The 72,089-nt window shown below is 37.4% G+C and overlaps 2 non-coding genes across 2 annotated transcripts; both read left to right on the top strand.

The window, feature by feature from the left end:
- Positions 1-34,715: 34,715 nt before the first annotated feature.
- On the top strand, positions 34,716-34,823 carry LOC148576604 (small nucleolar RNA R71). The gene has a single exon (XR_015904158.1). It is a non-coding gene; the product is annotated as a small nucleolar RNA R71 (small nucleolar RNA).
- A 7,758-nt stretch (positions 34,824-42,581) lies between these two features.
- Positions 42,582-42,689, top strand: LOC148576603 (small nucleolar RNA R71). Its single transcript, XR_015904333.1, has one exon. It is a non-coding gene; the product is annotated as a small nucleolar RNA R71 (small nucleolar RNA).
- The last annotated feature ends 29,400 nt before the right edge of the window (positions 42,690-72,089 follow it).

Here is a 72,089-nt window from a genome sequence, read left to right as displayed (position 1 = left end):
ATTGAATTTCTTTGATTTCTGATGTTTTAGGATCCAATTAACTTGAGAAAAATATTCACTCTTACTTATGTGAAGCTTGGGTAAGGTGAGGATATGATAATTCTATTTTATTTTCATTAAATTTGAGCTTTGAGTATTAAATTCGATATATATGTGTTATAAATGTGTATTATGTTGTGAATAAATAATTGGAGCTTGAAATTGTGAATACTGGAACTTGGAGGAAGTGGATTAGTTGAGGTTTTGAGGGCTGTGTTCTTTTAGGAAAATTGTCTTGGAATAATACTTGGGAATCGGCTAAGGTATGGTTTAGGTTTCTTGCATTTAATATATAATGTTCTGTGAAAACTTAGGCTAGATGACCATAGGATAAGTTGAAATGCAGGTGTATGTTTAATATTTATTAATTTGTCGATGAATATATTTGGTTGAAGTTTATTGGATAATTAGTTATTAATTTTGGATGGTGAATGTTGTTATGTTAATTTGGAGAGAATTATGGTTGAATGTTATTATTGATGAACATGGTTAGTTTGGTGTTTGTTGATTAACTAATGATTTGGTGAATTATTGATTTGAGGTATAACTATTGTGAAGGTTGTTGTGATAATGAGGTATTTTGTGTTAGAAGCCTAGGATTAGTGAACTATGATCCTTAGTTGAATTTTGGTTGTTGGATTTGAATATTGTATGAGTATAATTATTTATCTAAGGTAGATTTATTGTGGTGACTGTTATGATGATGAGGAAGGGTATGTTGAATTGAAAAGAATGCAGGTTTGGACCCGAAAAGGGTGGCAAAGTCCGAGTTTTAGAGGAGATGCTGCCGAAATTTTATAAAAATTAGAGATTTTGTTTATATGATTATTTAAAAAGATTTAGATTCAAATGTTATATGGTTTGATTTAGAATTATTAAGAAAATGAGCATGCTTTAAGTTTGATTCATTTAGAAAAGAATGAATTGTGTTTTGAATTCGAACTATTGATGGACGGAATGGGAGGTGTGATAATGAAGGATAAGGATTGAATATGATTGATGTATGATGATGAATGAGATGCGATTGAGAATGATGTGGATGTTGATGAATTATAATTGAATTATTTATATGGCTTGAATAATTTAATGATCTGAGATACGAGGTTCCCTGGATTAAGTGTCGTGACTTGCCACCACGTGTACCAGGTTGAAAACTCGATACTCTGTTGACCCTACGACGTAAGTGTGACCGGGCACTATATAAATTCCCGGGAATGTTACCCCCATTGAGTAATATTGATTATTTGAGATAAAGCTATGCATAGACTCTTGGGGATGCACGTCGGGGGACAGTCTAAGGACAATTCAGACTTGTCGGGTTGGCTGGATAACCGACAGATGAGCCTTATCAGCCATAGAACAGGCATGCATCATATGCATAATACTTGAATTACTTGCTTGTGCTTTAATTGGGTGTGCCTATATGTATTTGTCATGTTAAATGTTTATTTGTTACCTGCAGTAATTATAACCTTCTTGTGCTTGTCTTTATCTGTGTATTTGTCTGTGAAAATGCATGATGGAGTTGGAGGTATGGAGGAATGGCAGTATGGGACTTAGATTTAAGGTTAAGTTAAGTTAGGTTTAAATGTTCTTAGAAAACCACCTCTTATGGCTTCTGTTTAATACTTTAAGCTCTATAATCTGAGTGTCGGCTTTCTAGGATTGCCTCTGGCATTCCCAGGACCTTATATATTATGTGCGTGGCACCATTACCATACTGAGAACCTCTGGTTCTCATTTCATACTGTGTTGTTGTTTTTCAGATGCAGGTCGAGAGGCACCTCGTTAGGCGTCTGGACTCTTGAAATGGATTGGTTACTAGGTAGTTTTGTTGTACAGTGATGAATATATATGTACTTAGCTTTCTTTCCGCATAACTTATTCTTTTTGATCCTCTTAGAGGTTTATGGAGAGTCAGGATTGTGTATATGTACTTTTGGATTTTGGATATGTATGTATATATGTGTAAATATTTTCCGGCCAGTCTTGACTTCGCAGGCTAAGTTAGGAGCTTGTTATTTTGTATCTTTGGCACTCTATTCCTACTTCTGTTATCATATGTTTAATACTTATGGTTTCCTTAGCACGCAAGTTAACTCATTCCTTGAGCGTTGCGCTTTTATTTCACGATTTGTTTGTTTCCTCTATTCTTCAAGGCTCCTAGCATATTATAATTTTTCTGCTATTATATGTTCTTATTTTATTTTAGAGGTCGTAATACCACACCACCTCTGTTTTACGACTTAAGCGTAAAGTTTAGTGTGGTAGGGTGTTACATTTTGGTATCAGAGCAGTTCGTTCCTATAGAGCCTGAAAGACGGACTGATTGTGCTTCTGTGCATTCTCTGTGTATGTGTTTATGTGCTATTAGGATATCTGACTGATATATATGGCATAAACGTTTGTGAGCATGCATTTGGAACTTAAAGCATTAGTCCTGCGATATTAAGACAGATCAACTTAATATCACTTGTTTAGTGTGTATAAGGACCAAATGTCGACTCGCGGACGCGGTCGCAAGCGAGGTAGAAGTAGGATAGGCACCGTTACTCCTAGCCCGGTAGAGAATGATCCAATAGACTTTATGACTACTCTGGGAAATATGGCTGCTGCTATGCAGGCAACAGCCGAGGGACTGGGTAATAAGATAAACCAGGGTAATCACGGGAACAACAATGATGAGGACAATCCTATGACACTTGCTACATTTCTGAAAGTTCGCCCTCTGACTTTTAGGGGAACCTCAAATCCTATTGACACAAATAATTAGATTCAGACTATGGAAAGGGCGTTGCAGGCTCAACAGGTTCCTGAGGAGCAATGGGTTGAATTTGGAACTTATCAACTGCAAGGTGAGACTCAGTATGGGTGATAAGGGACACGATGTATCCTGCAGGCAGGTGGCGCTGTGATAGTCGAGAGATTGGTTATTTAAGAATCCTATTTTGCTTGATTGTTTTGAGAAGTCAGTATAGTTTATGCCGGAAAGGTCAGAAGCGCCAGTTGTGGTGAATAGTTACTATTTGAACTCTATGATAGTAAACTGTTCTGGGACTGAATGTCAAGGTATTATGTTATTAACTGCGGGAGTGTCAGGTGATGATCAGAGCTCAGAGCAGATTCCAGTTGTAAGTGAATTTCCAGATGTGTTTCCGGATGATATTAATGAATTTTCACCTAACCGAGAGGTTGAGTTTACAATTGAATTAGTGCCTGGAGCCGGTCCAATTTTGATTACTCCTTATAGGATGTCACCTTTAGAAATGACTGAAATGAAGACTCAGCTGGAAGATCTGTTGGGTAAGCATTTTATCTGACCAAGTGTTTCTCCGTGGAGAGCACCAGTGTTACTGGTAAAGAAGAAGGATGGAAGTATGCGCTTGTGTGTCGATTATTGGCAATTGAATAAGATTACTGTGAAGAATAAATATCCACTACCTAGAATCGAGGACCTAATGGATCAGTTACAAGGTGTAGGTGTGTTTTCTAAGATTGATCTACGATCCGGGTATCATCAGATAAGGGTTAGAGATGAAGATATTCCAAAAACTGCTTTCAGGACACATTATGGTCATTATGAGTATACAGTGATGTCTTTTGGGTTAACTAATGCCCCAACAGTATTCATGGATTATATGGACAGGATTTTCTGACCGTATCTGAACAAGTTTTGTTATTGTCTTCATTGATGATATTCTTGTTTATTCTAAGACTGAAGAGGAGCATGCTGATCATTTGCGAACTGTGCTACAAATTCTGAGAAACAGGAAGTTATACGCTAAGTTATCTAAATGCGAGTTTTGGAAGAGTGAGGTAAAGTTTCTCGGTCACGTGGTGAGTAAGCAGGGAATAGCCATGGATCCTGCTAAGGTAGAAGCAGTGATGAAATGGGAGTGATTAACTTCAGTAATAGAGATTAGGAGTTTCCTAAGTTTCGCAGGATAGTATCGGAGATTCATTAAGGGACTTTCATAGCTCGCCTTACCTTTAACTAAGTTGACTAGGAAAGATACGCTTTTTATTTGGACCCAGAGTGTGAATAGAATTTTTGAGCATTAAAGCACAGATTGACTACTGCACCCGTGTTGGTATTGCCTGAATTGAGTGAACCGTTTGAGGTGTATTGTGATGCATCACTGAAGGGTTTGGGATGCGTTCTGATGCAGCACCAGAATGTTGTAGCATACGCCTCACGGCAATTAAGGCCGTATGAGATGAACTATCCGACACATGATTTGGAACTTGCTGTTGTTATGTTTGCTTTAAAGATCTGGAGGCACTACCTCTAAGGCGTTAAGTTTCATGTCTTCTCAGACTATAAGAGTTTAAAGTATCTTTTTTAGCAGAAAGAGTTGAATATGCGTCAGAGGAGGTGGATGGAGCTTCTGAAAGATTATGATTTTGAATTGAATTATCATCCAGCAAAAGCGAACGTTGTGGCAGACGCCTTGAGTCGGAAATCTTTATATGCAGCTTGGATGATGCTTTGGGAAGAAGAATTACTAAAGGCATTTCAAGTTTTGAATTTGGGAATTAGAGAAGAATCTGGAATTTTGTGTTTGAGTTAGTTGCAGATTTCAAGTGATTTTAAATCAGAATTTTTGAAGGCTTATCAAGACAGTGAAGCGTTACGTAAGGTATTACCAGCAATTAAAGAGGGAAAACAGTGAAAAGTGTCAGAAGGATATGATGGTTCTTGGAGGTTCAAGAATCGGATTGTTGTGCCAGATATTGGGACCTGCGACAGAGTATCTTGAAGGAAGCTCATAAGTGCAGATTTTCAATTCATCCAGGGAGCACTAAAATGTACCAAGATCTGAAAGCAATGTTCTGGTGGCCAGGAATGAAGAATGATGTGGCATTACCTGTGTCAAAATATTTAACGCGTCAGAAGGTTAAGATTGAGCATCAGAGACCATCAGGGACCCTTCAGCCTTTAGAGATTCCACAATAGAAATAGGAGAGTATCGTAATGGATTTTGTGATAGGGTTGCCTAGAACCCGATCTGGTTGTGACGCTATTTGGGTATTTGTGGATCGACTAACAAAATCAGCTTACTTTCTTCCTATCCGAATAAGTTGCACAATGGAGGAATTGGCTCGAATGTATATCAAAGAGATTGTTAGGTTGCATGGCGTGCCTTCTACCATTATATCTGACAGGGATCCTTGCTTTACATCAAGATTTTGGGGAGCTTTCCAGCGTGCATTTGGGACTCAGCTAAGCTTGAGTACTGCGTATCACCCTCAGACAGATGGTCAGTCAGAAAGAACTATTCAGACCTTGGAAGATATGCTAAGAGCTTATGTTTTAGACCAGCCGGCGAGCTGGGACCGGTATATGCCATTAGTAGAATTTGCTTATAATGATAGCTATCATGCGAGCATCGGAATGGCTCCATATGAGGCTCTGTATGGTAGAAAATGTCAATCTTCGTTGTGTTGGAATGAAACTGGAGAAAGGAGTTTATTAGGGCCTGAGATGATAGCTGAAACGACTGAGCAAATAAAAAGATTCGTAATCGAATGCTTATAGTCCAAAGCCGTCAAAAGAGCTATGCTGATCAGAAGCGAAAGCTTTTGGAGTTCGAAGAAGGGGAACATGTCTTTTTGAAAGTTACACTAACCACTGGAGTGGGAAGAACCATTAAGACCAAGAAACTGAATTCCTGTTATATTGGACCGTTTGAGATCCTGAAGAGAATTGGGCCAGTGGCTTATAGAATTGCCTTACCACCGTATCTTTCGAATTTACACGACATATTTCATGTGTCACAGCTTTGGAAGTATATTCCTGATGCAAGTCATGTTCTAGAACCAAAACCAATTCAAGAAAGAGAAGATTGAACACTTCCAGTAATTCCAGTGGGAATTGATGATACTAGTATTAAACGATTACGCGGGAAGGAAGTATCATTGGTAAAAGTAGCTTGGATTCGAGCTGGTATCGAGGAACATACCTGGGAGCTCAAAACAGATATGCGAACGGACTATCTACATCTCTTTTTAGGTAACTAGATTTGAATTTTGAGGGCAAAATTCTTTGTTAGGTCGGTAGAATGTAAACCCCGATTAATTAGTAGATAATTAGTCAGTAAATTAGTTTTTAATAAGGAAGATTAGAAATGTGAATATTATATTAAATTAGGGTAGAGCTAATCGAAACGAGAATTTTGACACTAATTTCGAAGAAAACGGTCAAAAATTGGACCGAAAGGACCGAACCAATTGAACCAAACCCGGACCGGACTATTGGTCCAACCGGACCAGCCCATTAAAAAGAGCCACGGGCTCTTCTTTCTCTCATTTCCTCAATGAAGCAGCAAGCTTCCCAGGGAAGAGAAGAAGAGAAATACCCTTACGTTAACTTTCGTACGCCATAACTTCTCCGTCCGAGCTCCGATTGCCGCACCGTTTGCGACTTTTCGTTCACCGCGTCGAGCTCTACGTTTCTACTAGAAAAATTTCATAGGTAACTTGCTATTTCACCTCAGTCTCATCTTTCCCCCAATTTTTGAATTTTGAGTGGGAAGATTGAATTTCTTTGATTTCTGATGTTTTAGGATCCAATTAACTTGAGGGAAACGTTCACTCTTACTTATGTGAAGCTTGGGTAAGGTGAGGATACGATAATTCTATTTTATTTTTATTAAATTTGAGCTTTGAGTATTAAATTGGATATATATGTGTTATAAATGTGTATTAGGTTGTGAATAAATAATTGGAGCTTCAAATTGTGAATACTGGAACTTGGAGGAAGCAGATTAGTTGAGGTTTTAAGGGCTGTGTTCTTTTAGGAAAATTGTCTTGGAATAATACTTGGGAATCGGCTAAGGTATGGTTTAGGTTTCTTGCATTTAATATATAATGTTCTGTGAAAACTTAGGCTAGATGACCATAGGATAAGTTGGAATGCAGGTGTATGTTTAATGTTTAGTAATTTGTCGATGAATATATTTGGTTGAAGTTTATTGGATAATTAGTTATTAATTTTGGATGGTGAATGTTGTTATGTTAATTTGGAGAGAATTATGGTTGAATGTTATTATTGATGAACATGGTTAGTTTGGTGGTTGTTGATTAACTAATGATTTGGTGAATTATTGATTTGAGGTATAACTATTATGGAGGTTGTTGTGATAATGAGGTATTTTGTGTTAGAAGCCTAGGATTTGTGAACTATGATCCTTAGTTGAATTTTGGTTGTTGGATTCGAATATTGTATGAGTATAATTATTTATCTAAGGTAGATTTATTGTGGTGACTGTTATGATGATGAGGAAGGGTATGTTGAATTGAAAAGAATGCAGGTTTGGACCCGAAAAGGGTGGCAAAGTCCGAGTTTTAGAGGAGATACTGCCGAAATTTTATAAAAATTAGAGATTTTGTTTATATGATTATTTAAAAAGATTTAGATTCAAAGGTTATATGGTTTGATTTAGAGTTATTAAGAAAATGAGCATGCTTTAAGTTTAATTCATTTAGAAAAGAATGAATTATGTTTTGAATTCGAACTATTGATGGACGGAATGGGATGTGTGATAATGAAGGATAAGGATTGAATATGATTGATGTATGATGATGAATGAGATGTGATTGAGAATGATGTGGACGTTGATGAATTATAATTGAATTATTTATATGGCTTGAATAATTTAATGATCTGAGATATGAGGTTCCCTGGATTAAGTGTCGTGGCTTGCCACCACGTGTACCAGGTTGAAAACTCGATACTCTGTTGACCCTACGACGTAAGTGTGACCGGGCACTATATAAATTCCTGGGAATGTTACCCCCATTGAGTAATATTGATTATTTGAGATAAAGCTATGCATAGACTCTTGGGGATGCACGTCGGGGGACAGTCTAAGGACAATTCAGACTTGTCGGGTTGGCTGGATAACCGACAGATGAGCCTCTTCAGCCATAGGACAGGCATGCATCATATGCATAATACTTGAATTACTTGCTTGTGCTTTAATTGGGTGTGACTATATATATTTGCCATGTTAAATGTGTATTTGTTACCTACAGTAATTGTAACCTTCTTGTGCTTGTCTTTATCTGTCTATTTGTCTGTGAAAATGCATGATGGAGTTGGAAGTATGGAGGAATGGCAGTATGGGACTTAGATTTAAGGTTAAGTTAAGTTAGGTTTAAATATTCTTAGAAAACCACCTCTTATCGCTTTTGTTTAATACTTTAAGCTCTATAATCTGAGTGTCGGCGTTCTAGGATTGCCTCTGGCATTCCCAGGACCTTATATATTATGTGCGTGGCATCTTTACCATACTGAGAACCTCCGGTTCTCATTCCATACTATGTTGTTGTTTTTCAGATGCAGCTCAAGAGGCACCTCGTTAGGCGTCTGGACTCTTGAAACAGAGTGGTTACTGGATAGTTTTGTTGTACAGTGATGAATATATATGTACTTAGCTTTCTCTCCGCATAACTTGTTCTTTTTGATCCTCTTAGAGGTTTATGGAGAGGCAGGATTGTGTATATGTACTTTTAGGTTTTGGATATGTATGTATATATGTGTAAATATTCTCCGGCCAGTCTTGACTTCGCAGGCTGAGTTAGGAGCTTGTTATTTTGTATCTTTGGCACTCTATTCCTACTTCTGTTATCATATGTTTAATAGTTATGGTTTCCTTAGCACGCAAGTTAATACTCATTCCTTAAGCGTTGCGCTTTTATTTCCCGATTTTTTTGTTTCCTCTATTCTTCAAGGCTCCTAGCATATTATAATTCTTCTGCTATTATATGTACTTATTTTATTTTAGAGGTCATAATACCACACCACCTCTGTTTTACGACTTAAGCGTAAAGTTTAGTGTGGTAGGGTGTTACAGATGAAAATGTAAAACTTTTAGGATAAAATTAAAACAAAATAAAGCTTAGAAATAGTTTTAAAATTTTTGACAAATTTCAAGGACAAAAAATATACTTTTTCCTTAAAATTATAAATAAATTATCTTATTTGGGTTAAAAATTATTTTAGGTAATTTATAAAATAAACAATAGAAATTAATAATTAAAATGAATTATTTTAAAAGAAATCATGAATCGCTTATTTAAAATATAACATGATAAATATAGACACATATAGTATCTGATTTTATATTTATTTAAATTTTGCATAGAGATTTTTTTTAAATATTGGATAATTAATATTTTTTCAAATGTTTTCTTATATATTTACCTTGTAGGTAAATCTAACACTAGATTAACAAAAATTTTTGGAATATAATAAAAAATCACTTTAAAATAAATTTTTTAAAATTATTTTATTTTATATTTTTTAATTATTATTAAACTTATTTTTTATTTTTTAATTATTATTAGAATAATTAAGTAATATTAAATATAATAAATATATAATTATAAATATTACATATATTATATAGATAAAATTATGAATTCTAAGTTAAATAAAATAATTTTAAATTATTATTCCTCTAACGTGGTCGTTAAATTAAAATCGCTCTATATATTTGGGTATTGGCATGCGTTGGTTTGAAATGTTTGTTTAGTTTAATTATGACAATCATCCAAGTTTGTTTAATTACTAGACGACGGCGTAAGATAGGTAACTAATCAAGATCCCTATTTAAACGCATTCTTTACAGGAATTAAACCTATGTAGATTATTAGTGGAATAAATACTATAGTAATAGTAATGATTGCAAAGTAGTATTTTGAGTTGCTAGTACAACGTAAAGGTACTCCAGTATATTCAAGTATTCAACTACTAGTGGGGATCTGTGTATCATGTATTTTAGTGTGTGCTTGGTGAATAATCATGGTAAATTTATTATGAAATTTATCATGCACAAAAGTGCTTGCTTTTAACTCTCTGGTTTTCCTTTTTATTTTCCATGAAAAAAATTCTATTTTTTCTTATCTATAACAATATATATAAAAAATATGAGAGTTTGATATTCAATTTTTTCTTTTTATTTTATTTGTATCATTATAATCTAAATTTAGGTGCAATTATTCTTTGAAGTGAGTCACATTTTATAAATTATGCGTAGTTACTATTTGAAATGAGTCATGTTTAGTAGTAATTACTATATAAAATATTTATTTATTCATTTTTAAGAATCTAATATTTTTTTATTCTAAAAGTATTGATTATATTTATGCTACAAATAATAATATTTTATTTTATTTTATTTAATACCTAATAAATTTAGATTTGGATTTTCTTTTATTCTTATTTTATATGAGTGAATTGAAATAAGGTTCTGAGAACCGGACCGATCATCGAACCATTGTAATCACTGGTTTATTGATCCAACTAGTCTAACCGTGATTCAATCGAAAAAATTATTTTAAAATAAAATAATAAATAAATTATAAATAATAATCCTAAAATATAATTATAGTCTAATATAAATCTTAGAATATATTTAAATTTAAAATACTACATGAAATGTCATCAACCAAAGTTATATAATTTTATCAAAATACAAACTCAAAAGTTATGCATAGAATTTCAAATATCAAAGAAAAAATATCCACGATCACTTATCTTCATGTATGATTATAGTTTAAACTAACTTCACGTAAGCTAATTAAAAAGAAAACACACCGTCCAATAAGCACAAATACTTAGATTTGTATGGACTTACGTCTGGCTCTCAATTACAGGTACACAAGCAAGAACAAATATACAGAATAACTCTAAAACATCATATGCCTCCCATATATTTTGTTCTTGAATGATATGTTGCACCTTTTTAAATCAATGCAATCAAACAAACAACAAAGAAAATGCAGAGTGAGCCAAGATAGAAATAAAATTAACAAGCATTATGAAACACTGAACAATTACCCAAATTCTACCAATTGCCTCTTGGCCAACCTGCAAGAATTGGGAAATCTCCTTGCGCATTTGCTTCAGTTGCGTATCTCTCTTGTTTTACAGTAGCTTAATGCGCGACATCAACAGGTTAAGACACGTTTTACTACAGATTACCAAGATCAACAAGCCTCGTGTTTAGAGTTGCTACAGAATGAAGAGTATCCATATAATAAATTGCAAAATCATCCACTCAAATCCAACTACTAGCCCTAAATGTTTATTATAAGAGCAAGCATCTGAATTTGATAAACTGTAATGCACGATTTACAGATATACAAAGGAAAGAGGGGGCGAATCTCAATACTCAAATCAAGTAATAAAGCATGGATATATGTCAAAATTTGGTCTTTGAAGAACATAAGCAGTAAGTAAAAGGTGAGAGAAGTGGAAAAAATCACCCGTGAGGGACGAAAACACCTCTGTAAGAATAATGATGGTGACGATTAATAGAGCTAACAAATAGAGGCGACGAACAGATGTGAGGAGGCAACCAGTGAAGAGGCAAGGCGGCAAGGAAGAAAAGAGAAATGACATTAACAGAGGTACGGTTTAACAAGCCAGCGCGATAGCGATGGATGAGGCAGAGAGAACCACGGTGAACCATAATAGACGAGGAAAAGAGGAGCGCAAGAAATGGAGGAAGAGAAGAGTGCGAGTAATGTTGAAGAAACTAAAAGAGGAAATAGACGTGGTCTGAGAAGACGATGAAAGAGAGGAAATAGACATGATTTGAGGAGACAATGGAGGAGACACGACGATGAACAAGAAGCTGGTGATGGAGGAGAGTGGCGGTGATGGATGAGGTCAAAAGTGAGCATTGAGAAAAGAAGGACCTCTGGGTGAAAAAGGATAGCAGCGCTGCGTATAGATTTAGGATTACTAGGTTGGGGCATAAATTCGTTAACTTTGGCATTTATATTATTCAATTATATATTTATTTATTTATTTATTAAATGTGCATATTTGCGGATCAGATACGCGAATATAAACGCAATATCCACTATCTGATCCTATCAGAATGCAGATTGTATCCGATCCTATGACTCTGCAGATCGGATAATATTTGCAAAATATGCGTAAAATCCGGTCAAACCGTAGATAATTAAGTAATTAATTAAATATGAAAAAAGAGTGAGAAAATGTAACAATCGAAATTCGGAAATTCTGAAATGATATTTGGACTCAGTAGATTTTTCTGAGTCGGAAAACATAGTTTTCAGCGAAAAATGCGAGGTGGCATTTTAGCCGACAGTACCGGCTTGAGTCCGTTCGGTACTACGTCTAAGAAAATTAATTATGATTTAATGGGATAAAAAGTTAAAATTTAATTTGGGGAAAGTAAAAATATGTTAAAGTGAATTAAAATACTAATTTTAAAGGTTTTGTCCCAAAGTTAGGCCAACGGGCTAAACCGAGTGAACCGGGCCAAAGTGTCTCAAGCCCACAATATAAATACCCTACATCACACCCAATTCAGCTCATTCTCATCAGAGAGAGAGAGAGAGAGAGAGAGAGAGAGAGAGAGAGAGAGAGAGAGAGAGAGAGAGAGAGAGAGCTCGGTTAGAAGTGAAGGGAGGGGAAGAAACCCTTTAGCACTATTCACATCCAACTTCGAACCACCATAACTTCCCCTCTAGTACTCTGATTGATGAGCCGTTTACGGCCACGCGTCACTCTCTTCCTCCTCTTCAACTCTATCTAGGTATTGTATTGAGTATTTCTAAGCATTCTTCTCAGTTTCATTTTTCACCTTTCATTTTGAATTTGGTTTGAATTTTGAGGAAATATTGTGGTTTTGGTTATTTATGGGTGCTCTAGTATGAGCCATTGATGAGTTTCATCAACAAATTCTATGGGTTAAGGCAAGAAATCCTCCAACTCTTGTAATTTATCAATTTTATGAATCCTAAATTTATGTATATGTGAAATTGGTTATGTTAATGTTGTTGGGTGAATTTAGAGCACTTGGAACAAGGAATTGGTGGCTAAAAGCTCAATGGTGTTGATTGAGAGCCTTGGAAGCTTGAGTTATGATGTGTTGGGTGTGACTACCGTTATTAAGGTACGATTTAAGTTTCATTTAAGTATCGTGTGGTGTAATGTGAATTCCTAGGTTAGATGTCCCTAGGAATAAGCTTGAATAGTATATTTGAATGTGGTGATGTGTGTAGTGAATGTATGGATGAGATTGATATTAGTATGGAATGAATTGATATGGTATTTATAGAGTTGATGTTGGTATAGATGATATTGAGATTGGATAATGATTGTGCATTTATGAGTAATATGTATATATATATATTGAATTGAGAAATGTTGGGCCGGAGGCCGTGAATTGGCCCGAAGGCCGTGAATCTGGACCGGAGTCCAGGGAAAGGTAAATGATGTTTGTATTGTGTGATGATGTATGATATGGAATGGAATGGAATTAAATGAATTGTGATGATGATTGGGGTATTGTGCAAGTATGAGAATGAATTAGTTCAATGGGTATGAGTTGATATATGAGCAAATGTTGTTGTATTAATTATTGATGAGTATTGACTTGAAGTGTATTAAATTAAGAACTTGAATGAGTTGAGGAATTGAGAATTTAATAGTTTAAATGGTTGGATGATTGATTAATGTTTGATGAGTATTTGGTATTGATTTTGAGTGTTTTGGAATTGATTTGGTTGATAGTGGTTTGGTTTGAAAATGAAAATTTGGAAAATAGAGGTTTTGGAACCTTTTGGGTAAAACTTGATTTTTAATGGACTTCGACGATCCATGACTTGATCCTCAGATTTTGGATTTGAATGAAATCTATTTCAAATTAAAGATAATTTCAAGTGGTTTAAAATGGTATAAAGTTTGTGGAAATCCGAATTTTCTAGAGGAAGTTATGGACGTTGGAAATTAGGTGTAGAAAACTAAATTTTTCATAAGTGCAAAAAACCAGAATTTCTAGTGTGTGCATACGCACATTGCTGTGTATACGCACAGACCAGAAAACGTGATTTGGGGTGTGCTTATGCTGAAAAGGGTGCGTACGCACAGGGTGGGATGGTCGTTCTGTTGGGTGCGTATGCACAGCACCTATGCTTACGCACACTACCCTATTTTGCACAAAAACTTCCTTTTTCACTGTTTGACCTTCTCGGCACGCATGTAAACCTTTGAAACTATTGTTTTGATGGGAACTCACTATTTTTGATTTATCAATAATTTCTCTGATTTTCCAAAACCTCTAAAAATTTTGTTTAAGGTGTATTAGTGAGGTTTTGGGGTACAAAGTAAAGATTAGTGATTGGAAGAGGATAGAATTGGTGTCAGAGGAGTTGAAGAAGAGGCTACTTGATTTAATGTGGATGATGGAGTAATGATGATTTGTAATTAAATGACATATATGTGACCGGAGAGTAGGCAGTGGCATTGTCCACTTGCTCCGGGTATGTGATGAGCCCAAATTTTAGGGTTTACTTTGTGTAGAATTTAGAGGATTATATCAACATTCTATCACACTTATCCATGTAAAATGCATGATTTTGTGTTTCCTTTCCAATTTTGCTTGATGGTTGAAAACATGCTTTTTAGACATTGATTATGCTATATTTTTATCTCCCTCTATTACCATTCGATGCCGTGATCTGTTTGTTGAGTGATTTCAGAGTTTATAGGGGTAAGAATGGTCTAGAAGAGAGGAAGGAAGCATGCATAAATGGAAGGAGCATGAAAAATAGAGCTTTGGAGCATTGGCATCGACACGCACGCGTGGCCGACGCGCACGCGTGGGAGCTGAAATATGGGATAGGCACGTAAACGTGGACGCATACGCGTGGCTGAGCAGAACTCTCATCGACGCGTACGCACGCCTAACGCGTACGCGTGGATCGCAAAACCCAGACGACGCGTACGCGTGATGCTCGGCACGTGACCTCTTTAGTGAAATCATGACTGGTGAATTCTGAAGAGCTCCGGGCCCAATTTTGAGCTGAATTTTGGAGGGAAAAGATCTTAAGGACCAAGGGATTGGAGGGGACTCACACTTTAGACATTACACACATTTTAGATATTTTGAGTAGTTAGTTTTGGAGGTTTCTAGAGAGAGAAACTCCAACTTCTCTCTAGGTTTGGCTTTCTTAATTCCAATTTCACTTGGATCATTTGGTTAGATCTGAATTCAATTTCAATTCTACATTGTTCTAGTTTGTAGATTGACGAAGAGGTTTCTTGTGTGGTTCGGAATCGATCAAAAACAAGATTCAATTCGTTGGTAGCATAGTCCAAACCAACAATGAATCCTCAAGATCAAATATTAAATTCAAAACATATAAACCGAGAGTAATTAAACCTCGGGTCGTTCTCCCTAGGAATGAAAATGAAATGTTACTCTTTTGGTTGTTACGAGGGCAAAAAGGGTTTTTCCAATCAAAGAACGAAAGATTAAAAGAACTGAGCAATGAAAGAACCAAGAGATAAGCAAAATTATAAATAATGCAAGCAACAAGGAAATGAGATTAGAACTAGCGAAACTGCGAGAAATGCAATAAAGGGAGCCTTGACTTGGGAGTGAGAATCTAGGAATTCTATCATTGCCATAACCACAACTATGGTAATTACCACGAGTCAATCTCGCCTAGTTAACCCCAACCATCGAGGAGTAAGTCAAGCAAGTATAATTGACCTTAATCCATAAGTCCTAACCAACTCACCAAATTGGTTGATAAAAGGCTAGCGTCAATGGAAACAAGAATCAACTAACTATCCAAGAATTACCACTAAATGTCAGACATTATGACTCTAGTATCCTAGGAACTCAAACCACAAGCCAAGATGGAAAAATCTATTCAAAACTTAAAGTTGGCATTTTTACAAACACCTTGTGTGCATGAAAGTAAAGTTTGAGAAATTGTAAAGGAAAATGTAAAACTATAACCAACTATGAACAAAACCAAACATAAACGAGCAATCAAACATAAAGGAGGCAAGAAACATAAAATTCATTGATCAAAACTTCAAGAAACACAAAATTGCAAGTATGGACAAGTAACTTGAACCAAAAGGAAATGAAAGTAAAGACAATGGAATTAAAGAGGAAATTGAGAGTACTTACAATTAAAGATGATCAAAACCCAAAATTAAGCTTCTATAAAATGCTACAAGAAAACTACATAAACCCTAAGAGAGTTCTCTACTCTACACTACTCCTACTCCTAATACTATGAAAAACTATGTAAAAATAAAGTCTAAGTCCTCATGCCATCATATGTGTTGATTCTCCCCTCATATAGCACTCCAAGACAGCATTCCAACCTTCCAAAATGGGCCAAGAGGCCTCCAAATTTGTGCAGCACATGATTCATTAATGCAATCACGTGCAGGGACCTGTGCGGATGCACAGGTCTGTGCATCTGCACACGCGGATGAAAATCGTCCTGTGCGTACGCACAGGTACTCCCATCAACTACCTATGTTCACTCTTCAGGGTGTTTTCGCGCCCCTTCTTATGAGGAAGAGTGTTTTTTTTTTTAAAGTAGAATTGCATATAGTTAAGTAGTTCATACATGTCCCATCTCCATAATTTTCAATGAATATCCAAATTAAACATTCTCCCTTACTACCAAAGTTCCCCAAAGATTCCCCCACACTTAAATGAAATACACTTCTTCAACTTAAGCTAATCAAGGATACAATCCAAGGTAATTCATGATTTTTTCTCTTAAGATTGTGATGTGCTAAAATCAAGAACAATGGGGTAGATAAAGCTCAAAGGGGTTAACAATGGTAATTGCAAAAGGTAGGCTATATGGGAAAAGTAAGCTTTTAAACAAAGATGGCATCAATCATGCTCAATGCAATTCAAAACATCAATCATTGGAAATAACAAATCAAGCAAAACCAAGATTACAATCATAGAAGAGATATAACACGAAATGAACAAAATTAGTGGTTAAGATGTGCAACCACTCAATATAGCTAAAAAAACTCACAAGGTATTTGTTCTTTACTCTTCTATGTTCCATAAGAAATCATTCAAGCAAGTTTGAAAATAATTTTCAAATCAATTCAATAGAATGCCCTTGAAGCAAAATTCTTGAAGAATTTGTTCTTTTTTCACCAAAATTTATTTCCTATACGTATGTATGATGAGATGGATGGAAAATTTTTTCAAAATTTCCTAGTTCTTCTCCCGATTTTCAACAAGCAAAAAGTAACATGAACAATTAGGATCAAAATGAGCTAGGCATAAGCTATTCACATTATCCAATCACAATCCATATCTATACTATATACCAAGCAATGTAAAGATGCGATATGTATGTATATACCAAAATAAAAGTGCAATACTAGATATAACTAGAGGCAACTAATACGTATATACCAAAGTAAAAAGTGCATAAGTCAAAGTACTAAAAGTATCCACAACAAGCATAACAAAGACTGAAAATAAACTAAAAGGACAAGTGTTTGGAAGAGAATATTTACACCCAAAAGTAGAAGAACCTCCCCCACACTTAGATGATGCACGGTCCTCCGTGCCAAAATAATTGATTTGGGAGGGTCAACTATGAGAATGTGGTGGATGATGATGACGCTGATAAACAATGACGGCTCTGGATGTCATTGGGCCGGCCTCAGCTCTCGGCTGCTCAACTGTTGGGTCAGCTGTCTCAACTGCCATCTCCACTATCGGCTCAGGTCCAACTGCCTGCTCCTCGACTCTAGGCTCCTCAGCTGTGGGCTCCTCAACCATATGCTCTGTAGGCTCATCAACTCTAGGCTCCTCAGCCCTCTGAACTATTACCTCCTCAACCGTAGGCTCCACAGGTCTCTGCTCAGGGTGCTCGACTGCTTGGCCAGCTTCAGCTGCTGGCTCCTCAGATGCAGGCTCCTCGGTCTCGGGCTCAGGTGTATCTGGAGGAGGTGGCCTAGGGTCTCTACCCTCAAATTTCGCCACTATCCACTGGAAGCGGCGAGCGTTATGGCGCTCAAAGCGGTGGACGGCCTGGAGGATCTCCCGACATAACTCAACTGGTGTCTGAGGACGGAGTGTGGGTGCAGGAGCTGAAGCAGGTGCTGAAGGTGCTGATGGCTCTGCAGAGGATGTTGTTGGCTCAGTGGTCTTTCTTTTCTTCTGCGGCGGTCCGTCGTAGTCACCGTATGGTAGGAATGGCTGCTTGCTGACGTAGATAGACATCCGGTCTGTTGGCCGTCTCTCCACTCCAGACATAGTAGCCAATCTGGTGATCAACGATGGGAAGGTAATGTTGTATTTCTGCTGTTGGTTCACCTTTCCTATTGACTCTCTGATAAGGGGAAGAACAGAGATCCTCTTTCCCTCCAGAATGGCCCACAGTAACACTGCCACAGGGACTCTAATATGCGTGGCATGCATGCTCAGAAGAATATAGTCAGTTATGATCTGCTGCCAGATCCTTGCCTCTGGGTTAAGATCAGTGCACGCAATGCTCAACGGAACCGCATTGTCCCCTTTGCTGTACTCCCATCTAGCCTCAGGCTGGCCAATCTTCGCCAGAACCACATCCAAAGAAATCTTGCCCGTCGACACATCCTTCATTATTTTAGTGTAAGCGTCGCAAGCCGGAGGAATATGCGGAATATCCAAGAGGGCCTCTAAAGCAGTGTCAGAGGTGTCCAAGGTGACACCTTTCAGAAAAACGGTTGGGGCATCCCTCTTTAGAAAATTTGCATAAAATTCTTTGACCTGGTGTTCATTTACTTCCACCGGATCGAATTTTATGAATTTCCAATGATAAAAGTTTAGTCTGTTAAGGATCTGATCCGCATATTTCTCAGGCAGGTTGAGCTTTCTCTCATAATGAAAGGCCGGTTTTCTAGTTTCTTAAATTGTTCTTGGGCTTCGAAATTGATGAATGTGTCGGGTAGGGTACTGGGAGGCGCAGGAAGAGAGCGAGCCAAGGGATTGGCTTTCTCTTTCCCCTTGCAAGTCATCCTGAAAAAGACAAAAACAGAATACAACTCAGGAGAAGCAGATAGAATTCACAGAACAAAGAGGACATAATCAAACAATTCAAGTAATAGCTACTAAAGTAAACAGACATTCAATCCAGGGAAAAGATGTACAAAATAGTGAGATGTTTTAAAAGAAATGTGGTTTCCCAAGATTAAGCAACCTAAGTAACCAATGAATGGGTGAGCAAACAATGAAAGTATAGATATGTCTTAGGTGCATTATGTATGTGAATTAAATTAAGGAAATTGATTGTTGCCATTGTGCCTTGAAGATTGAAAGAGTTTGCAAAAATTGGCACAAAAGAGAAAAAATCAAAGTCACAGTAAAAGCATGTGCTCATTCATGTTGATAAGTAAGAAATATTTACATATACATAATCCCTTGGTCAAAGCAATATCCTAATTAGAAACAGATTGCATTGCTGAAAAACATGAAGGAACAAGTGGCTATGTATATGGTCATTGATGTTAAAGGCACATGAATAAGCATTTGATCAATTCACGTAGAAAGCAATGTATGTACTGCTCCTAATGACACCAAACAGATTTCAAAATTGGAAGTTTAAAGCTAGTTTGGTGTGTGAGCAAAAAGGAATGGCAATCAGCACATAATGCCATAAATCAGTAGGCTATGCCCTTAAAAGTACCTGATAGAATGGTTAACGCTGTAAATTTCAATCCAATTTGGTTTCAAGAACAAAACAGCAAAGAAGTGCATAGTTGGCAAACTAATTAGTAAAGGATGATATGCACCACCAAATTGGTATCAAACAAGATAATCTCACAGCAAAATGGAGTTCAGTTTGATACTTCAGCATGAACACAGAGGGCATTAATCATCTCAGGCAGCATCCAAAATAATAGAAATTTGCACAATTAAAAAGCAACAATGCAGAATCGAAACAAAATTCAAAATCTGTGTTGATCAGACATAGAAGATGAGTCAAAAATTTTCTTATTCAGCATTTCAACAAGCATAGCATGTGCAAAAGTTAGTAGGCAGGTAAAATGAGGCAGGGACAACATTCATATTCAGGTAAGAACAACACTCAGTCTCAGCAAAGCAGCAATATTCAGTCTAGAATTTAGTCTAAAATACACAGCCAGCATCACATATTCAATCCGAAATCAGAAGTTATCTAACCTATAACCACCTAGCAACTACAACAGAATTAAAATCAGAATTAAAAACATGTAAAATAAAATAGTGAAAACAGAATAGGAGAAGGAAAAACAGGGGGTGAAACCTGTAATATAGAGGGGAGAAGAAGCAGAAGAGATGGACGGCGGGGGGTGCGGTCACAGCGGCACAAAAGCTCGCTGCTGCTAGTCGCTATTCGCCAGAACTGGAGGGCACAGCTAGGGTTCTGACGTAGGGACACGGCAGCGCACAAGTAGCAGAAAGGCAGAGGAAATGTATGAGAAGAAAGGGAAGAAAGAGAGAGATAGAGAGAGAAAGGAGGTAGGGGCGACAGCGGCGCGGTGGAGCAGTCGCTAGCGGTGGTTGCGTGAATGGACGGAGGGGTTAGAGGTTGGTGTTCAGAGAAGGAGAGAAGAAGAAAAAAAGGGGTGTGGGTTTGGAACTGAAGCGTGACACTCCCCCATTTCGAATTAATGCTCGAAAAGGGACCTGTGTGGACGCACACAGGAAAGTAAAAGGAGGTATGCGAGCGCACATAGGTCGTGTAGACGCTACGGGCAGAAGGTGTAACGCGACCTGTGCGGATACACACGGGGTGTGCGGACGCACAAAAGAAGAAAAGGAGTTGGCGTTCGATCGCACAAGGGGTGCAGTCGCCACGACCAGAGGGGTCGCTACAGGCTGTGCGGACGCGTGCGCGGTGTGCGCTTGCACGAGTGGTTTTTTTCTTTTCTCTCTCTTTTTTTTTAAGGATCAGAGTAAGTGTGCGGACGCACGAAAGGTGTGTGGTTGCACAGAGGGAAAGAAAGGGTTGTGTTCAGACACACAAAGAGTGCGTTCGCTGCGAGCAGAGGGAGTGTTTAGGGCTGTGCAAGCGCACATCTATGTGCGGACGCACAGGGACGAGAAAACAGGGGATCTGTGTGGACGCACAGGTCTCTGTTCCTACAACAAAATTTTTTACTCTAAGGCACCAAACTTGGCATCCAAAACAGGTTTTCAAGTCCCAAAACATCACAAATCTCCCAAAAACACATTATTCCACTTAAATTACTTAGCAAACATCAAAATAAATCTAACTAACCAAGGAATATAGCCAATTATTCATGAAACAAAAGGTAAAAGAGAGAGAGTTAGAAGGATATTACCATGGTGGGGTGTCTTCCACCTAACACTTTGGTTTATAGTCCTAAGTTGGACTTGGTGAGGAGATCCTTGTCAGGGCGGCTTATGCTTCCACTCCTCCTTGAATCTCCAACCAAGTTTGCTATTGATTTGACCTCCGGGGTCCCAATTAGATTGCATCAAACTCATGAGAGAATTCAGGCTAGCAACTAGGATCTAACTTTGTTGACTCTTGAAATTAATGCCTGGATCTCATACTTGAGTTCCTCTATCACCATTGACATGTTCTTGCATTCCCCGAAATCCACTAGATTGACTCTTGCACCAAAGTTGAGCTCCAAATGTTGGATTGGCTCCTTTAATGAGCTTTCCATTTCTTGGCCAATCAACGTTCTTCTTTTCACCATCCACTACTCCATGAAAGGTTCGAAGTTGTCCATCCGTCTCCAAAACGGCATATTGATGTGGGCTAGAAAACTTTTTGGAGAAGTCTTCACCCACTCAAATTGCTCTAAAACACATGCTTTCACCTCTTGGCAACTAGAATCTTCCTCAACCTCTTTTGAATCTCTTTCATCATCACTCAAGTAAAAAATTAGAGGTTGTGTGAAGTCTACATCAACATCTCCTTCCAAATCAACCAAAGGAGGCTCATGAAGGTCATTGAAGGAATTACCCAAGTCGGACAAAAAATCTTGAACGATGGAATCCTCTTGATCAATTCTTACTAACTCTTCATTTATCTCCTTTTGTACTTCATGTTGTGACTTGACATATTCTTCTCAATTTTGCGATTCTTATTTCACTCCACACTTTTCACTTGGTTCCACACATTCATCCACCAATTTCTCTTGCTTGTGGCATGAATGTAACGAAGGTAGATGATCCAAAGCTTTCACTAAGGTAGACATGACTTGCTCTTGCTTCTTCCGGAACTCTTGTTGTTCTTGAATGAGCATGAAAAGTACTTCTTATGTGGCTTGATCCATGCAGGAAGATGAAGATTGAGGTGATGCAGGTTGACAACCAAACTCATAAGGGTAGGGGTTTTGGTTTTGTATGTAGTGAGGGGATGGAGTGTAAGGTTGGTGACTATAAAGGTAAGTGTTTGGTCTCCATTGGGGTGCATTGTGGTAATGGTGTAAAAAAGTCATGAAGAAAATATAAACAAGAACCTACTAACAAAAGCAAACAAACAACCAAAAAGTGCTATTTACATTATTAATATATTCACATCAACCAAAAGAAATAACACCATTTGCATCTCCGGCAACGGCGCCAAATTTGACGAAGAGGTTCTTTATGTGGTTCAGAATCGATCAAAAACAAGATTCAATTCATTGGTAGCATAGTCCAAACCAACAATGAATCCTCAAGATCAAATATTAAATTCAAAACATATAAACCGAGAGTAATTAAACCTCGGGTCGTTCTCCCTAGGAATGCAAATGAAATGTTACTCTTTTGGTTGTTACGAGGGCAAAAAGGATTTTTGCAATCAAAGAACAAAAGATTAAAAGAACTGAGCAATGAAAGAACCAAGAGATGAGCAAAATTGTAAATAATGCAAGCAACAAGGAAATGAGATCAGAACTAGCGAAACTGCGAGAAATGCAATAAAGGGAGCCTTGACTTGGGAGTGAGAATCTAGGAATTCTATCATTGCCATAACTACAACTATGGTAATTATCACGAGTCAATCTCGCCTAGTTAACCCCAACCATTGAGGAGTACGTCAAGCAAGCATAATTGACCTTAATCCATAAGTCCTAACCAACTCACCAAACGAGTTGATAAAAGGCTAGCGTCAATGGAAACAAGAATCAACTAACTACCCAAGAATTACCACTAAATATCGGACATTATGACTCTAGTATCCTAGGAACTCAAACCACAAGCCAAGATGGAAAAATCTATTCAAAACTTAAAGTTAGCATTTTCACAAACACCTTGTGTGCATGAAAGTAAAGTATGAGAAATTGTAAAGGAAAATGTAAAACTATAACCAACTATCAACAAAACCAAACATAAATGAGCAATCAAACATAAAGGAGGCAAGAAACATAAAATTCATTGATCAAAACTTCAAAAAAAAAAAAAACACAAAATTGCAAGTATGGACAAGTAACTTGAAGCAAAAGGAAATGAAAGTAAAGACAATGTAATTAAAGAGGAAATTGAGAGTACTTACAATTAAAGATGATCAAAACCCAAAATTAAGCTTATATAAAATGCTACAAGACAACTACATAAATCCTAGGAGAGTTCTCTACTCTATACTACTCCTACTCCTAATACTATGAAAAACTATGTAAATATTAAGTCTAAGTCCTCATGCCTTCATATGTGTTGATTCTCCCCTCATATAGCACTCCAAGACAGCATTCCAACCTTCCAAAATGGGCCAAGAGGCCTCCAAATTCACGCAGCACATGATTCATTAATGCAATCACGTGCAGGGACCTGTGCGGACGCACAGACGTGTGCGTCCGCACACGCGGCTAAAAATCGTCATGTGCATACGCACAGGTACTCGTGCATACGCACACTTCGCTCTGTGTGCTTTTCCTTATTTTCTTCATGTTTTCTCCCTTGCGCATGCTTTCTTCCACTTTTGGCCATCCATTCTTGCCTCAAAGGCCTGAAATCACTCACAAACCATATCACGGCATCGAATGACATAAAGGTGGGATTAAAAATCACTAATCTAAGCATTAAACGCATGTTTTCACATTTAGAACCAAATTAAGGATCAAACACAAAAGTATGCTACTTAGGTGCTTAAGTGTGAGTTTATATGCTAGAATCCATTCAAATCCAGCCAAAATACATCGAAAAATATGGACTCATCATAGATCTCACTCTTCTACTCTATATTTAGTGTTTTTGTTACTCTAGCATTGTAAATCTTGGATTTGGATCTTGTTACTTTGATTTCTATTGATGCATTGAGGAATTTCATGTTCATTGTTGTTAATTGCTTCATTGTTGTTAAATACTTGTATTAGATAGCTTCAATTCAAATTTTATTCTCAATTTCACAATGTCTTTTATTATTACTCACTAATTATTTGAGAAAATGTCAACTATAGCTATGGAGTAGAATTTCACTCTTGGCTTAGGGGTTGGATAATTAGAGACACTTGAATTGTCAAAGCCTTTTGTTAATTGACAATTGGAAATTGCTAATTGATTTGAATGACACTAACTCTAGTCTTTCCTTAGGATTTGACTAGGACTTGTGGACTCAAATTGATTATCTCCACTTGACTTTCCTTCATAGTTAGAGGTTAACTAAGCAGAGCAATAACCAATTCTTACCCTTTGTGTCACAGTTTACTATTCATACCAAATTTTCACTCACATTTCATAATCCTCAATCTCAAATATCAAATACATGACACTATAATCATTTATCCACCAACATCCTCATCAATCATCATTCTATCACTACCAATCATAATAATTAACTTTATTCATTCACAATATCAATATTCAACACTATTTATTAACATCAACAACATTATTCATCCAGATCATCAAAGTCACCAATGCATCATGCATCATCATGCAACAAATTCAACAAGCCATTTCAATCCAACCTATCCTATGTGTCACTAGCCTATGTGTCCAGAAATATTATATATTACATAGAAAAACTGAAATCATACCTTGGCCGATTCCCAATATGCACAAAATCACCAAGATTTGATTCCAACAAGCCTCAACTCACCAAAAGCCACCAATCAACTTCAACAAGCATCAACAATCAATATTCTAAGCTAGATATGCATAATTTACCATAGATCAATACCTAGAGTTCCTAAATACACGAATTCACAAGGGATAAGAGCAAATTTACCTTATCCACAGTTGATTAGGACAAAATCCACTAAGTATCCGGTGTTAACTTGTACCTAAATAATCAAAATCACAAGAACCACTCATCCACTATAGCCAAATTTGAATCTGTTATAGAAGGAAGAAATGGGCAAGAAATTAAAGGTTCCTTACCACTTTGTTTAGATGAAATTAAAGAGCTCAACGAGAGCTTCGTGTGGCAACTGACGACACACGAATTGGAGCTTCGGAGAGTGAGATATGGCTCCAAGAAGAAGATGATGAATAGTAAATAAAACCCTCACCTCTCCTCTCTTCTATTTCATGTTGCTGCTACTGTTTGGTGTTCAAAGTGGCTAAAATGGCCACTTAAGGGACTTATATAATGTTGGGCTTGAGCCCAACTTGGACCCGGTCCAACCCATTAGTGTTTTTGGTCTGTTTGACCCAACTTTGGGCCAAACCTTTTAAATTAGTATCTGGTTTTCAACTTTAATTATTTTTCTAAGTTTTTCTACAGTTTTTATTATTCTCATGTAGTACCGAAAAGACTTAAGTTGGCACTGCCGGTTAATTTACCGGTATGTGTTTTTATACAATTTTTCGAAGAAAATTACATTTTTCGAGTAAAAAAAATCTACTGAGTCCAAATATCATATTTATATTTTCTAATTAACATTCTAAAATTTTGAACCTATTCTGGGTAATTAAATTATTATTATTTTATGTTAATTAATCGGTTAATTAATTTGCGGTTCTTACATCCCGCTTACTCCAGGTCAGTGATTGTGACATCTGGGTAGTAACAACAGTAGTGGATTATTCCACTTGCTCCAGGTTGAGCTTTCAAACACCCACCTAGGTAGTAGCGGTTGTAGTGGTTCTTCTACTCACTTTGGGTTAAGCAGGTAGTACCAAGGGGGTTGTAGCTCAAACTTACTTGCTCCGCAATGGGTGTTTTTGTCCATGGTTAGTTACCAGGACGTGTCGGGTTGGCTATATAATCAACAGATGATATCATCAGCCATAGGGTAGGTGGTATGCGAAATTGTTACTTAGGTTGTGAATAGTTGTTCGAAATTGATTCCCTGGCAATGGCACCAAAAACGGATGCACAGAACCATGGTCTAAACATATCTTCACAACTTCGCATAACTGACCAGCAAGTGCACTGGGTCGTCCAAGTAATACCTTACGTGAGTAAGGGTCGAATCCCACGGAGATTGTTGGTATGAAGCAAGCTATGGTCACCTTGTAAATCTCAGTCAGGCGGATATAAAATAGTTAAGTAGTTTTCGAAAATAAATAATAAGCTAAGGATAGTAATACTTATGTAGATCATTGGTGAGAATTTCAGATAAGCGTGTAGAGATGCTTTCGTTCCTCTAAACCTCCGCTTTTCCCGCTGTCTTCATCCAATCAGTCTTACTCCTTTCTATGGCTGGCTTTATGCAAGGGCATCACCGTTGTCAGTGGCTACATCCCCTCCTCTTGTGAAAATGGTCCAAGATGCCCTGTCACGGCACGGCTAATCATCTGAGGTTCCCGATCATGCTGGAATAGGATTCACCCTCCTTTTGCGTCTGTCACTACGCCCAGCACTCGCGAGTTTGAAGCTCGTCACAGTCATTCAATCATTGAATCCTACTCGGAATACCACAGACAAGGTTTAGACTTTCCGGATTCTCTTGAATGCCGCCATCATTCTAGCTTACACCACGAAGATTCCGATTAAGAGATCTAAGAGACACTCATTCAATCTAAGGTAGAACGGAAGTGGTTGTCAGGCACACGTTCATAGGGAATGATGATGATTGTCACGTTCATCACATTCAGGTTGAAGTACGAATGAATATCTTAGAAGCGAAATAAGATGAATTGAATAGAAAACAGTAGTACTTTGCATTAATCTTTGAGGAACAGCAGAGCTCCACACCTTAATCTATGGAGTGTAGAAACTCTACCGTTAAAAATACATAAGTGAAAGGTCCAGGCATGGCCGAATGGCCAGCCCCCTAAAACGTGATCACAGGATCAGAATACAATCCAGGATGTCTAATACAATAGTAAAAGGTCCTATTTATAATAAACTAGCTACTAGGGTTTACAGAAGTAAGTAATTGATGCATAAATCCACTTCCGGGGCCCACTTGGTGTGTGCTTGGGCTGAGCTTGAAGTCTACACGTGGAGAGGTCATTCTTGGAGTTGAACGCCAGCTTTTGTGCCAGTTTGGGCGTTGAACTCCACTTTGCAACTTGTTTCTGGCGTTGGACGCCAGAATTGGGCAGAGAGCTGGCGTTGAACGCCAGTTTGCGTCATCTAAAATTGGGCAAAGTATGGACTATTATATATTTCTGAAAAGCCCTGGATGTCTACTTTCTAATGCAATTGGAAGCGCGCCATTTTGAGTTCTGTAGCTTCATAAAATCCATTTTGAGTGAAGAGAGGTCAGAATCCAACAGCATCAGCAGTCCTTCTTCAACCTCTGAATCTGATTTTTGCTCAAGTCCCTCAATTTCAGCCAGAAAATACCTGAAATCAGAAAAAAATACACAAACTCATAGTAAAGTCCAGAAATGTGAATTTAACATAAAAACTAATGAAAACGTCCCTAAAAGTAACTAGATCCTACTAAAAGCATACTAAAAACAATGCCAAAAAGCGTATAAATTATCCGCTCATCACAACACCAAACTTAAATTGTTGCTTGTCCCCAAGCAACTGAAAATCAAAATTAGGATAAAAAGAAGAGAATATACTATAAATTTCAAACTATCAATGAAACATAGCTTCAATCATATGAGCGGGACTTATAGCTTTTTGCCTCTTGAATAGTTTTGGCATCTCACTTTATCCATTGAGGTTCAGAATGATTGGCATCTATAGGAACTCAGAGTTCAGATAGTGTTATTGACTTTCCTAGTTCAGTATGATGATTCTTGAACACAGCTTGTTTTATGAGTCTTGGCCGTGGCCCTAAGCACTTTGTTTTCTAGTATTACCACCGGATACATAAATGCCACAGACACATAATTGGGTGAACCTTTTCAGATTGTGACTCAGCTTTGCTAAAGTCCCCAATTAGAGGTGTCCAGGGTTCTTAAGCACACTCTTCTTTTGCTTTGGACCTTGACTTTAACCGCTCAGTCTCAAGTTTTCACTTGACACCTACACGCCACAAGCACATGGTTAGGGACAGCTTGGTTTAGCCGCTTAGACCAGGATTTTATTCCTGTAGGCCCTCCTATCCACTGATGCTCAAAGCCTTGGGATCCTCTTTATTTATCCTTGCCTTTTGGTTTTAAGGGTTATTGGCTTTTTGCTCTTGCCTCTTGGTTTTAAGAGCTTTGGCTTTTTCTGCTTGCTTTTTCTTTCTATTTTTTTTCGTCTTTTTTTTTCTGCAAGCTTTGTTCTTTGCTGCTTTTTCATGCTTCAAGAATCATTTTTATGATTTTTCAGATTATCAAATAACATGTCTCCTAGTCATCATTCTTTCAAGTGCCAACATATTTAACATTCTTAAACAACAACTTCAAAAGACATATGCACTGTTCAAGCATACATTCAGAAAACAAGAAGCATTGTCACCACATCAATATAATTAAACTAAGTTCAAGGATAAATTCAAAACTCATGTACTTCTTGTTCTTTTGAATTAAAACATTTTTCATTTAAGAGAGGTGATGGATTCATAGGACATTCATAACTTTAAGACAAAGTTACTAACTACTAATGATCATGTAATGAAGACACAAACATGGATAAGCACTTAACATAGAGAAAATGAAAAACAGAGAAAGTAAGAACAAGGAATGAGTCCACCTTAGTGATGGTGGCGATTTCTTCTTGAGGAACCAATGATGTCCTTGAGCTCTTCTATGTCTCTTCCTTGTCTTTGTTGCTCCCCCCTCATTGCTTTTTGATCTTCTCTAATTTCATGAAGGATGATGGAGTGCTCTTGATGTTCCACCCTTAATTGTCCCATGTTGGAGCTTAGTTCTCCTAGGGAGGTGTTGATTTGCTCCCAATAGTTTTGTGGGGGAAAATGCATTTGAGGCATCTCCGGGATCTCATGGTGATGAGCTTCATGCGCCTCTTGAGCTCCATGAATGGGCTCTCTTGCTTGCTCCATCTTTTTCTTAGTGATGGGCTTGTCCTCTTTAATGAGGATATCTCCCTCTATGTCAATCCCAGCCGAATTGCATAGGTGGCAGATGAGGTGAGGAAAGGCTAACCTTGCCATAGTGGAGGACTTGTCAGCTGGTGCACGAAATTGTGATGTCCAGGCTCGAACAATCCCTGGTAATGGCTCCAAAGCTTGGTGCTTTGATCTTAATTCATAATTGTCACAACTTCGATACAACTAACCAGCAAGTGCACTGGGTCGTCCAAGTAATACCTTACGTGAGTAAGGGTCGAATCCCACGGAGATTGTTGGTATGAAGCAAGCTATGGTCACCTTGTAAATCTCAGTCAGGCGGATTTAAACATGATACTTTATTAGATTAAAATAAACAATAAAAAGGATAGAGATACTTATGTAGATTCATTGGTAGGGATTTCAGATAAGCGAATGGAGATGCTTTTCGTTCCTCTGAACCTCTGCTTTCCTGCTATCTTCATCTAATCAGTCTTACTCCTTTCCATGGCTGGCTGTATGCAAGGGCATCACCGTTGTCAGTGGCTACATCCCCTCCTCTCAGTGAATAATATGCTCACGCACCCTGTCACGGCACGGCTATTCATCTGTCGGTTCCCGATCATGCTGGAATAGGATTCACCCTCCTTTTGCGTCTATCACTAACGCCCAGCACTCGCGAGTTTGAAGCTCGTCACAGTCATTCAATCATTGAATCCTACTCAGAATACCACAGACAAGGTTTAGACCTTCCGGATTCTCTTGAATGTCGCCATCATTCTAGCTTACGCCACGAAGATTCTGGTTAGGAGATCTAAGAGATACTCATTCTAGCTTAATTCATGTAGAACGGAAGTGTTTGTCAGGCACGCGTTCATAGGGGAGATGGTGATGAGCGTCACATAATCATCACCTTCATCATGTTCTTGAGTGCGAATGGATATCTTAGAAGCGAAATAAGAAGAATTGAATAGAAAACAGTAGTACTTTGCATTAATCCTTGAGGAACAGCAGAGCTCCACACCTTAATCTATGGAGTGTAGAAACTCTACCGTTGAAAATACATAAGTGAAAGGTCCAGGCATGGCCGAGATGGCCAGCCCCCTAAACGTGATCAATAGTCTCCTAAGATGAACAATGGATTAAAACTGAGACCAAAGATTGTCAAAAAGACTAGTAAAAGGTCCTATTTATAATAAACTAGCTACTAGGGTTTACATGAGTAAGTAATTGATGCATAAATCCACTTCCGGGGCCCACTTGGTGTGTGTTTGGGCTGAGCCTGAGTGTTGCACGTGCAGAGGCCATTTGTGGAGTTGAACTCCAGTTTCTGTGCCAGTTTGGGCGTTCAACTCTGGTTTTGGATCCTTTTCTGGCGCTGGACGCCAGATTTGGGCAGAAGGCTGGCATTGAACGCCAGTTTACGTCGTCAATTCTTGGCCAAAGTATGGACTATTATACATTTCTGGAAAGCCCTGGATGTCTACTTTCCAACGCAATTGAAAGCGCGCCATTTCGAGTTTTGTAGCTCCAGAAAATCCACTTTGAGTGCAGGGAGGTCAGAATCCAACAGCATCAGCAGTCCTTTTTCAACCTCTGAATCTGATTTCTGCTCAAGTCCCTCAATTTCAGCCAGAAAATACCTGAAATCACAGAAAAACACACAAACTCATAGTAAAGTCCAGAAATGTGAATTTAGCATAAAAACTAATGAAAACATCCCTAAAAGTAACTAGATCCTACTAAAAACATACTAAAAACAATGCCAAAAAGCGTATAAATTATCCGCTCATCACAACACCAAACTTAAATTGTTGCTTGTCCCCAAGCAACTTAAAATCAAATAGGATAAAAAGAAGAGAATATACTATAAATTCCAAACTATCAATGAAACATAGCTTCAATCATATGAGCGGGACTTATAGCTTTTTGCCTCTTGAATAGTTTTGGCATCTCACTTTATCCATTGAGGTTCAGAATGATTGGCATCTATAGGAACTTCAGATTTCGAATAGTGTTATTGACTCTCCTAGTTCAGTATGATGATTCTTGAACACAGCTTCTTTATGAGTCTTGGCCGTGGCCCTAAGCACTTTGTTTTCCAGTATTACCTCCGGATACATAAATGCCACAGACACATAATTCTTAAGCACACTCTTCTTTTGCTTTGGACCTTGACTTTAACCGCTCAGTCTCAAGTTTTCACTTGACACCTACACGCCACAAGCACATGGTTAGGGACAGCTTGGTTTAGCCGCTTAGACCAGGATTTTATTCCTTTAGGCCCTCCTATCCACTGATGCTCAAAGCCTTGGGATCCTTTTTATTTGCCCTTGCCTTTTGGTTTTAAGGGTTATTGGCTTTTTCTGCTTGCTTTTTCTTTTTCTTTTTATTATTATTTTTTTTTCTATTTTTTTTTCGCCCCCCCCTTTTTTTTTTTCTGCAAGCTTTGTTCTTTGCTGCTTTTTCTTGCTTCAAGAATCATTTTTATGATTTTTCAGATTATCAAATAACATGTCTCCTAGTCATCATTCTTTCAAGAGCCAACATATTTAACATTCTTAAACAACAACTTCAAAAGACATATGCACTGTTCAAGCATACATTCAGAAAACAAGAAGCATTGTCACCACATCAATATAATTAAGTTAAGTTCAAGGATAAATTCGAAACTCATGTACTTCTTGTTCTTTTGAATTAAAACAGTTTTTATTTAAGAGAGGTGATGGATTCATAGGACATTCATAACTTTAAGACATAGTTACTAACTACTAATGATCATGTAATGAAGACACAAACATAGATAAGCACATAACATATAAAACGAAAAAACAGAGAAAGTAAGAACAAGGAATGAGTCCACCTTAGTGATGTCCTTGAGCTCTTCTATGTCTCTTCCTTGCCTTGGCTGCTCCTCCTTCATTGCTTTTAGATCTTCTCTGATTTCATGAAGGATGATGGAGTGCTCTTGATGTTCCACCCTTAGTTGCTTCCAATAATTGTGTGGAAGAAAATGTATCCCCTGAGGTATCTCAGGGATCTCTTGATTTGCAGTCAAATGTTCTACCACTGAGCTATAGACCCTTGATGGAAGCTTTTGTCTTCCCTTTCCTCTTTCTAGAGGTTTCTCTGGCCTTAGGTGCCATCAATGGTTATGGAAAAAACAAAAAAGCTATGCTTTTACCACACCAAACTTAGAATGTTGCTCGCCCTCGAGCAAAAGAAGAAAGAATAGGAGAAGAAGAAGAGGATATGGAGGAGATGGATGGGGGTGTGTATTCGGCCATATGGGTGGGATTGGGTGAGAGAGAGATGTTGAATTTTGAAGGTAGTGGTGTTTGGATGTGAGTGGTAAAGGGTTAATAAGGAAGAGTGTTTATTGGGAATAGAGGATGATTGAGAAGAGAGAAGAGAGTGAGTGGAGGTAGGTGGGGATCCTGTGGGGTCCACAGATCCTGAGGTGATCCTGTGAGGTCCACAGATCCTGAGGTGTCAAGGCATTTACATCCCTGCACCAATTTAGGCATGTAAAATGCCCTTGCACACAACTCTGGGCGTTCAGCGCCAGGTTGGTGCCCATTTTGGGCGTTCAACGCCCATTTGCTGCCATTTCTGGCGTTGAACACCAGAACCATGCTTGTTCTGGGCGTTCAGCGCCAGGATGCTCCCATTCTGGGCGTTCAGCGCCAGAACTATGCTCTGTTCTGGCGTTTGAACGCCAGACAGATGCTCCTCCAGGGTGTGATTTTTCTTCTGCTGTTTTTGATTCCGTTTTCAATTTTTATATTTATTTTGTGACTCCACATGATCATGAACCTAAGAAAACATGAAAAACAATAAAAATAAGAATTAGATAAACATTGGGTTGCCTCCCAACAAGCGCTTCTTTAATGTCAGTAGCTTGACAGTAAGCTCTCATGGAGCCTCACAGATGTGCAGAGCTTTGTTGAGACTCTCCAACACCAAACTTAGAGTTTGGATATGGGAGTTCAACACCAAACTTAGAGTTTGACTGTGGGGGCTCTGGTTGACTCTGCTTGGAGAGAAGCTTTTTCTGCTTCCTCTCCATGGTTGCAGAGGGAGATCCTTGAGTTTTAAACACAAGGGAGTTCTCATTCCATTGAAGGAATATTTCACCTCTGTCAACATCAATCACAACTCTTGCTGTGGCCAGGAAAGGTCTTCCTAGGATGATGGATTCATCCTCTTCCTTTCCAGTATCCAGGACTATGAAATCAGTAGATATGTAAAGGCCCTCAACCTTTACTAATACATCTTCTACTTGTCCATAAGCCTGTCTTCTTGAGCTGTCTGCCATCTCTAGTGAGATTTTAGCAGCTTGCACCCCATAGATTCCCAGTTTCTCTATTACAGAGAGGGGCATGAGGTTTATTCCTGAACCAAGGTCACACAGAGCCTTAAAGATCATGGTGCCTATGGTACAGGGTATTATGAACTTTCCAGGATCCTGTCTCTTCTGAGGCAATGTCAGTTGATCCAGATCACTTAGTTCATTGATGAACAAGGGAGGTTCAACTTCCCAAGCATCAATGCCAAATAATTTGGCATTCAGCTTCATGATTGCACCAAGAAACTTGGCAGTTTGCTCTTTAGTGACATCCTCATTCTCTTCAGAAGAGGAATACTCATCAGAGCTCATGAAGGGCATAAGGAGGTTCAATGGAATCTCTATAGTCTCTAGATGAGCCTCAGAGTCCTTTGGTTCCTCAGAGGGAAGCTCCTTATTGACCACTGGACGTCCCAGGAGGTCTTCCTCCTTGGGATTCACGTCCTCTCCTCTCCTCACAGGTTCGGCCATGGCGCTTATGTCAATGGCCTTGCACTCTCCTTTTGGATTCTCTTCTGTATTGCTTGGGAGAGTACTAGGAGGGATTTCAGTGATCCTTTTACTCAGCTGGCCCACTTGTGCTTCCAGATTTTTAATGGAAGACCTTGTTTCATTCATGAAACTTACAGTGGCCTTAGATAGATCAGAGACTAGATTTGCTAAATTAGAAGCATTTTGTTCAGAGTTCTCTGTCTGTTGCTGAGTTAATGATGGAAAAGGTTTGCTATTGCTAAACCTGTTTCTTCCACCATTATTAAAGCCTTGTTGGGGCTTTTGATCCTTCCATGAGAAATTTGGATGATTTCTCCATGTTGAGTTATAGGTGTTTCCATAAGGTTCACCTAAGTAATTTACCTCTGCTATTGCAGGGTTCTCAGGATCATAGGCTTCTTCTTCAGAAGATGCCTCTTGAGTACTGTTGGATGCAGCTTGCATTCCATGCAGACTCTGAGAGATCATATTGACTTGCTGAGTCAATATTTTATTCTGAGCCAATATGGCATTCAGAGTATCAACCTCAAGAACTCCCTTCTTCATAGGCGTCCCATTACTCACAGGATTCCTTTCAGAAGTGTACATGAACTGGTTATTAGCAACCATGTCAATGAGTTCTTGAGCTTCTGCAGGCGTTTTCTTTAGGTGAATGGATCTACCTGCAGAAGTGTCCAGTGACATCTTTGATAGCTCAGATAAACCATCATAGAATATATCCAGGATGGTCCATTCTGAAAGCATGTCAGAAGGACACTTTTTGGTCAACTGTTTGTATCTTTCCCAAGCTTCATAGAGAGATTCACCTTCTTTCTGTCTGAAGGTTTGAACATCAGCTCTAAGCTTGCTCAGCTTTTGAGGAGGAAAGTACTTGGCTAAGAAAGCCGTGACCAGCTTATCCCAAGAGTTCAGGCTGTCTTTAGGTTGAGAATCCAACCATAATCTAGCTCTGTCTCTTACAGCAAAAGGGAAAAGCATGAGCCTGTAGACTTCAGGATCTACTCCATTAGTCTTAACAGTATCACATATCTGCAAGAATTCAGTTAAGAACTGAAAAGGATCTTCAGATGGAAGTCCATGAAACTTGCAGTTCTGCTGCATTAGAGAAACTAATTGAGGTTTAAGCTCAAAGTTGTTTGCTCCAATGGCAGGAATGGAGATGCTTCTTCCATGTAAATTGGAATTAGGTGCAGTAAAGTCACCAAGCATCTTCCTTGCATTATTATTATTTTCGGCTGCCATCTCCTTTTCCTGTTCGAAAATTTCTGAAAGGTTATCTCTGGATTGTTGTATTTTAGCTTCTCTTAATTTTCTCTTCAGAGTTCTTTCAGGTTCTGGATCTGCTTCCACAAGAATGTTCTTATCCTTGCTCCTGCTCATATGACAAGGAAGAATGGCCAGAAAAATGATAATAATAATAGAGATCCTTTATACCACAGTATAGGGATCCCTTTGTGAGTGGAAGAGAAGGGGGAGACAAAGAATGTGATGTAAAGGAAGAAATGCAACTGTACGAATGGAAGAGATGTGAGATGAGATGTTAGGATATGAATGAATAAATAGAATAGAATGAGAGAGAAGGAGGGAATTTTCGAAAATTATTTTTGAAAAGGAGTTAGTGATTTTTGAAAAATGGTTTTTGAAAATTGTTAGTATTTTTCGAAAATTTTTGAAATCAAAAATAAAAAATAAAAATAATTAGTTAATTAAAAAGAAATTTTTGAAAAAGAGGAGAGATATTTTCGAAAATTAGAGAGAGAGAGTTAGTTAGGTAGTTTTGAAAAAGTTAAGAAACAAACAAAAAGTTAGTTAGTTAGTTGAAACAAATTTTGAAAAGATAAGAAGTTAGGAGGTTAGAAAAGATATTTTGGAAAGATATTTTTTGAAAAAGATAAGATAAGAAGATATTTTTGAAAAGATATGATTGAAATTAGTTTTGAAAAAGATTTGATTTTTAAAATCTCAATTAATGACTTGATTCATAAGAGATCACAAGATATGATTCTAGAACTTTAAAGTTTGAATCTTTCTTAACAAGTAAGTAACAAACTTCAAATTTTTGAATCAAAACATTAATTGATCATGTTATTTTCGAAAATTTGGTATAAAAATAAGAAAAAGATTTTTGAAAAATATTTTTGAAATTTTCGAAAATAACTAATAATTTTGAAAAAGATTTGATTTTTGAAAAAGATTTTGAAAAAGATAAGATTTTCAAATTGAAAATTTGATTTGACTCATGAGAAACAATTTGATTTTCAAAAATTTTTGAAAAAGTCAATCCAAATTTTCGAATTTGATGAGAGAAAAGAGGAAAGATATTTTTTTTTTATTTTTGAATTTTTATGATGCAAGAGAAAAACACTAAAAAGATGCAATGCATGAAATTTTTTGAATCAAAACAATGAATGCATGTATGAATGATATGAATGTCAAGATGAACACCAAGAACACTTTGAATGTCAAGATGAACATCAAGAACATATTTTTGAAAAATTTTTAATGCAAAGAAAACATGCAAGACACCAAACTTAGAATTCTTTAATGCTTAGACACTAAGAATTCAAGAATGCATATGATAAACATGAAAAGACACAAAACAAAAAATCATCAAGATCAAACAAGAAGACTTACCAAGAACAACTTGAAGATCATGAAGAACACTATGAATGCATGATATTTTCGAAAAAATGCAAGATGCATATGCAATTGACACCAAACTTATGATATGACTCAAGACTCAAACAAGAAACACAAAATATTTTTTATTTTTATGATTTTCTAATTTTTTTGGATTTTTATTTTATATTTTTCGAAAATTATATAAAAAAAAAGAAAAAATAAGGATTCCAAAATTTTTAATATGAATTCCAGGAATCTTGCCATGTTAGTCTAAAGCTTCAGTCTAGGAATTAGACATGGCTCACTAGCCAGCCAAGCTTTCAAAGAAAGCTCCAGTCCAAAACACTAGACATGGCCAATGGCCAGCCAAGCTTCAGCATGTAATTCAGACATGACACGCCTGACATATCCTACAGTCGTGTAACAACTGATGGTTGGAAGCCTCAGTCCAAAGGAATTTAGACATGGCTTTACAGCCAGCCAAGCTTCAACATATAATTACATGGGCTGGAGTGATTAGTTGAATACCAATCCCAAAGTAGTTTGGGTATGGCTTTACAGCCAGATATGATTCAACATATTTCATGAAACACTAGAATTCATTCTTAAAAATCTTGAATAAAATTTTTGAAAACATTTTTATTTTTTTCGAAAACAGATGAGAGATTTTTGAAAAATTTTTTAAAAAGAAAACGAAAAGAAAGTTACCCAATCTGAGCAACAAGATGAACCGTCAGTTGTCCAAACTCAAAAAATCCCCGGCAACGGCGCCAAAAACTTGGTGTTGTTGCCGGATCAAAACTTGGAACTGGGCACTGTTGTTGCTGGACCAAAAGAGAATTTGGCACTGATGTTACCGGACCAAAAGCTTGCCGAAAACTCGAACAATCCCCGGCAACGGCGCCAAAAACTTGGTGCACGAAATTGTGATGTCCAGGCTCGAACAATCCCTGGTAATGGCTCCAAAGCTTGGTGCTTTGATCTTAATTCATAATTGTCACAACTTCGATACAACTAACCAGCAAGTGCACTGGGTCGTCCAAGTAATACCTTACGTGAGTAAGGGTCGAATCCCACGGAGATTGTTGGTATGAAGCAAGCTATGGTCACCTTGTAAATCTCAGTCAGGCGGATTTAAACATGATACTTTATTAGATTAAAATAAACAATAAAAAGGATAGAGATACTTATGTAGATTCATTGGCAGGGATTTCAGATAAGCGAATGGAGATGCTTTTCGTTCCTCTGAACCTCTGCTTTCCTGCTATCTTCATCTAATCAGTCTTACTCCTTTCCATGGCTGGCTGTATGCAAGGGCATCACCGTTGTCAGTGGCTACATCCCCTCCTCTCAGTGAATAATATGCTCACGCACCCTGTCACGGCACGGCTATTCATCTGTCGGTTCCCGATCATGCTGGAATAGGATTCACCCTCCTTTTGCGTCTGTCACTAACGCCCAGCACTCGCGAGTTTGAAGCTCGTCACAGTCATTCAATCATTGAATCCTACTCAGAATACCACAGACAAGGTTTAGACCTTCCGGATTCTCTTGAATGCCGCCATCATTCTAGCTTACGCCACGAAGATTCTGGTTAGGAGATCTAAGAGATACTCATTCTAGCTTAATTCATGTAGAACGGAAGTGTTTGTCAGGCACGCGTTCATAGGGGAGATGGTGATGAGCGTCACACATAATCATCACCTTCATCATGTTCTTGAGTGCGAATGGATATATTAGAAGCGAAATAAGAAGAATTGAATAGAAAACAGTAGTACTTTGCATTAATCCTTGAGGAACAGCAGAGCTCCACACCTTAATCTATGGAGTGTAGAAACTCTACCGTTGAAAATACATAAGTGAAAGGTCCAGGCATGGCCGAGATGGCCAACCCCCTAAACGTGATCAATAGTCTCCTAAGATGAACAATGGATTAAAACTGAGACCAAAGATTGTCAAAAAGACTAGTAAAAGGTCCTATTTATAATAAACTAGCTACTAGGGTTTACATGAGTAAGTAATTGATGCATAAATCCACTTCCGGGGCCCACTTGGTGTGTGTTTGGGCTGAGCCTGAGTGTTGCACGTGCAGAGGCCATTTGTGGAGTTGAACTCCAGTTTCTGTGCCAGTTTGGGCGTTCAACTCTGGTTTTGGATCCTTTTCTGGCGCTGGACGCCAGATTTGGGCAGAAGGCTGGCGTTGAACGCCAGTTTACGTTGTCAATTCTTGGCCAAAGTATGGACTATTATACATTTCTGGAAAGCCCTGGATGTCTACTTTCCAACGCAATTGGAATCGCGCCATTTCGAGTTTTATAGCTCCAGAAAATCCACTTTGAGTGCAGGGAGGTCAGAATCCAACAGCATCAGCAGTCCTTTTTCAACCTCTGAATCTGATTTCTGCTCAAGTCCCTCAATTTCAGCCAGAAAATACCTGAAATCACAGAAAAATACACAAACTCATAGTAAAGTCCAGAAATGTGAATTTAGCATAAAAACTAATGAAAACATCCCTAAAAGTAACTAGATCCTACTAAAAACATACTAAAAACAATGCCAAAAAGCGTATAAATTATCCGCTCATCATCAGCCACTTTGTAGAGTTCTTGAGGTATAATCTCATGAACTTCCACCTCTTCTCCAATCATGATGCTATGGATCATGATGGCCCGATCTATAGTAACTTCAGACCGGTTGCTAGTGGGAATGATTGAGCATTGAATGAACTCCAACCATTCTCTAGCTACAGGCTTAAGGTCCAGTCTTCTTAGTTGAACCGGTTTGCCTTTTGAGTCAATCTTCCATTGAGCTCCTTCTACACATATGTCCATGAGGACTTGGTCCAACCTTTGATCAAAGTTGACTCTCCTTGTGTAGGGGCGTGCGTTCTCTTCCATGTTTGGCAAGTTGAACGCCAACCTCACATTTTCCGGACTAAAATCTAAGTATTTCCCCCGAACCATGGTGAGATAATTCTTTGGGTTCGGGTTCTTACTTTGATCATGGTTCCTAGTGATCCATGCATTAGCATAGAACTCTTGAACCATTAGGATGCCGACTTGTTGGATGGGGTTTGTTAGAACTTCCCAACCTCTTCTTTGAATTTCATGTCGGATCTCCGGATACTCATTTCTTTTGAGTTTGAAAGGGACCTCGGGGATCACCTTCTTCTTGGCCACAACATCATAGAAGTGGTCTTGATGGGCTTTGGAGATGAACCTTTCCATCTCCCATGACTCGGAGGTGGAAGCTTTTGTCTTCCCTTTCCCTTTTCTAGAGGATTCTCCGGTCTTAGGTGCCATCAATGGTAATGGAAAAACAAAAAGCTTATGCTTTTACCACATCAAACTTAGAATTTTGCTCGCCCTCGAGCAAGAGAAGAAAGAAAAGATGAAGAAGAAGAAAAGATAGAGAAGAGGGGGGAGGTGTGTTTCGGCCAAGAAGAGAAGAGAGGGTTGTGTTGTGTGAAAATGAGGAAGGATGGAAGGCTTTATATAGGGAAGGGAGGGTATGAGGTAGGTTTTATATAGGGTTGTGTTGGGTGGGAAATTGATTTTGAATTTTGAAGGTAGGTGGAGTTTATGAGGTAGGTTTATGGGGAAGAGTGGATGGATGTGAGTGGTGAAGAGGTGATGGGGAAGAGAGATTGAGGTGATTGGTGAAGGGTTTTGGGGAAGAGTGTTTATGGGATTGTGTGAAAGAGGGGTGAGAAGAAGTGAGTGGAGGTAGGTGGGGATCCTGTGGGGTCCACAGATCCTGAGGTGATCCTGTGGGGTCCACAGATCCTGAGGTGTTCAAGGATTTACAACCTTGCACCAAATTAGGCATGTAAAATGCCCTTGCACACAACTCTGGGCATTCAGCGCCAGATTGGTGCTTGTTCTAGGCGTTGAACGCCATTTGTAACCTATTTCTGGCATTGAACGCCAGAACCATGCTTGTTCTGGGCGTTCAGCGCCAGCTCTCCTCCAGGGTGCATTTCTGGCGTTCAAACGCCCAGATGCTGCGCATTTCTGGCGTTCAGCGCCAGAACCATGCTCTGTTCTGGCGTTGAACGCCCAAAACATGCTTCTTACTGGCGTTTAAGCGCCAGTAAGGTCTTCCTCCAGGGTGTGATTTTTCTTCTGCTGTTTTTGATTCCGTTTTCAATTTTTATATTTATTTTGTGACTCCACATGATCATGAACCTAATAAAACATGAAAAACAAAAATAAAATTAGATAATTAAACATTGGGTTGCCTCCCAACAAGCGCTTCCTTAATGTCAATAGCTTGACAGTAGGCTCTCATAGAGCCTCACAGATGTGCAGAGCTTTGTTGAGACCTCCCAACACCAAACTTAGAGTTTGGATATGGGGGTTTGACACCAAACTTAGAAGTTGGTTGTGGCCTCCCAACACCAAACTTAGAGTTTGACTATGGGGGCTTTGGTTGACTCTGCTTTGAGAGAAGCTTTTTCTGCTTCCTCTCCATGGATGCAGAGAGAGATCCTTGAGTTGTAAACACAAGGTTGTCCTCATTTATTTGAAGGATCAATTCTCCTCTGTCCACATCAATCACAGCTCTTGCTGTGGCTAGGAAAGGTCTTCCTAGGATGATGGATTCATCCTCTTCCTTTCCAGTATCCAGGACTATGAAATCAGCAGGGATGTAAAGGCCTTCAACCTTTACTAACACGTCCTCTACTTGTCCATAAGCCTGTTTTCTTGAATTGTCTGCCATCTCTAATGAGATTTTAGCAGCTTGCACCCCATAGATTCCCAGTTTCTCTATTACGGAGAGGGGCATGAGGTTTATTCCTGAACCAAGGTCACACAGAGCCTTAAAGATCATGGTGCCTATGGTACAAGGTATTATGAACTTTCCAGGATCCTGTCTCTTCTGAGGCAATGTCAGTTGATCCAGATCACTTAGTTCATTGGTGAACAAGGGAGGTTCATCTTTCCAAGTTTCAATACCAAATAATTTGGCATATAGCTTCATGATTGCACCAAGGAACTTGGCAGCTTGCTCTTCAGTAACATCCTCATTCTCTTCAGAAGAGGAATACTCATCAGAGCTCATGAATGGCATAAGGAGGTTCAATGGAATCTCTATGGTCTCTAGATGAGTCTCAGGTTCCTTTGGTTCCTCAGAGGGAAGCTCCTTATTGATCACTGGACGTCCCAGGAGGTCTTTCTCCTTGGGATTCACGTCCTCTCCTTCCCTTACAGGTTCGGCCATGGTGCTTATGTCAATGGCCTTGCACTCTCCTTTTGGATTCTCTTCTGTATTGCTTGGGAGAGTACTAGGAGGGATTTCAGTGATCCTTTTACTCAGCTGGCCTACTTGTGCTTCCAAATTTCTAATGGAAGACCTTGTTTCATTCATGAAACTTACAGTGGCCTTGGATAGATCAGAGACTAAGTTTGCTAAATTAGAGGTATTTTGTTCAGAGTTCTCTGTCTGTTGCTGAGTGGATGATGGAAAAGGTTTATTATTGTTAAACCTGTTTCTTCCACCATTATTAAAGCCTTGTTGAGGCCTTTGATCCTTCCATGAGAGATTTGGATGATTTCTCCATGATGGATTGTAGGTGTTTCCATATGGTTCACCCATGTAATTTACCTCTGTTATTGCAGGGTTCTCAGGATCATAAGCTTCTTCTTCATAAGAAGCCTCTTGAGTACTGTTGGACGCAGCTTGCATTCCATTCAGACTCTGAGAAATCATATTGACTTGCTGAGTCAATATTTTATTCTGAGCCAGTATGGCATTCAGAGTATCAATTTCAAGAACTCCCTTCTTCATAGGCATCCCATTACTCACAGGATTCCTCTCAGAAGTGTACATGAACTGGTTATTAGCAACCATGTCAATGAGTTCTTGAGCTTCTGCAGGTGTTTTCTTTAGGTGAATGGATCCACCTGTAGAAGTATCCAATGACATCTTTGATAGCTCAGATAAACCATCATAGAATATATCCAGGATGGTCCATTCTGAAAGCATGTCAGAAGGACACTTTTTGGTCAGCTGCTTGTATCTTTCCCAAGCTTCATAGAGGGATTCACCTTTTTTCTGTCTGAAGGTTTGAACATCCACTCTAAGCTTGCTCAGCTTTTGAGGAGGAAAGAACTTGGCTAAGAAAGCCGTGACCAGCTTATCCCAAGAGTTTAGGCTATCTCTGGGTTGAGAGTCTAACCACACTCTAGCTCTGTCTCTTACAGCAAAAGGGAAAAGCATGAGCCTGTAGACTTCAGGATCTACTCCATTAGTCTTAACAGTATCACAGATCTGCAAGAATTCAGTTAAGAACTGAAAAGGATCTTCAGATGGAAGTCCATGAAACTTGCAGTTTTGCTGCATCAGAGAAACTAGCTGAGGTTTCAGCTCAAAATTGTTTGCTCCAATGGTAGGAATGGAGATGCTTCTTCCATGTAAATTGGAATTAGGTGCAGTAAAGTCACCAAGCATTCTCCTTGCATTATTGTTGTTGGGTTCGGCTGCCATCTCCTTTACTTGTTCGAAATTTTCAATAAGGTTGTCTCTGGATTGTTGTAATTTAGCTTCTCTTAGTTTCCTCTTCAGAGTCCTTTCAGGTTCTGGATCAGCTTCAACAAGAATGCCTTTTTCTTTGTCCCTGCTCATAAGAAAGAGAAGATAAAAAGAAAAGAAGAGGAATCCTCTATGTCACAGTAAAGAGGTTCCTTATTGTTAGTAGAAGAAGAAAAGAGGAAAAAATTCGAACACAGATAGAAGAGGGGGTTCGAATTTGGTGAGTGATGTGAGGAAGAGATGTTAGTAGATGAATAAATAAATAGAATAAGATGAGAGAGGGAGAGGATTTTCGAAAATAATTTTTGAAAAAGAGTTAGTGATTTTCGAAAAATAATTTTTGAAAAAGGTTAGTAATTTTTTGAAAAGTTTAAAATCAAAAGTTAAAATAATTAATTAATTAAAAAAAATTTTTTGAAAAAGAGGGAGATATTTTCGAAAATTAGAGAGAGAGAGTTAGTTAGGTGGTTTTGAAAAAGATAAGAAACAAACAAAAAGTTAGTTAGTTAGTTGAAACAAATTTTGAAAAGATAAGAAGTTAGGAAGTTAGAAAAGATATTTTGAAATCAAATTTTTGAAAAAGATAAGATAAGAAGATATTTTTGAAAAGATATGATTGAAATTAGTTTTTGAAAAAGATTTGATTTTTAAAATCTCAATTAATGACTTGATTCACAAGAAATCACAAGATATGATTCTAGAACTTAAAGTTTGAATCTTTCTTAACAAGTAAGTAACAAACTTGAAATTTTTGAATCAAAACATTAATTGATGATGTTATTTTCGAAAATATGATGTAAAATTAAGAAAAAGATTTTTGAAAAATATTTTTAAAATTTTCGAAAATAACTAAAAAAGATTGAAAAAAGATTTGATTTTTGAAAAAGATTTTGAAAAAGATAAGATTTTTTTAAATTGAAAATTTGATTTGACTCATAAAAACAACTAGATTTTAAAAATTTTTGAAAAAGTCAAATCTAATTTTCGAAATTTTAAGAGAGAAAAAGGAAAAGATATTTTTTTTATTTTTGAATTTTTATGATGAGAGAGAAAAACAAGAAAAATGATGCAATGCATGAAAGTTATGGATCAAAACAATGAATGCATGCAAGAATGCTATGAATGTCAAGATGAACACCAAGAACACTATGAAGATCATGATGAACATCAAGAACATATTTTTGAAAAATTTTTAATGCAAAGAAAACATGCAAGACACCAAACTTAGAATTCTTTAGTGCTTAGACATAAAGAATTCAGGAATGCATATGAAAAACAAGAAAAGACACAAAACATGCAAATGCAAAGATCAAACAAGAAGACTTACCAAGAACAACTTGAAGATCATGAAGAACACTATGAATGCATGAAAATTTTCGAAAAATGCAAGATGAATATGCAATTGACACCAAACTTATAATATGACTCAAGACTCAAACAAGAAACACAAAAAATATATTTTTTATTTTTATAATTTTCTAAATTTTTTTGGAATTTTTTTTTTCAAAAATTATTTTGAAAAAGGAAAATAAGGATTCCAAAATTTTTAATATGAATTCCAGGAATCTTATGCTCTTTAGCCTAAAGCTCCAATCAAAGGGTCAGACATGGCTTAATAGCCAGCCAAGCTTTAGTATGTATCCAGACATGACACGCCTAACATGCCTTACAGTCGTGGCTTTACAGCCAACCAGGCTTCAACATGCTTCATGAAACACTAGAATTCATTCTTAAAAATTTTGAAGAAAAATATATTTTTGAAAACATTTTTTTTTCGAAAACAAAGGAGAAATTTTTGAAAGATTTTTGAAAAATTTTTGAAAATAAAACAAAAAGAAAATTACCTAATCTGAGCAACAAGATGAACCGTCAGTTGTCCAAACTCGAACAATCCCCGGCAACGGCGCCAAAAACTTGGTATGCGAAATTTTTACTCAGGTTGTGAATAGTTGTTCGAAATTGATTCCCTGGCAATGTTACCAAAAACGGATGCACAGAACCATGGTCTAAACATATCTTCACAACTTCGCATAACTGACCAGCAAGTGCACTGGGTCGTCCAAGTAATACCTTACGTGAGTAAGGGTCGAATCCCACGGAGATTGTTGGTATGAAGCAAGCTATGGTCACCTTGTAAATCTCAGTCAGGCGGATATAAAATAGTTAAGTAGTTTTCGAAAATAAATAATAAGATAAGGATAGTAATACTTATGTAGATCATTGGTGAGAATTTCAGATAAGCGTGTAGAGATGCTTTCGTTCCTCTAAACCTCCGCTTTTCCCGCTGTCTTCATCCAATCAGTCTTACTCCTTTCTATGGCTGGCTTTATGCAAGGGCATCACCGTTGTCAGTGGCTACATCCCCTCCTCTTGTGAAAATGGTCCAAGATGCCCTGTCACGGCACGGCTAATCATCTGAGGTTCCCGATCATGCTGGAATAGGATTCACCCTCCTTTTGCGTCTGTCACTACGCCCAGCACTCGCGAGTTTGAAGCTCGTCACAGTCATTCAATCATTGAATCCTACTCGAAATACCACAGACAAGGTTTAGACTTTCCGGATTCTCTTGAATGCCGCCATCATTCTAGCTTACACCACGAAGATTCCGATTAAGAGATCTAAGAGACACTCATTCAATCTAAGGTAGAACAGAAGTGGTTGTCAGGCACACGTTCATAGGGAATGATGATGATTGTCACGTTCATCACATTCAGGTTGAAGTACGAATGAATATCTTAGAAGCGAAATAAGATGAATTGAATAGAAAACAGTAGTACTTTGCATTAATCTTTGAGGAACAGCAGAGCTCCACACCTTAATCTATGGAGTGTAGAAACTCTACCGTTAAAAATACATAAGTGAAAGGTCCAGGCATGGCCGAATGGCCAGCCCCCTAAAACGTGATCACAGGATCAGAATACAATCCAGGATGTCTAATACAATAGTAAAAGGTCCTATTTATAATAAACTAGCTACTAGGGTTTACAGAAGTAAGTAATTGATGCATAAATCCACTTCCGGGGCCCACTTGGTGTGTGCTTGGGCTGAGCTTGAAGTCTACACGTGGAGAGGTCATTCTTGGAGTTGAACGCCAGCTTTTGTGCCAGTTTGGGCATTGAACTCCACTTTGCAACTTGTTTCTGGCGCTGGACGCCAGAATTGGGCAGAGAGCTGGCGTTGAACGCCAGTTTGCGTCATCTAAACTTGGGCAAAGTATGGACTATTATATATTTCTGGAAAGCCCTGGATGTCTACTTTCCAATGCAATTAGAAGCGCGCCATTTTGAGTTCTGTAGCGCCAGAAAATCTATTTTGAGTGTAGGGAGGTCAGAATCCAACAGCATCAGCAGTCCTTCTTCAACCTCTGAATATGATTTTTGCTCAAGTCCCTCAATTTCAGCCAGAAAATACCTGAAATCACAGAAAAACACACAAACTCATTGTAAAGTCCAGAAATGTGAATTTAACATAAAAACTAATGAAAACGTCCCTAAAAGTAACTAGATCCTACTAAAAACATACTAAAAACAATGCCAAAAAGCGTATAAATTATCCGCTCATCAGTAGGCATACATCATATGCATATGTTTGAATTGTTTAGGTTTGTTCAATTGTTTTGGTTTGCTTAATTGTACATGTTTCATGATTATTTCCTAATTGACATACTTGCCTTACTTGCGCATTACTTGTCTGTATTGTTTGTAAGTTGAATTACTTGAGGGATGGTTTGGTTCTTGGTTTATTCGGTTGGAAGGTAGTGAAAGTATGAAGGATATTGGGTTAGAATTAGAATCCCCTATGATAGTTGCCATGTGATGGATTAGTGAGAATTTAGGATGGATATGAAGAGGTAAGAAGTTTATGATGTTTACTAAATTTATGTTATAGTGCATTGTATTTATTTAGTACTTTTACCATATTGGGAACCCATAGATTGGGGGTTCTCATTCCGTATATATATTCTCTGTTTTTCAAATGCAAGTCCTGGTACTCAGCAGCGAGCTGGATTCATCTAGAAAGTGACGAAGTTTATTTGATTTTGTTTTGTACTTTTAGAATCTGTTCGTTTTATTTTGAAAACCTTCAATATTAATTATGTAAATGTTTAATTTGCGACTTTCCTATAGAGGCGATCATGTATCTTTGGGAGAGATAGGAAATACTGTTGTCAAACTTGTTTTACTTTCTGTACCCTGGCCAACCTAAGCTTCGCATGTCGCGATTAGTGGCTATTTACTTATGCTATATATATATATATATATATATATATATATATATATATATATATATATATATATATATATATATATATATATATATATATATATATATATCTGTGTGTGTGTGTGTGTGTGTGTGTGCGCGCATCTTGCCCTTATCTTATTCTTATCACTTTCCGAACGTATTTTACCTTTCGTTTGTTACCTATTTACCAGAGTGTCTTTTCGTTCGCAATTTTATTTTATTTTCCTTTCAGGCTTCTCATTTACTAGTTCTCTCCTTCAAACACACACACACACACACACACACACACACACACACACACACATATTCTTACTATTATTCCACCTTGAGTCGTACCACCATAATATCGATAACTTATGACTCGAGCATAAGGATCTATATATTAGGGTGTTGCATTATGGTATCAGAGCAGTCCATCCTCGTGAGCTTGAGGGATGGAACTGCTTATGCTTTAATGCATACTTTGAGTCTATGCCTATGCTAGTAAGGATTTTCAACTGATACTTCTAGCATGAATTCCATGAGCATACCTTTGGTAAATTGAAGCACTTAACTTGGGATATTGATATTGATCACCTTGTTATCGCTTGTTTAGTGTGGACAGGACTCGAATGGCATCTCATGGACATGAGCGAGGTACTCGAAATGGGAATCTTGACTGTGGGATATATGAGATTGGTGTGTTAGTTGGAATTGTTGATGATATCCTTGAAGGTGGATAGTTGATTGAAGAATTTGTTTAATTAGGCTTGAACAGATTTGACCTTATGAATTAGAGTAGAGGAGGCTTATATATGGCGTTGGTATAGTTTATGAATTTTTACAATTGTGTAGAAATTGAAAAATGACTAATTATTAGAAAACTGATGTTATAGGTCTTGAATGATTAGAATGTGAATTGGGATAACATTGAGTAGATGGTGAATTTTTAAGTGTTGAGGTAGGTAGAGTATGAATTAGGCTTGAACTTGGCTGAGTTTAACATTGGTTGGCATGTGATTGTAGTTATGATGGGATTCATCGGTTGCTTAGTATGTAAGGTTATGGCTATACACTTAAGGAAAATAAGTTGAGTGGGAGATTTTTTTTATTTGTTGATTGAGGATTTTGAGGAGATTTTGATTTAAACATAGAAATGCGCTAGGGACCTAAGCTACCTTTGGATTCTTAGTTGATGAAAATCAGAGTGATGCAGCGGAAGCTTGCAAAAGTGTTAACATAGTATGGCTGCAATAAGGAATAGTAGGGTATGATTAGAATTGGTTTATGCTTTGAGTATTGAAAGGTTAGCAAACTAATGCAGATAATGATTCTAGATAATTGAGATAAATTGTGGCTGTGAGCTTTAATTGATTCTGAAATGGATGTGAAAATGATCGTTAATACGTAATTGGATTTAGATGATGAGTGAGTACAAGTCGTCGTGTTTGAGGGATGAGTAATATGATATTTGGCCATGGTGACCTTGGATTTAGATTGAGATTTATAATGATTGGTTTTGAAAGACGGATTTGAAAATATTAAATTGAGGTGCTGATGTTGTACTAAGGTTAGATTTGGGGAATCTGTATAGGGTAGTAAACTTCAGTTTAAGGGAGGTTCTATTAACCATTGTTAAGGATTCGGAGGATTTTGGGAATTCTAAGTTAATACTTCAATTGGAAGTTATAGGAGTTTTAAGCAAGGTGATTTTGAGGCAACTAAATTTTGAGGGCAAAATTTTAAATAAGGTGAGTGGGATGTAAAAATCCGGTCAAACCATAGATAATTAAGTAATAAATTAAATATGAAAAAAGAGTGAGAAAATGTAGCAATTGAAATTCGACAATTCTGATATGATATTTGGACTCAGTATATTTTTCTAAGTCGGAAAAACATAGTTCTCAGCGAAAAATGCGAGGTGGCATTTTAGCCGGCAGTATCGGCTTGAGTCCGTCCGGTACTGCGTCTGAGAAAATTTATTATGAGTTAAGGGGGTAAAAAGTTAAAATTTAATTCAGGGAAAGTAAAAATAAGTAAAAGTGAATTAAAAACTAATTTTAAAGGTTTTGGCGCAAAATTGGGCCAATGGGCTAAAACAAGTGAACTGAGCCCAAGTGGTGAGAGAGAGAGAGAGAGAGCTCAGTTAGAAGTGAACGGAGGGGAAGAAACCCTTTAGTATTATTCACATTCAACTTCAAATCACCATAACTCCCCCTCCAGTGCTTCGATTGACGAGCTGTTTGCGGCCACGCGTCTCTTTCATCCTCCTCTTCAATTCTATCAAGGTATTATGGTGAGTATCTCTAAGCTCTCTGCCCAGTTTTTTTCGCCTTTCATTTCAAATTTGGTTTGAGTTTTAAGAAAATCTTGTAATTTTGGTTGTTTATGGGTGCTCTAGTATGAGCCATTGATGAGTTTTATCAACAAATTCTAAGGATTAAGTTAAGGAGCCCTTCAACCCTTGTGTTTGATCAATTTTATAAACCCTAGATTTATGTATATTTGAAATTGGTTATGTTAGTGTTGTTGGGTGAATTTAGAGCACTTGGAACAAGGAATTTGTGGCTTAAAGCTCAATGGTGTTGATTAAGAGCCTTGAAAGCTTGAGTTGTGATGTGTTGGGTGTGACTGCTGTCATTAAGGTACGGTTTAAGTTTCATTTAAGTACAGTGTGGTGTAATGTGAATTCCTAGGTTAGATGTCCCTAGGAATAAGCTTGAATTGTATATTTGAATGTCGTGATATGTGTAGTGAATGTATGGATGAGATTGATATTAGTATGGAGGGAATTGATATGATATTTATAGAATTGATGTTGGTATAAATGATATTGAGATTGGATAATGATTGTGCATTTATGAGTAATATGTATATATATATATTGAATTGAGAAATGTTAGGCCGGAGGCCGTTAATCTGGGCCGGAGGCTGGAAAAAGGTAAGAAAGATAAGTGATGTTTGTATTGTGTGATGATGTATAATATGGAATGGAATGGAATTAAATGAATTGTGATGATGATTGGGGGTATTGTGGGGGTATGAGCAAATGGGTATGATTTGATATATGAGCAAATGTTGTTGTGTTAATTATTGATGAGTATTGACTTGAAGTATATTAAATTGAGAACTTGAATGAGTTGAGGAATTGAGAATTTAATAGTTTAAATGGTTGGATGATTGATTAATGGTTAATGAGTATTTGATATTGATTTTGAGTGTTTTGGAATTGATTTGGTTAATGGTGGTTTGGTTTGAAAATGAGAATTTGGAAAATAGAGGTTTTGGAACCTTTTGGGTAAAACTTGATTTTCAATGGACTTCGACAATCCATGACTTGAGCCTCAGATTTTGGATTTGAATGAAACCTATTTCAAATTAAAGATAATTTAAAGTGGTTTAAAATGGTATAAAGTTTGTGAAAATCCAAATTTTGTAGAGGAAGTTATGGACGTTGAAAATTAGGTTTAGAAAACTGAATTTTTCATAAGTGTAGAAAACCAGAATTTCTAGTGTGTGCGTACGCACACCGCTGTGCATACGCACAAACTAGGAAATGTGATTTGGGGTGTGCTTACGCACAAAAGGGTGCGTAAGCACAGACTGGGATGGTCATTCTGTTGGGTGCGCATGCACAGCACCTATGCTTATGCACATTACCCTGTTCTGCACAAAAACTCCCTTTTTTCACCGTTTGACCTTCTCGGCACGCCAGTAAACCTCAGAAACTATTATTTTTATGGGAACTCACTATTTTTGAACTATCAATCATTACTTTGATTTTCCAAAACCTTTAAAAGTTTTGTTTAAGGTGTATTAGTGAGGTTTTGGGGAACAAAGTAAGGGTTAGTGATTGGAAGAGGATAGAATTGGTGTCAAAAAAGTTGAAGAAGAGGCTACTTGATTTGATAAGGATGATGGAGTAATGATGATTTGTAATTAAATGAGATATATGTGACTAGGTAGTAGGCAGTGGCATTGTCCACTTGCTCCGGGTATGAGATGGGGAGGGAAAATTATGAAAACTGACTTTAATTATGAAATTTTGAATGATTTTGAAAGAATTGAAATGAGAAAGAATATATGATTGTGATACCTGGGTAGTAGTAAGGATTGTGGTTCGTCTCGCTTGCTCTGGATGAATATTTGTGATACCTGGACAGTAGCAAGAATTGTGGTTCGTCTCACTTGCTCCAGGTCAACGTCTGAGATGTGATAATAATTGATAATTGATTAAGAATGAATAAATGATGTTTGAGATACCTGGGAAGTAGCAAGGATTGTGATTCGTCCCGCTTGCTCTGAGTCAATAATTGTGATACCTGGGTAGTGGCAAGGATTGTGGTCCATCCCACTTGCTCCAGGTCAGTGATTGTGACGCCTGAGTAGTAGTAGCAGTAGTGGATTATTCCACTTGTTCTAGGTTGAGCTTTTTAAACACCCGCCATAGTTGTAGCGGTAGTAGTGGTTCTTTCACTCGCTCTGGGTTAAGCGAGTAGTACCAAGGGGGTTGTAGCTCAAACTCATATGCTCTGTAATGGGTGTTTCTATCCATAGTTAGCTACCAGGACGTGTCGGGTTGGGTATATAACCGACAGATGATATCATCAGCCATAGGACAAGCATACATCATATGCATATGTTTGAATTGTTTGTTTGTTTAATTGCTTTGGTTTGCCTTATTGTACATGTTTCATGATTATTTGCTAATTGACTTACTTGCCTTACTTGTGCATTACTTGTCTGTATTATTTGTGTTTGTATAAAAGTTGAATTACTTGAGGGATGGTTCGGTTCTTGGTTTATTCGGTTGGAAGGTAGTGAAAGTATGAAGGATATTGGCTTAGAATTAGAATCCCGTATGATAGTTGTCAAGTTATAGATTAGTGAGAATTTTGGATGGATATGAAGAGGTAAGAAGTTTAAGATGCTTAGTGAATTTAGGTTATAGTGCATTTTATTTATTTGGCACTTTTATTGTTCTGGGAACCCATAGTTAGGGGGTTCTCATTTCGTATATATATTCTTTGTTTTTCACAAGGCGGCAAAGTTTATTTGATTATGTTTTGTAATTTTAGAATCTCTCCGTTTTATTTTGAAAACCTTCAATATGAATTATGTAAATGTTTAATTTGCGCGACTTGCATATAGAGGTGATGATGTATCTTTGGGAGAGATAGCAAATATTGTTGTCAAACTGGTTTTGCTTTCTGTACCTTGGCCGGCCTGAGCTTTTCAGGTCGCGATTAGTGGCTACTTACTTATTATATATATATCTTATTCTTATCGCTTTCCGAACGCGTTTTACCCTTCGTCTGTTACCTATTTATGAGAGTGTCTTTTCGTTCGCGATTTTATTTTATTTTCCTTTCAGGCTTCTCGTTTACTAGTTCTCTCCTTTAAACACACACACACACACACACACACACACACACATATATTCTTACTGTTATCCCACATTGAGTCGTACCACCGTAATATCATTGACTTTATGACTCGAGCATAAGGATCTGTGCAATAGGGTGTTACAATATGGATCGAATGTGGATAAATACCGCATATTTGAGGATATTATCTGATCCATATACAGCTTTGTACTTGGAGAAAGCCAAAAGGCAGAATAATGGAGCCCAAGGTTATTCGTTGCATCATGATGCATGAAGATACATGAATGGATTTTATAGGTTGTATGACTCATTATTAGTTCTATGATATGTAATAAATACTTAGTATGTTATTTAAAAACTTGCTCCCCACTCAGTATCTTAAATGTTTAGTTTTACTAATGGAATAACTAAGTGGTTAGATATGTTTAATGTAATGGTTAGCTATTTTCAATAGAATGGAGCATTAAAAGCTTAGTGGAAGAGTCTTCTCTTAGTGGATTTTTTGCTATCCACTCAGCCTTATCGACTTTGTCTATAAATAGAGGTCTCTAGGCTATGTAAAAACATATTATCAATATTAACATTTTGTGAGATTTGTTCTCTCTTAAATTCTTATAGATTTTGAACTTCTCATGGAAGTCATCCTTGTGGCGTTCTTAGGCTTATCAATCCTTGATTGTGGCAAATTATCATATAAAATCTTCATCAGTTTCTTAGGATCGCTCATATCTTGGATTATAAAACTTTGTTTTCGATCATTCCTGGGTATTTCTTATAGTTCAGAACATCATCATTCTTCTCGATATTGAATCATTGAAATCCGAGTTCAATAGAGTCAGATATAGGTTCATCTTATTTTTTTCAAGTTTCTGCTTGTACAGCCTTGGTAGATCTTATCTAATTAATTCATGGAGATTGTTTCCTATCATGTGATCATCAGAGCTCAGTTCTAATGTTGTCTTTTTTTTAATCATTATTTTTCTTTATGTAAAATTATCTTCTTCTTTTTTCTTGTTTTATTTGTTAATGGGTTGCTGAATCTTATTTGAAGTTAATATTTTTTGAATTTATTATCTCCTATAAATTGTGTTTTATATCTATTTATTAGTTGAAAAAATAGGAGGTCCGAACTAAAAAAAGGGGGGAAATAAGAGTATCAGAGAAAAACAATATGTAATTATAGTGGACTCCATTTATTAGAAATTTCAATCTAACTCATGCCTATTAGCATATCAAAATAGACATGAAAAGAACTTTTACCTTGAATTACTTGTTCTTTCTATTTACTTGGATATGGAGACAAACTAGTATAAAATAAACAAGTATAAAAATTATAAAAAGCATAAAAAGGAGTCAATCCATATTTAGGAATATATGCATGTAGTAGGCTTCAAGGTCTCAAAGTGTACTCAAGCATATGTCTATGTTTATAGAGTTTACTGCACCCACATAATATATAACAGAATCAATCCTACAATCACTACAAAAAAAAAGGGTTAAAATGGCGGTTTTTTAAGGTAATTACGGCGGTTACAACCGCCATTATTACCGAAAACGGCGCTTCCAAGAAACGCAGGAATTCTGGGCGCCATTCTGGTTATTACGGCGGTTTTCTGAAAACCGCCATAATAACCAGTGGATAATACGGTGGTTTTCTGGGCGCCATTATTACCGAAAACGGCGCTTCCAAGAAACGCAGGAATTCTGGGCGCCATTCTGGTTATTACGGCGGTTTTCTGAAAACCGCCATAATAACCAGTGGATAATACGGTGGTTTTCTGGCGGTTAAAATAGCGGTTTTCCAGATAAAACGGCGGTTTTGTTGTTGTTTAAAATGGCGGTTTGTAACCGCCGTTTTTACTGGGATTTAATGGCATCCTTCTCGTTTAAAATGGCATTTCTAACCGCCATTTTTACCTAGGTTTAATGGCATACTTCTCGTTTAAAATGGCATTTCTAACCGCCGTTTTAACCAGGGTTTAATGGCATCCTTTTCGTTTAAAATGGCGTTTCTAACCGCAGTTTTTACCAGAATTTAATGGCATCCTTTTCATTTAAAATGGCATTTCTAACCGCCGTTTTTACCAAGGTTTAATGGCATCCTTTTTGTTTAAAATGGCATTTTTTAACTGCCATTTTTACCAGAATATAATGGCACCATTTTTGTTTAAAATGACATTTTTAGCCGTCGTTTTTACCTAATTGTAATTTTATACTTTTTAAAATGAGATTGAAACTATGTATTTAAAGTGACATTTTTAGAACTCAAACTTTAAAATATCATAATAACCAAAAAGTATAACCTTAAATCAAACATCATAACAAGATTTTTAATTCTTACAGTCTCCGAAAATAAAAAATCATAATCCAAAAACAAAAATATCAAAGATAACATTTTTCAATAATTTCAAAAATAATACTTAATACATAAAATCTTTATCATACAAGATCATGCTTCTTTGTTGCTCGCTCCAGAAGACCTACTTCCTAACTCTCTTGGTGATGGAATGTCACTCTCTTGATCCAATCCCTACAACAAAAATATAATTATGAGCACAATAAAAAAAGATATAAACCATTCTAGCAATTTCAATCCAGACTTTAGGTTCTGAAAAATCATATATATATATATATATATATATATATATATATATATATATATAGTTAATAATATGAAGAGAAGAAAAATGCTCAAGTAAACGATACTATACCATAATCACTAAATAAATAAACTATGAAAATTCTGAAATTGCATGGCACGGTTAAGATCAATTCAGTTTTGCAAATTGCATCACATATTATAATATAATTGAAACTATTGTTGCCACGTATTCTCATAACATTATAGCAAATAATAAACACTACCTTTACTTAATCACATGTTTGTTCCTCTTTAATTTCTTGCATTCAGGACCACCTTACAAATAAAACAATAATTCTTTCTTCAACTTTAATTTAATTCCCTCTAGCTATTTATCTATTTTCAGAATCTTTATTTACTATCGTGTGTTAATTTCGTTGTATTCATATGGTAATTATAACAGAGGTTATTAACGTGATTTTCAATTTGTTAACCAATTTTATAGTTATGACTTATGACACTCAAGTCTACAGCTTCCACTCTTTGATTAGAGGTATATTTATTAATTAAGACTTAAGAGTCCATATATAATTAAATTAATTCTTGTGAAAAAACTAATTAATTAACCAAATATATATATATACCTGCCAAGGAACTTTCTGATGAATATTTCACTGCAATATTGCATGTTCTTTAAACCTTAGCCAATGAATTCAACTTGCAATACCCTTCCCTTGCTCTGAACAAATCTTGATATCACCATCTACACACAAAAAAAGAATATATCACCATCAATTGCATGTAGCAATTAATTAGAAATATTCTATGGATTAGGGGAAAAAATGCACCTTGAAGCTAAGCTTTCACCAAATATATATTGCAATAATGAGTCTATATAGAGGGTACTAACTAGCTACTTGTCTTATATATATGTACATTATTTCTTATTTGCAATTGATAATGGTAATGACAGAGAAAATAAAAGAAGATGTAAGATGGAGGGAAACTAAAGCTATGGTTATGTGAGAAAAGGGTGTGGTAGGGGGTGTTGAGTATATAGAGTGATTTCCTTTGAAGGAGAGAAATTAAACCACGTACCTTTACTATGATAATGCATCCAAATTTTGAACTGCAGAGGCCACAACAACAGAGGCAGCAAGGACATTGTCAGTTAGGAGAACCAGGTGGCGAAAATTAGGATCGATGAGGCAATTTATCACATTAAACTATCGAAAGCAAACACATTAAATGTACCATAATCTTGGTACTTTGTCACTGAAGCATCAAGAAGCTGAACACCGTAATAGTTCCCAATATCCCAAAAAGAAAAGCCTTCAAAGACAGAAACCAGCCATAAGAAACTTTAGGATTTGCTTTCTGTTATCATCCCTTGATTTCTTCTTAATGTTTCTTACTTTTACAAGATTTAGAAAAGCATAATAAAAACAGATTTAATGATTTCAACTTTTATTTTTACAAAATCTTGAAAACAAGAGATACTATTTTGTTAAAAATCAAAGAAATCATGTTCAAGTAAATTTGATGTGTTGCACTTATTTAATCCTAAACCTGTTTTAGATTTCAACTGTGAACCTTTCAGCAGATTTAGTCTTCAATAAAACAATTGAACGAGCTCATCAATTTAAACTTTGAAGTAAAATGTCTTGTACAAACAATCCTCATGCCACTTGTTGTCACTACCCACTGGAGATTCAAAGAAGCAAAAAAGTTAGAGCTTCAAATTATTTATTAGAAATCTTCATCCCACTTGAGATTATTATTTATTTTTAATTAAAAAAAATAGATGATGAAAACTACAATTCAAAGGAAGCTAAGTAATTGGAATTTGAAACAGAGAGAAAGAGACACAAGTTCAGAGAAGCTTAGCTTGCTGAGAGTTGAGTCACGTGTCCTGCATATATATATATATATATATATATATATATATATATATATATATATATATATATAAACCATAGATAAGAAATTGAAGTTAGATGAAAAGAAATCCTCAACGAAGATAACAGCCAAAGGAAATATTATAACAAGGCTTTTCAATGATTTTTTTTTTGTTTTGGGATTAAAGAGAAAATTAGACAGCAGAGGAGGAATACAAAGGACAACAAATTTTCTTTACAAAAATGAGCAATCAGAAGAAAGGGTCATCTAAGAAGTAAACAGCAGAGAGCAAAAATCCTAAAACATCTTTTAACCCCATTCATTATGAGTAGTTGGCATCTCTTTTATCTAGTTAAGAAGATGTAATATTGTATGACTAAGCATATGATCTAATCCTAAAACATAATTAAATTTGTGATATTCAAACAAAGAGAGAGAAAGAGAGAGAGAAAGAAATGAAAATGAGAATAGAGGCTCACTAACATTCGAACAAAACTCTCATTCATGCCTAGTATGATCTACCTCAAGCCAACCACAGCATGTCCACAATAATGTGTACATAAATGAAATAAAATGATTGATTGAATTCCTTACCTCAAGCCAGCCACACTATGACCTGTCACAATGCCACATGACAAGGTTGCATAAGAGATAAGATCCATACAAGTACTTAACATTGAAGAAGCTAAATCAGCATATATGAGCAAAATAAGTCCCAAAACTTAAAATACATAGAAATCTATATTGACAAGATATTTTGAACCTGAAAGAGAAATGAGTAACATTCATGGTGGGGCCACAAATATCTTGACCAAGAATATGCATAGATTATTAACCTGTGCAAGGGTGAGAAAAAAAATTGATGATGATGATGATGTCTCACTTTGGCTACAAGGAATCAGGTGAATTTAGAGCTTTCTTGGAAGATCTAGTATTCTTGAGTATCATCATGAGCTTTTATTTTTCACCTTCAACTTCTGCAAATTGAAGGCTTAGTTGAGAGTAACGTTCACGCATCTCTTTCAGTTCTGTTTCCACAGCCGAATGTCTTTCCTTCAGTTCCAGCATGTCCTTAATCAGCTCATTGATGTCCCTGAAGCTTCTGAACTGCTTCTTCATCACTGTGTTGTTTCAAGAAAGAACCACAACAAACCAAAATACAAAGGGTAACTTAAACCGCATTAGCATGAATGAAGATTGGTAATTCCCTTGGAGACAAAGAATATGCATTAAATTAGCTAGTCAACATCCATGCTTAGCTAATCACTACTGAGTCCCATATTCTCATCGTTAAGCATGTTTATATGATACAAATTGACTGTCCTATCAAATCAAACACAAAGTAGCTTGGAATAAAGTCACCAAATGATCTATCTCAATACAGCCAGAAACTGAATCACATACTCTTATGTAACAAGTTTCAAAAAAAATAAAATAAAAAATTAAGATCATCAAGCAGAGATTAAACCACCAATTTAGAAGCACACTAGAAGCTGATATACAAAAGTACCAATTTAGATACATTAACCATCACACACACATAAAAACAAACACATGGTGCTCAAAACACAATAAGCTACAATTTCTGCCTCTCAAAACCCTAACAATCATATAATTAAGATGTCATGCCTAAACCTTAATTATTAATCAAATTGAACCAGCAACAGAAGAACAAATAGTAATTAATTATATTGTTATACCGCAAAAATAAAATAAAAAATTAAAGAAGGGACAAGAGAAAGGATGAGAGAGATCTATAGTACTTACAGAAGAATAGAGGAAGCAGGGGAGAGTTGTTCTTGTTCTATTTGTGATGGCTTGGATTTAGAGATCTTCAATAGAGAGATGTCATCGGAGAAGACGCTGAAGATTTTGGCAGAGAAGGCGCAGAGCTAGGATGGAAAGGAGAGGAAGCTGGAGGTGACATCACCGGAGGAGATTACCACGGGAAGAGATATCGCCGAAAGAGGTCGTCGCTGGTGGAGATGTCACCGGAGAAGATCCGAGATCCGAAAGAAGATCCGCAATCGTCGCACAACGGGAAAACAACGTGTGTGTGGCTTGGAATCTTCGATTCTGTTGAAGAGAAGCAATGGTGGAGGGTGAAAGAGGCGGTAGCGATGGATTGAACAGGAGGAAGAGGGAGAGATAGAAGGGAGATTCAGTGAGCCATCGTATGCATATGTATAGTGTTTCAGTTAGGGATTGCATTTTTCATTTTATATACATATGATAAAGGCGGTTCAAAACCGCCATAATCACCAAAACCGCCACCAAACACATAGTCAATTATGGCAACAACTAAAAGTGCCATTATGTCTAAATATTACGGCGGTTCTTCAAAACCGCCGTAATATAAATACCATTTTAAACCCCCTTTTTTGTAGTGAATAAAATATCCTATAGTTGGAAATGGTCTGAAAAGAGTATATAGAGACATGAGCAAAGGAAGAAGTAATGTGTTACATCAATCCAAAAAAGATATAGACTAAGAGAAAGTAATAAAAAGCAAAATAAATAACTCAAATTCCTAAAATACTTATTTTTCACTATTGTTTTTGTAGCTTCATTACATTACATACTCATTGGAAAAGAGAAAAAATGTAATATAAGCATCAACAAGTATAAAATTTAGCTGAGACAACTCTATCATTTTTCAACATACTCTAAAAAATTAATTTCACACGAAAAATATGATTAAAACAAATTTGCTGCATGCTACGAAAGTGACATTAAAATGCAACTCAATCAAGTAACAAAGTTTTAAATTAGATCAAATAGAGTGCTTAAAATAATAGCACTTTCAAAACAGATTTTTCAAAGATAAAGACAAGTGTTAAAACAGCCAAAAACAAAATTATTACCAAAGATCAGTAGAGATGTCAGCTTCACTAGCAACAACAATGACGAGTTAGCGATTGCAAGTAGCAAGTAGCTATCAGAAAGTTACGATCAGCAACAAGCGGCGATCGGCGAGCGATGAGCTACGATTGCCGAATTGCGAGCGGTTAGCAACAAGAGAACAACAACGAGATCGCTGACGAGAGAAATAGAGAGAATGGTTGTGTCTGTGACAAAGCATGATAGGGGTTTGTGTAAGAGAGGTCTTGGGAGTTGCAGAAGAGGGGTTTAAGGTAGAGGAAGATTCTTTGGGAGAAGAAGAAGATGGTGGTAGCAGAAGCAAAAGGGTAAATGGATAAAGGATAAAAGGTGTAACACCCAAATTACCTTAAGCCTTACCTCATACCGTAAACCAAAGGTTACGATAATTCTAAGGCTTATACATAAATATATATAGAAGGAATAATAATTCTAGAAGCCCAATGAAGAAATAAGCTCAAAAACAGAGTTTCAAAAGAGCAAAACGTTCACACATAGCTACACGAAATGAGGCACAAGATATATATGCGAGATATCAAGACATATATAGATATATAAGTATAATAGTCATAAAGTACTAGCCGCAACCCGCGAAATTTAAGCCGGCTAGTTATATACAGACAATACAGAGTTTTGAAAAGTAAAACAACATATAAAATATTTCTCTCAAATTTAGCCTCTAAGGCAAAATAGAATACAAAAGGGATAATACTAAACAAAATATACAAACGACTCCAAAAGATAATCAAGATCCTCCGCTCTGTCACCATCTTGCAACTCACCAAGGTGGATTACGACCTGCATCTGAAAAATAATAACAGAATATGATATGAGAACCGGAGGTTCTCAGTATGGTAATAGTGCCCAGTAATGTAAGATATAAGATTCTAGGATGCCAGAGGCAATCCTAGAACTTCATATCCACACAAGATTCAACTTAAAATATAACTAAAATTAAAACCATAATTTTAAAACCTTTATGAAACGGGATAAATTATCTTAAGGGATTTCTAACTATCAGTTCACCGCTGTCCCACAGCCTTCACCAGCCTAATCTCCAAGCGATCCCATCGCCACCGCCTACCAAACCTCCATAATCCTAGTAGAAAACACAAATAATAGCAATTCAAGTAAAACACAAGTATAATCATGTATATCAAGTAATTCAAGAAACAAGTAAGCATGTTATACAACTAGGCAAACAATGCAAGTCAGCAAAGAAAACAAACATATAGAATATGCACATGATGAATGCCTGTCCTATTGGCTGTGAAATCACATCGTCGGTTGAAATTCCAACCCGACACATTCCCATGGAAATGTCGCCTTTCGGTCACGAATAAAAATAGGTACCTTCACCAGGGTTATAGTGCCCGACCACTTTCCTAGAGATTACAGTGCTTGGCTTACTCTTGTGACTCGAAAGGTTGCGAGCGGGATACTTAGCCACAAACCGCACATCTCAACGTAAGCGGGATAAACCAACCGTCCTTACGCTGCTGCCGTGACTTCGACAAGCGGGATTAACCTATCGTCCCTGCCAGGCACATAGCGTCTCAACAATCTCAGTATAAATGATATAGCAGTGGTTTTCATAAATCATTTTTCAGTACATCAGTCCCCTCCGAGTCCTAGACTCGTCTCAACATCATTTATTCGAAAGTCACAGTCTCATCATTTTAGTCATCATTTCAGTACTCCGTCATCTCGCTCAACTAATTCATCCTCAGTACTCAAGAATCCTAAGGCTCTATCTTCTAAACTTTTTATATGAATTTATCTAGTTACTTACTTAGGGTATTCTCTAAGTTTCAAAGCCTAAAAATACGTTAAAACACTATAGATAAGCTTTACAGAAGTTCACAAGCTTTCCAGAAAGGTAAAACAGTTAAAAACAAGATTTTTTTTTAAAAAAATAGGGCAATGTGCATACCCATAGGGTTATGTGTACGCACTCCCAGAAGAGTTTTCACAAAGTGTGCATACGCATAGAGGTGTCCATATGCATAGAGGTGTGTGTTCACACAGAAAGCAAAATTTTCCATTTTGTGTACATGTATAGATACGTGCGAATGCCCTCAACAGAAAGCACTCCCCAGCATGTGCGTGTGAACAATGTTGTGCGTACGTACAACTTGCAAATTTTGCAGGGTGTGTGTACACACCAGAGTGTGCTAGTGCTCTTATCAGTAGGCATCCCCCTGTGTGTGCTTTCACACCAGAATATGCGTACGCACGTTTTGAAAATTTTACAGGGTGTACGTGTGCACAAGGGTGTGCATACACACAAGTCAAAACATAGCCACTTTTCAAAGCATGCGCACAACAATGTGCGTGCGCACACAAACCAGAAATCATAAATTCTGCAACATCACAGATTTCATATTTTTGACACCAACTTCCAATGATCATATCCTTTTCTACAAAATTTTGATTTCTACGAAATCTATACTGTTTTAAAGCTATTTGAATTATCTTTAATTTGATACAAAATTCATTCAATTTCAAAAACTGTAACTCAAGATATGATCTGCCAAAGTTTGTCAAAAATCCATTTTCAACAAAAATCTCTAAACCTCAATTACCAAACTCTCAATCCAAAATCACTTATTCCCCATTTAAAATAGTCCTAATGTACCTAATTCATATTCATATACCTTTTATTTATTTCATAACTTAGCAACACATAAAATCATCCATTCCATACACCAATTTCTACTTGTAAACTCACATCTCAACAATTTACATCACAAAATATCATTCTCCCATCCTCTATCAACATCCACAAACCTCATCATTCATTAACAATCCTTAAAATCCTCATTATCCAATCCCACATCATACATCAACATTATCATTGACCAAAATCGTCACAAAAATCAAAATTATCATACATCACAAATATCAACAATCAATTCCAATTCTATCCTATGTCCACTAGCCTAAGTGTCCTGAAATATTATATATTACATAGAGAAAACCGAAACCATACCTTAGCCAATTCTCAATATATGTTATACACCAAATTTATGTCCACACCAAGTCTCCAATCACCAACAATTAATCCAAAGCTCCAATAATTCACAAGCCAAGCTAGACATACATAATCTTATCATAAATCAACACCTAGGGTTCATGAATTTCACAAATTCACAAGGTAAAGAGTTTTTTTACTTTTTCCAATGGTGTTTGGGGTACAAACCACTAATAGCCCAACCTTAGATACCATCTAATCAATTAAAATACAAAAATTCACTAAAAACAAACACCCACATTTTTGAATTTCTTAGGGCTGCAAAAAGGAGAAAAAATTTCAAAAATCTTACCAACACAAGTTAGATAAAACTAACGGGTTCGGTGAGAGCTTCGCATAGTCGTTGATGGCACACAAATCAGAGTACCGTAGCTCAAGTTATGGCCACCGGAAGTTGGTGGTGAATAGTAACACTCTCTCTTCTCCTCTTTTCTCTCTTGCAGCTGTAATGTTAAGTTATGAAGGGTTATGAGGCTGAAATGGCCTAACTTAAGGTTATATATGTGTTGAGCTTCGACCCATCTTGAGTCTGGTCCAACCTGTTAGTGTTTTTGGCTTGTTTGGCTCAAAATGAGACCAAACCTTTGAAATTAATGCTCTCACACAGTATCGGATAGATTTAAGCCGGTCCTGCCGGCTAATTAACTGTTACGTATTTTTACGTAATTTTTTGTAGAAAATTATATTTTTCAACTCAGAAAAATCTACTGAGTCCAAAAATCATATTTAAAATTTATAATTAACATTCTAAATTTTTTGATCCTATTTTGGACAATTAATTTAATTTAATTAAGCGGCTAATTAATCGCAATTCTTATATTCTCCCCACCAAATACAAAATTTTGCCCTCAAAATTTGGTTTACCCATCATCTTTATTAAATGTTCCCTTAACTTAAACCTATCTCTCAGTATTCACCTTTCCATTCCTCCATGTCAATTCGATTTTCTATTTACATCCTTCATTCTTATTTATAATGCCATATCTTAACCGAATTCAAGCCTATGTTGTACTCATCCTTCTCATTCTTAGCTCCCTTTAGTCAACCTCAATACTACATCAGTATTTCAATTCAATATTCTTCAAATTTATCTTATAAAACTAACAATTTATTCATTAATATCCACGCACAAATTCAATTACATCTATAATCATCTCCAAAACCTACTCCGAATCAATCTAATCTCACAGTCACAATTAAATTTAGTTTCCTAGAAATCCTTACTTACCTTAACCCACTAAAATCTTCAAGTATTCAAGCCTAAGATACGTCTATTCACCATTCTACTACCTCTATTCACAACTATCATGTACTATTGCATTCCACAAGCTTCTACTGCGCCACTCTGATTTTTCTGCTACTAATTAATTAACTAATCCAATTATTCAGTCAAGTCATACATCATTATCGAATTACAAAACCTAGGCTTACTTATGAACTTTCTCAACTTAACCTAAATAGGGTTTACGCTCATCCTAAGACTAAGTAATAACTTAGGGCCTTATAGCATCTCTATGCCTAACTCAAGGTTTCATTAAATCCTCAATCTCAATACTTGTATTATTTAGGACCTCAACAACAACTAGAGTATCTATTATTCATCTTTACTTTAAATGCAACACTACAACTCAACATACTAAACAACCAATGAATTTTCACTTATCAAAAATAAATCAAATGTCACTTAATGTCAAACCCAATCAAAATTCAAGTCTAAATTCGTGCCCCTTTATTTTTCTCCTTTTCTACTTACCTCTGCACTTAAATAATTTGCCAGGTACTAAATGTTATATTAATCATCCTAGAATCTACACGTAAAAACCAAAATCAAATGTGGATATCCATAGGTGGTAACTTAACCTAAAATCATAGTTCTTTAGTAATTTCATCCATCTCCATGGAAGTAGTTCCCTCCTTGCTCTACATTTTCATTATAAGAACAAATGCAGCAGGCTCCAGATTGTGAGTCAGAGAATCCACTTCATACAGCCTCAACTGGTGTGACGCACAAACCACTACATCCTAATGTTACATCAGAACACACTCCAAGATTTTCAACGAAGCGTTATCGTAGATCCCAACTAGTTCATGAGATTTAAGTAACACAAGCACTGGTAATGTAGTTAATCTTTCTTTCATGTTTTGAAGAATTTCTTCCATAATCTGACGTTCACACCAACGAGCATCTCTATGTGTCGACTCAGTCATCAGTAATGCCATTTGCAAAACCGAAGCTTCACAACTCCTCGTAAGGTCGCACGCTCACCGGTTTCATCCTTCGTGTTCATAAGTTATGACCTAAGGATTGCATGTGATGTCGAAATGAGCTCAAGTTATCTGAAGGGATACCAAGTTCAAAAGAGAGTAAATAATTTTGAAGAGTATCCGTAAAAAATTGAAAAGATGCATTGTGTTGTGATCAAATATGGTTGTAGAAATTAAGAAAATGTGCCAGAAAGAGAATTAGAGTGAACCTCAAGGAAGGAATTTCAAATTAATAAATTTTGGTAGAAACAATAAGGCAAATTGAATCAAAATATGTCTTTACTAATTTTAAGAGGATCATGAGCCCTCGAATAAAGGCGGTTCAACCCAACAGTACACGTTCAGGCTCACATCAAGTAATACAAGGTTCGCGCGAGGATATGTGCAAACAAGGAATAAGTTTGGGCAAAGTTTAATTTATTCACTAAGAGGGATTCCGGAATGAAGAACTCCAATGCAATTTACAAGGGAAAAATAGGTCGGTTCACAAGGATGTATTGGTGCTCTCCTTCGTATAAAACCTCACACCTCTATTAAGATTACCGCACTTCCGCAGCGTTACTCTGACTCGTTGGTCATTAAGAATTGGATTATTTGCCCACGTCAAACAAAAAACGTCCCTAAGTTCTATCAGCTCTAGAGACAATACTTTACACGGCACAAGTGAGTTTGGTCCTAAATTTAATACTAAGTTTGACATCTTTAGTCTCAAACCCTCATCTCCGTCATAAGCTATGAGTAAATATGGTGTTCTAATATCACACAATGCAGTTAAAGCTTTATAACCAATTATACACCTACCTCTTATCTCAAGCTCTCACATAGGACATTCACAACGAATCTATGGCCTTAGTGTTGGTTCTGACCCGCATCCTAGTTTTTTTCCCGCAATGACAGTCCTTGGCAATGTGTCCAATTAGTCCACAAATATAGTATCGACCATTTCCTTTCGCCAGTTGAAAACTGGGCATTGTTGTTTCTTCCGAAGTTTCCTTGACCATGAGGATGCTGAGTGGCATGTCCATCCCTTTTGAAGATCTGGCCTCTTGGTGGAAAATACTTTCCACGACCTTTGCTACTGGTACCCCCGCGAGTATCTCTCGTCAAAGTCATCTTCTTAATACAATCCTCCACAACTCTTACCTCGTTCACAAGCTAGGAAAACACCCGAATCTCCAAAGGAGCCACAACACGCATGATATCTTGCCTTAGCTCTACTTTGTATTTGATGCATTTCCAGCCCTCATAGGACTCATGGGCACCCTGACATATTCTAAACAACCTATAGAGTTTCTCGAACATGCTGGTGTATTCAACAACAGTCATGACCCCTTGCTTCAGCTGTATGAACTCTAACTCTCTGGCCTCCCTCAGTAACTCATGAAAGTACTTCTTGAAAGTTGTCTGGAATAACGCACATGTAACGCCCACATTCTGTTGGTGTAGCAGTCGGCGCTTTTCTTGCCACCATTGCTAAGCTTCTCCCACTAATTGATAAGCCGCATATTCCATGAACTGATCATACGATACATGTTGAATTTGCAATGCACGCTCCACAGCTTGGAACCAGTTGTCTGCTTCAGTAGGGTTTGTCGATCCACTGAAAATCGGTGGGTCAACTTTCAAAAAAGTATCTAGAGTTCTCGGAACACGACCTAAGTTGTTTTCAGTCCCTTCTCCATTTTCATTACCAACTAATTGCCCTGTCCACCCCATAGCATGAATAGTCGTAGCATTGCTTTCTTGAATCGTGTTAACTAAGTTAGTCATCACCACCATGAGTTCATCGTGATTGTCTATCGATGGGTTACCTTCATTCTCTCTTCGACTATGTGTCTGACCTCGTCTGTGAGTTTCCATTCAGGGTCCTGTCCACACTAAGCAATTGATATCAAGGTGATCGGTCTCAATATCTCAAGCATAGTGCTTCAATTATCCGAAAAAGGCACTCACAAACAAGCATGATGTACATATATCAAGCAGATAACCTAAATAGCATGAAAGAAAAATGACAAAAGAGTATGCAATAAAGCACAATCGATCCATCCCTTAGGCTCATGAGGACAAACCGCTCTGATACCACTAAATGTAACACCCTAATTACCCTAAGCCTTATGATGACTAGAATTCACAACCCATTCAAAATTGGTGAATTAGTTCTTTTGGCAAGTGCACCAAAATTATCGTCAAGTAATAACCCACAGTAGAGTGGGATCGTATCCACAGAGATTGGCAAATTCGAGCAGTTTTAATCAATTGATGAATTAGTCAAGCGGATCAACAGGATTGTGAAGTGCAGAATTGTAAATGACATAAATGTAAATGACTAGAATATAAAGAAAAGCAATAAAGTGCAGGAATACAAATGGCAGAATGTAAAGTGCAGAATCATAAATGACTTGAATGTAAATGGGAATGGGAAATTGCTGAATATAAAAATAAGCTGTAAAGAAATAGATAGATAAGAATGGGGAAATTCATTGAGATTGGGAGATGTTGTCTCTTTGGATCAAATCTAGCTTATATCCTCTTCAATCATGCAACTCATTGATCTCTTGGCAATCATGATTGATTGAGCCCCAATCCCTTGGTGACTCAATCTCTCAGATCTTGATCAATAGCCAATTCCTTGGTCTAGTTGCTCATGAAGAGAGATATGCTTAGTCCTTGATTATACCACACACCATTATAGGTCCAAGTAGAGGGAGGATTATATGTCACATATCCAAACACCAAAACCCATATTCTACTCAAGTGTGAGAAGAAATTTCAAGCATGGTTTCATGTTTCCTTTCCCAAGGTTCCCATGAAACTCAATTGCATTCAATCTCTTTTCCAAGATTATTGAATACTAAGTATTAAGAACGAAATTCCTTCTAGCAAATCAAAGAGAAGATGAAGAGAAGAAGAATTTCACTATTATCAATCCATCAAGTACAACAGAGCTCCCTCTCTCAATGAGAGGGAAGTTAGATACTCATAGCTCAAAAAGTACTCAAAAGTGAAGTGTAAAAGTGGATCTAAAACTGACTGCTTAACCCCCTTCTTCAGTACTCCTTGGGGGTATTTATACTACTCCTAGTAAAATAAAAGAATTACAAAAGTGAAAAAGAAAAATTACATTTTGGAAGGAAAAGAAAACACTCAATAAGCGTGACTTCTCAGCTGGCGTATGGCTGGCGTTTTTCTGGCGTGTCACGTGCCCTTCATTTTTAGCTTAGCATGCCACGCCCAATCCTTCAAATGGCACGCTCGTCCCTCTAACAACCTTGGCGTGCCACGCCTTCGAACTCAAGTGGTATGCCCCTTGCCTTTTTCCACCTTTCTTTGCCTCTGGAAACTTGAACTGGCATGCCACGCCCAAGGTCTGGCGTGCCACGCCCTTGCTCTATGCTTGGATAGGCTTCTCTGGAAAGTTGAACTAGCTTGGCACGCTCAGGGTCTGGCGTGCCACGCCCCTTTTGTGAGTGAATGGTTCCTCTGTTTGGCGTGCCACGCCACGAACTCAAGTGGCACGCCCCAATGCTTCTTTGCTCTCTGAATGACACTGGCGTGCCATGCCTGGTTGCTCAAGTGGCACGCCTAAGTGAAGAATGGTGAGTGGCGTGCCACGCCTTCGATACCAAGTGGCACGCCCCATGTAATTGGCCTCCTTCATCCTCTCTGAAAACTTATACCAGCGTGCCACGCCTAAAGGCTGGCGTGCCACGCCCATGATCTTATCTTAGTTCCAGTAGTTGGCGTGGCACTCCTCAACCTTCAAGTGGCACGCCATAGTGAAATGCTAAGGTTGGTGTGCCACGCCTTCGATACCAAGTGGCACGCCCAATCCTTGCTTTTGGTCCTTTGTGCATTGGCGTGCCACGCCTGGTTTCTCAAGTGGCACGCCCAGTCTTCAATTGCCTTCAGCCCTTTCTCTGGATTGTTGTACCAGCATGCCACGCCACGCTGCTCAAGTGGCACGCCCATGGATTTGTGAACTCTTCAACCTTGGCGTGCCACGCTTGGGTTCTCAAGTGGCACACCCAATTGACTTCTTGGGGCTGGCGTGCCACGCCTTCGATACCAAGTGGCACGCCATAGTGAAGGCTCTTTTTGGAATGGTTCGTTGGCGTGCCACGCCCCTTTACTCAAGTGGCACGCCCATAGTAATTGATGGGTCAGGCGTGCCACGCCCCTTTTGTGTCCCCCATTGTAGCTCTCTGGAATAATGTATTAGCGTGCCACGCCTAGTTTCTGGCGTGCCACGCCCTCATGCATGCTTGGACTTCTTCTCTGGACTTTAGTACTGACGTGCCACGCCTAGCTCCTGGCGTGCCACGCCAGTGCATCTTTGTGGCGTTTTCTCGCAAGTGGCACGCCAGTTTCACACGCCCAGCTTCTTGTTTGTCTTCTACCCATTTTTGATGCCTTCTTCACCTGAAATTCAGCACAACTCATCTCAAAGTAGTGTACCATAATATTCATCAAATAATGTATGAATTGTACTGATCAAATGAAATTTATGCTCTTTTATGGTCTTCTTTATGCAAGAAAGAAGGGTAAATGATGCAAGTCATCACAACACCAAACTTAAGTTTTGCTTGTCCCAAGCAAATCAATGTGAGCAAACATTTATAACTTGAGGCCTTGGCTTTGAGTAATTGCAATATAACTAAGAGTAAGACTAAGTGTTTAACACATGTATGAATGTTTTAATGTCATGGAAAGCTCTTAGATCCTTGAGGGTTCTTTCAGGTATAGGCTTTAGGGGTCCTTTCTATTAATTGTGACCTTGAAGTAGCAAGGGTTGTTTTGCTTTCTTGACCACAACTCTAAGTGTTCTGTCTCAAGACAACCTTTTAATTAGGCTTTCAATTAGCACTCCCAAACCAGTTGGTTTTAGGGTACTAGGTGTTGAGACACCCCTACGAATTTACTTGCCCAGGTCTCTTCTTGACACATCTTCACCACAAGCATCTACTAAGATCTTTAATTCTTTTTGAGCTTTTTAATGTTTCTTTTTCCATCCCAGTAGTTGATGCTCAGAGCCTTGGGCCATTTTTTGCTTACTACTTCTTGGTTCTATGGATATTCAAGGAACACCCCTTAACCTTCCCCTTGTTGTACCTTCTAGGACTAGTTGCTCTTTCATGACTCATTTTCTTTTTAGTTCATCCAAGGTCCTACACTTGGTTACTTATTTCTTAGTTTGATTGATGATCTCTCTTAGCCTTGGTCTCTCTCATTGTTTTTGCACAACTCACAGTGACTCTTATGGAGACAACCTCTACTTTTATTTATGTTGAAATAAAGACTTGGAATACATGGAATTTTCTTTCTTGTAAAAAAAACTCATAAAGACTTCAAACAGGAATTAAACTAAGCATAAAACATAAACTATCCTAGCATGATTATTTATTCAAAAAGTAAATAAAGCAAAAGCTTAAACAAGATTTCAGAATTTAGAAAATGTCAACCATGGGACTCAACAACCTTGAGCAGCTTCATCTTTAGTTCATTGGCCCCTTCCCTTTGTCCTTCTTCTTGGAGGGGGAGGAGCCACCTTCATCTAGCTTGGAGGAACCTTCTTGTGCTTTGGCATCCTTGGGTTTCCAAAATCCTAGCATCCTCATGTAGGATTTCACATTCTCCTTGTGTTGGTATGCTATTTCTTCTTGTCTTGAGCTGAGTTCCTCTAATTTCTACATATAGGTGGGGTAATTGGGGTTCATGTTAGCTACTGCATTGCATAGGTAGCTCAACTTTGTTTGCGCATAGCAATCATATTTCCCTCTGGCTACAGTTCTTGCTTCATAAAGGTGTCTGAATTCAGCAAGGCTCTCCATTTGTTGTAATTGCTGTCTCAGAATCACTCCTAAACTGCCTTGTATTTCTCCCCAATTAATTTGATCTTGCTGCTCCTTGAGATCCTCAAAATCCCTTTGGAGTTGTTGAATGTTTTGGTTGACTTGGCTCCATTATTGTTGTTGAGTTTTCTTGAGTTGATTGATATCTTCCCTCAAGTAGTGTAGATCTCCCTTCATTTGGTATACATCTCCTTGCAATTGCTCCCAGTTAAATCCCTTTGGAAATTGCTGATATTGGTATTGTGGTGGTGGTTGAAGTGCCAGGAATTGAGGTTGCTCTTCTGCCTCTTCCTCTTCTTGTTGTTGTTGTGGTTCATGGGCATGAGCTCTTCGTTCTCTGGCCCTGTTGAGTGGGTGAACAACTACCACCTTGGCCATCTTTTTGGCAGTTATGAACTTGTCTTGCTTCACAAGCACTTCATCAATGATCTTTTCAACTCCAGTCTCATCACATAACCTCTGTATAATGCTGGGGAATGCCAACCTTGTGTTGTCACTAGTGTTTTTCAGCACTTTGTTGATGTTGTTGGCAATCATCTCCCCCACGTTGATGTTCTCTCCTTTCATGATGCTATAGATGAGTACAGCTCTCTCCTTGGTCAACTCTGAAGTGTTGGATGTGGGGATTAGGGACTTCCTCACAAATTCTAGCCACCCTCTAGCTTGGGGGCTCAAATATCTTCTTCTCAATTGATTGGGTATCTCATCCTTATCATCTATCCAACGCACATGCATCACACAAATTTCATTCTGGATCTCATCAAACCCAGGGTCTTGCTGCTTCATTCTTTCTTCATAGCTCCGAGTGGAGCTTGTCCTCTTCACCATTTGCATTC

Source organism: Arachis ipaensis, chromosome B1 (genome assembly GCF_059453495.1).
Source record: "Arachis ipaensis isolate K30076 ecotype BB chromosome B1, ASM5945349v1, whole genome shotgun sequence".
In the NCBI taxonomy this organism is placed as follows: domain Eukaryota; kingdom Viridiplantae; phylum Streptophyta; class Magnoliopsida; order Fabales; family Fabaceae; genus Arachis; species Arachis ipaensis.
This window is presented reverse-complemented; position numbering and strand designations above follow the sequence as displayed.